General features: G+C 53.4%; 2 protein-coding genes across 5 annotated transcripts; one reads left to right on the top strand and one right to left on the bottom strand.

Moving 5' to 3' along the window:
- Positions 1-28867: 28867 nt before the first annotated feature.
- Positions 28868-34913, top strand: POLD4 (DNA polymerase delta 4, accessory subunit). 4 transcript variants are annotated; one of them, XM_054027341.1, is made up of 5 exons: positions 28869-28930; positions 29589-29688; positions 31796-31903; positions 33509-33620; positions 34621-34913. In XM_054027341.1, the coding sequence occupies exons 2-5, from the start codon at positions 29598-29600 to the stop codon at positions 34643-34645; spliced, it is 336 nt and encodes a 111-aa protein (XP_053883316.1). In that variant the 5' UTR covers positions 28869-28930; positions 29589-29597; the 3' UTR covers positions 34646-34913. The 4 variants fall into 4 exon arrangements, with proteins under 4 accessions (XP_053883317.1, XP_053883316.1, XP_053883320.1 ...); XM_054027345.1 differs by having other exon boundaries at positions 28873-28962; XM_054027344.1 differs by having other exon boundaries at positions 28891-29070.
- A 2488-nt stretch (positions 34914-37401) lies between these two features.
- On the bottom strand, positions 37402-68593 carry LOC128837206 (MLX-interacting protein-like). Its single transcript, XM_054028177.1, is given in 18 exon segments — positions 37402-37619; positions 38311-38440; positions 38762-38885; positions 39304-39431; positions 39838-39954; positions 40357-40433; positions 42144-42231; positions 42678-42721; positions 43255-43717; positions 44060-44097; positions 46072-46167; positions 46546-46708; positions 48061-48102; positions 48844-48957; positions 51161-51243; positions 51674-51780; positions 68099-68348; positions 68351-68593. Coding segments are annotated over 18 exon segments (2259 nt in total). The 5' UTR covers positions 68424-68593; the 3' UTR covers positions 37402-37497.
- Between the last annotated feature and the right edge of the window lie 1903 nt (positions 68594-70496).

Below are 70496 nucleotides of genomic sequence, written 5' to 3'. Positions count from 1 at the left end.
TTGCGTTGGGGGTGTGACGTTATTGACATAAACTGGGACCGTATAGATCATTGTTGCAACCAAGGTCCTGTGGTGGCACCCAAATCTGGTATAAAGGGGGTCAAATGGGGTGTCTAGGACAAGGTTATGGTTTACTGGTTATGATTATGCTGTCTATATGTATGTATCAGTTTTGTAGTTGAAGTTATGAATATTGGCTCTATACTGTCTGTATGGCAAACTTATGCTATGCTTCTGGATGACATCCCAGACAAGCTGAGATTAGCTCTGCCTAGCCTGCTTGATGGCCCATTAAGGACCATCAGCTATACAATGGACCCATTGAGAGAAGGCAGATACGCCTTGTAACTCAGCAAAGTATGCAGGGACTGGCCCATGTGACTCCAGACTCCATTTTGCTGTAATTTTCCACAGTAAGAACAAAGAGGTGATCTTACACCTGGGAAAGACTATATAAGGCTGATGCCTCATCTCCATCTTGTCTTCAATCCTGCTTCATACCTCTGGAGGAACTTTGCTACAAGCTGAAGCTTTGAACAAAGGACTGAGGACCCATCCCAGCGGGGGATGTATTCCAGAGACTTGATTTGAACCTGCAGTTTATTCCATCGCTGCTGCAAGCCTGAACCAAGAACTTTGCCATTACTGTATGTAATTGATTCCATTTAACCAATCCTAACTCTCATCTCTATCTTTTTCCTTTTACGAATAAACCTTTAGATTTTAGATTCTAAAGGATTGGCAGCAGCGTGATTTGTGGGTAATACCTGATTTGTATATTGACCTGGGTCTGGGGCTTGGTCCTTTGGGATCAGGAGAACCTTTTTTCTTTTACTGGGGTATTGGTTTTCATAACCATTTGTCCCCATAACGTGTGGCACTGGTGGTAATACTGGGAAACTGGAGTGTCTAAGGAGATTGCTTGTGAGACTTGCGGTTAGCCAGTGGGGTGAGACCGAAGTTCTCCTAGTCTGGCTGGTTTGGTTTGCCTTAGAGGTGGAAAAAACCCCAGCCTTGGGCTGTAACTGCCCTATTTGAGCAATTTGTCCTGAGTTGGCACTCTCAGTTGGGTTCCGCCAGAACCGCATTGTCACAGGGTCCCACCCACCCCCGTCAGGGTCAGGTAGGTGTCGGGCACCACCCGATCTGGGGCCACCACCTCGGGCCGGGCCAGCATCACCTCTGCGCCCGTGTCCCAGAATCCATTGACTTTCCTCCCATCCACCTCCAGGGGAACAAGGTACTCTCTCCGGAGGGACCGCCCCGCACCCACCGTATAAACCAAAAACCCTGAATCTGGAGCATCCAGCCTCTCAGAGGCACTGGCCTGGAGCTCTCCTCCCTCCTTAGCAGGTGGTACTCTGCCAGCCCCCCTTCCCTGGGAATGCTGCCTCTCGCCCGGCTGGGTCTCTACCCAGTCAACCCTCTGTGGGTTCGGTCTGCTCAGTCTGTCCCTGAGCCTGAGGCACTGGGCCCGTATGTGGCCTCTCTGGCCACAGTGATAGCAGCCCATGTCCCATGGGTCCCCTCGAGTGGGTCGGATGGACCTGACGTTGGATGTTCCCCTTTGGTGGGGGCTTTCCGTATTTTCCTGCTGGGAGGTCCCATGGTGACTCTCTCTTTGCGTTGTGGCGGGCCTGTTCCTTTGGGACTCCTCCCGGTTATCCCCTGCCCGACTGTTCACAAACTCATCGGCCAACTGGCCTGCGTGCTGCGGGTTCTCTGGTTTTTGGTCCATCAACCATCGCCTCAGGTCAGATGGGCACTGCTCATACACATGCTCCAGTACGACCAGGTCAAGCAGGTCCTCTATAGTTTGGGCCCCAGCTGTCCACTTGCGGGCATACCCCTGCGCCCAGTTGGCTAGTTGTAGATATGTGACCTCATGGGTTTAACGCTGACTCCGGAACCTTTGCCGGTACATCTCAGGGGTCAGCCCGAACTCGCAGAGCAGGGCCTTTCTGAACAGTTCGTAGTCCCCTGTCTCCGCCCCTTTCAGTCGGCTGTACACCTCCCTGGCTGTGGAGTCCAGTGAGGGGATGAGAAACTGGAGCCTCTCTGCTGGGTCAACCTGGAGCAGCTCGCAGGTATTCTCAAAGGCCATCAGGAAGGTATCCATGTCCTCCCGCTCCTTACGCTGGGCCAGAAAGCACTTATCAAAGCTCTTTGCAGTCTTGGGTCCCCCCTCGCTCACCGCAGCCGGGGCCCCACTGCTCCTCAGCCTGGTCAGTTCCAGCTCATGCTGACGTTGGTTCTCCTCATGCTGACGCTGTTTTTCCCATTCTTCCCGCTCATGCTGACGTTGGTTCTCCTTCTCTTCCCGCTCCTGCTTCAGTTCTTGCTGTCTTAACTCGAGCTCAAGCTCTTTCAGTCTCAGCTCCCTGTCACATTCCAGTCGCATCCGCTCCCAGGACAGGGAGCTCCGCCAGGACGATCCCCTGCTGGCCACCGGGGTCAGGGTGCCCTCGGTATTCGCTGGGCTTCCCCCAACCCCTCTCCTAGGTATAGGTAGGCAGGGTCTCGGGAAATCCTCGGCAGCAGTCTGACCCCTCCCAGCCATGTCAGGCCCCGGGGCCCACGCTGCATCCGCCGAGCGACTGCCCTCAGGCACAGGGCTCAGTTCATCCAAGCGATCCCTCTCCTCCAGCTGGGCAATGAGCTGTTCTTTGGTGGACCTCCCAATGTGCAGCCCCCTCTGCTTGCACAGCTCCACCAGGTCGCTCTTAAGGTGTTTAGCATACATCCTCCTGCTGGCCACTCGCCGGCCTGTGCTCTCTGCTTTCCACCGTTCCAGGGGGACCCCTAGTGTGCCAGCCCTTCTTCAAGTCACCACCTCTCTGCCACGGTCAAGCTGCAGACTCCTCCGCCCCGGGACCACTCACTGAGATCCCCCGGGGGACCCTGTTACTGCAAAAGTCCTTCTCACTGGTCACACACTCCCAGGGGTTAATCGCCCCCTGAAACCGTCTCTCTCTGACTCTTCAGCCCGCCTGATCCCCGTCGATCCCCCTTCGTTTTACTGCTCCCCAGTTACTTACCGCAGGAAGCGGCGTCCACAGGGTGCAGTACCTCCCACCGCTGCCACCAGTTGTCGCGGAGTGTGGGGGACTCAGGGCCCTGCACCCCCGGCTTCCTGCAATTCACCATGACTCTCAGCCAGCCAGTAAAGCAGAAGGTTTATTTAGACGACAGGAACACAGTCCAAGACAGGTCTTGCAGGCACAGACAACAGGACCCCCCTCAGTTAGGTCCATCTTGGGGTCCCAGGGCACCCCAACCCCCTTGGGAGGTCAGAGCCCTGTCTCCCTTCCAGCCACATCACCAGCCAGCTCCTGAGACTCCGCCTTCAGCGACCCCTCCCACAGCCTTTGTTCAGTTTCCCGGGCAAAGGTGTCACCTGGCCTCTAACCCCTTCCTGGGTTCTCATGTTACATGCTCAGGTATTCTCCCTCGGTCAGTCTCCCATCCCCCAATGCAGACTATCCTAGCCACACTCCCCTGTCAGCATTCAAAGCCCACAGTAAGAACAGTCCCAGTTCGTCACAAAGGGGCAACAAATCTTCACAACATTTTCCCCCACAATTTGCTAAGCTGTGTTTGTGAGTCAAGACCCTACGATAACAAACTAGTCTGGGTGCAGCCCCTGTGATCACTAGAGACCCTACAATAACTAACCAGTCGGAGTGCAGCCCCTGTCATCACTAAAGACCCTACAATAACAATCCCTGTTTGTGGCCCCAGCCATGCCAGGGCTGGCATGTACAGGGTGAAGGTGGTCCCAGTGCCACATACCTGGGCAGTCTCTGTGCTGGGATAATGGGCATCCCCAGAGAAGTTGGATGGACAGGGTGCCTTGGGGCAGAGGTCCCTGCCTCGTAGCAGCTGGTCCTGTCCCCACTGGGTCTCTCCCTTGCAGGCAGCTCCAGCTTCTTATCCCTGAGTGAATGAACTATTAACAGAGTCTGTGCCTGACCCGGAGCTGGGACAGCCGCATCCCTGTAGTCAGAAGACACGATCAAGCTCCTTCTGTGGGCAGGGAGGGGTGAGAGCATCAGGATAAGCGGTGTGGGACTAACACAGACAGGGCAATGCACACCAGGATATGCCAGTCCTGGCCTGTCTCAGCATGGGGCGCTGCAGGGAGTGGGACGAGGGCACTGGCTGTGTGGGGAGTTCCCAGTTACTCCAGTCCCAGCCTCTCCCTGACGGGGGCACTGTAGGAAACAGGGCAGGAGCCCTCCATTCCTGTTTCAGCTACTGAAGCATTCTCTCATCACACAGGCTGACATGAAGCTGCTTCCAAGCAGAGTTCCCTAGAACATCCGTCTGTGGTAAAAGTATTTGTGGACTCCCAACATCCTGCAGACAGGCCTGAGCCAGCAAAGAATAAACACCAGCTTGACTCTAGCACAGGCAGCTAGGGAACTCATGCCCTGAACACAGAAGAACATTCTATTCCCAACTCTGCTTCTAACCCACCATGTGACCGTGGGCATGTCCCTGGTCGCCTTGTGCCTCAGTTTCCCCACACACCCTTTATCTAGCTTGTATATCTCCAATGTGACTGTTTTAGGGTGGTGTGTCCCTCCTCCCTGGAGGAGGAGAACTGGGACCTTTGCACTGAGATGGATAAATCAAGGGTATACAAGGTGAGTGAGCTAGTATCTTTGATTGAACAACTTCTGTTGGGGAGACAAGCTTGCAAGCTCCACAGAGCTCTTCCGGTCTGGGAAAGGTCCCCAGAGCATCCCAGGTACATACAGGGTGGAGTGAGCACATTGCAAGAGACTGGTCACAGTGAAGTTGGCATTTAATTGGTCTGCAGGATACAGGAGGATTGGTAGGTTCCAGACTGTTGTAATGAGCCATAAATCCAGCATCTCTGTTCAGTCCATGAATCTCAGTGTCTAGCAGCGTTATGACTCTAAACTCCCAGGCCTGCCTTGGGAAGGCATCGTGCAGGTTTCCTTTGAGGATGAGGATTGAGAGGTCAGATATGGAGCGATCACTTTGTGAGAGGGTCTTGTATCACATTCCTGGGGGAGTTCATTTGAGAGAGTCATGATTGTCTGGTTTCAGCCACACAGTGGCCATTGGGGCATTCGGTGCACTGCAAGGTGCACCACATGCTGGGATAGGCATGTGTAGGACCCTTGGATCTTGTATGGTGTGTTGGGGGGGCAGGGGGCTTTGGATGGTACAATTTAGATAGGGGCAGGCTTGGCGCTACCAAGAGGGCAAAGGGAACATTTCCCGCACCCTCAAATTATCTTCAGGGCTCCTCACCTGCAAGGACAAATACAGGCCAAGTTCCCGCTGGTAAGCAGTGGAAGTGACAATGACAAAATACTGAGAGAGTAGCCTCATTGTACCTTTTAAAACTAAAAATCCAAGATTTCCCAGGGATCGAACTAGGCTCTGGGAGGTTTGTTGGTTGTTTATTAAATAGCAACATCCAGGGGCCCCAATATACCCCCTTCCCCCAATAATGGGACACTAGCACAGGCTTAATTATAAGCACCAGGCACTAATTTTTTAAATATGCACAATTATTACCTGTATACATAAGTATAAATTTATTTGCAAATGGATTTATAGAATAATGACTCTCATTATTTTTAAATATTTTTTTTGTTGTAGATTTTTTGGGGACTTGGGGCTTTTGAAGTGCAGGGCAAAGTAGCTTCCCACTCCGCTCCTAGTGTTACTACCTGCAGCCTTGCTTTTTTAAAATATATATTTAGTAGGGCTGTCGATTAATCACAGTTAACTCATGCGATTAACTCAAAAATTAATTGTGATTAAAAAATTAATCACGATTAATCGCAGTTTTAATCTCACTGTTAAACAACTGAAATGTATTAAATATTTTTGGATATTTTGCTATATTTTCAACTATATTGATTTCATTTACAACACAGATACAAAGTGTACAGTGCTCACTTTATATTACTATTTTTATTACAAATATTTGCATGGTAAAAATGACAAACAAAAGAAATAGTATTTTTCAATTCACCTCATACAAGTACAAGTCTCTTTATTGTGAAAGTGCAACTTACAAATGTAGATTTTTTTTTGTTACTCAAAAACAAAATAGTGTAAAACTTTAGAGCCTATAAGTCCACTCAGTCCTATTTCTTGTTCATCCAACCACTAAGATAAACAAGTTTGTTTACATTTACGGGAAATAATGCTGCCCACTTCTTATTTACAATGTCACTAGAAAGTGAGAACAGGGGTCTGCATGGCACTTTTGTAACCGGCATTGCAAGGTATTTACGTGCTAAACATTCTTATGCCCTTTCATGCTTCAGCCACCATTCCAGAGGACATGCTTCCATATTGATGTCGCTCGTTAAAAAAATAATGCGTTAATTAAATTTGTGACTGAACTCCTTGGGGGAGAATTGTATGCCTCCTGTTCCGTTTTACCCACATTCTGCCATATATTTCATGTTATAGCAGTCTCGGGTGATGACCCAGCACATGTTCTTCATTTTAAGAACATTTTCGCTGCAGATTTACTGGGAACCACTGCCAATGGGACCTTCAGGGGAGATACCTGGAGGCGCAGCAAGGGCAGCACATGTGGAGCTCTCGCCCCCCCCCCCCTCCCAGGGACCGCAACGCTTCCAGGAGTGGCGCGGGGCCAGAGACAAGGCAGGCGTGCAGGGAGCCTGCCCTGGCCCTGGTGCGCACTGCTGTCATCCCGGAGCTGCTTGAGGTAAGTGGGGCAGGGCCAGAGCCTGAACCCCTCCTGCACCCCGCCCCGCAACTCCCTGCCTTAAGCCCCCTGCCTGCACCTTGCACCCCAACTCCCTGCCCTGAGCCCCCTTGTACACCCCACACCCCTCCTGCACCCCAACCCCCTGCCCTGAGCTCCTTGCTGCACCCTTGTGCACCCCAACCCCCTGCCGCACCCAGCACCCCTCCTGCCCCCCAACTCCCTGCCCTAAGCCCCCTCGTACACTCCGCACCCCTCCTGCACCCCAACTCCCTACCCTGAGCCCCCTTCCGCAGTCCGCACCCCTCCTCCACCCCTGCCCTGAGCCCCCTTGTACACCCCACACCCCTCCTGCACCCCTACCCCCTTCCCTGAGCCCCTTCATACACTCCACACCCCTCCTCTGTTCCAATCCCTTGCCCTGAGCCCCTTCCTGCACCCCTCCCACACCCCGCACTCCCTCCCACACCCCAACCCCCTGCCCTGGCCCTGCATACAATTTCCCCAGCCAGATGTGGCCCTTGTCCCAAAAAGTTTGCCCACCCCACTCTAAAGTTTTACATTGTTTTACTTTTGAGTGCAGTTATTTTTTGTATATGATTCTATATTTGTAAGTTCAACTTTCATGATAAAGAGATTGCACTACAGTACTTGTATTAGGTGAATTGAAATATACTATTTCTTGTTTTTTACAGTGCAAATATTGTAATCAAAAATATAAAGTGAGCACTGTACACTTTGTATTCTGTGTTGTAATTGAAATCAATATATTTGAAAATGTAGAAAACATCCAAAAATATTTAAATAAATTATATCCTATTATCGTTTAACAGTGCGATTGATCACGCAATTAATCATGATTAATTTCTTAATCATGCGACTAATCCCAATTAATTTTTTTAATCGCTTGACAGCCCTAGTGTTTTTTATTAACAACATAGAATCCTCTTTTGGAAAGTCTGGAGCAGTGAGGGAGGTGGCGGCATTCATTTTGTCCCAGTGATGGTGAAACACACTGAGAAAACACTAGCAGCATTGTTTCCTGCTTCCTGGGTTTTTGTAATTGACATTTTTTGTTTGCATTGTTTATTTTACATTTTACAGTTATTCATGAATTGTTTCCCCATGCTGTAGATATAATGTGTTCCTGACTTATATTACCAGAGGAATAGGCCTGTGATCTGAATGCCAATGAAACAGCACATAGGCGTGCATTATTTTTAATATTTGGACTATTAATAATTTGAAATACAAAGCACAAAAACACTTTTCCCTTTCCTATATAGTGGGAGGTACTAATATACATTTAAACAACTGCACTTAGACTCATTTGAGTACAAGTAGACTTTTACCAAGCTGGGGGCTTTGGGGCTTTTAACTGTGCTTCAAGCACCCATTTGGTGTTTAGCAAATTTATTAATTTTGGATTGCTTGGGGTTTGATTATTTTACTAGGACCCCTTGGCTGGCTTAAGAGCCCTTTATGATGTGATTTGTTTGGGGTTTTTTGGAGGGGAGAGGCTGACTTTTGCCTTTTTTGAATACCTGTACTGCTTCTGGGGTGGGACATAAGGTGCACCTGACTCTACCAATAAATTTTATTTTAACACCCCTTCTTTAAATTTTACATAAACCCTGAACCTCCCCCACCCATTGATGTCCAAATGTGCCACTATTGGAGAAACGAGAGGTGCCTGGCCTCCCTAGAGGGAGACAATGGGTGGCACAGTCAGACTTGGGGTCTTTCCTTCATGCCCCATCAACTCTCACAGGAAGTTTGGGTATGCAACCCATTTCTTTATTTTGTTAGATCATGCCATCTAGTGTTTTTTTGCAATTACTAGAACTTCCAGGGGCTATTTGGGCCACTTCAGTTCTTCAGATGCCTTAAGAGCTGTGAGCCAAAATCTCCACCAGTTCTCAGGGTCTGCCAGGGGGCATCTTCCATAGAAACCTGTTAGTGAAGCCAATCAGCACTTTCAATTCTTTCAAAGCATTAATTTTTAGGATCTCTACTTGGACAGCATAAAGGGAGCCCTGCAAAATCCTTGGGGTCATACATTTTCTGGCCAAGGCCACCACATCTGCCAGAGTGAGACCGGGGGTATCAGCTATCCCAAGGCTGTACTCTGGTTTGGCAGACCTACCGATTTTCCCTGTGGCCCTAACCTGATCATGGAGAAGGGCCTGCTCTTTACCCATTCCTTTCATCCTTGGTTACACTCTTGGGGATCAATTTTCCTGACTGTGGTTTTCCTTACTACTGGGGTTATGGGCAGGGGCTTTCACAGCCCTTCTAGTGTCTGGAGGAAGGGGCCATATGGGTACTGCCCAAAAGGGCCCAGGGGGAAATCATTAATCGGCCCTTTCATAGTTATAACAAAGAAGATACAAATCAGGGTCCCCCTCTGCCCTATCTCCCCCCAGACTTTGAGCCCCTTTTATCACAGCCACTATTCTCTTTTGCCTCCCAACTTCGCTTTAAGGGCACAAATGTGTCTCTTACATTCCCCATGGTCTGCCTGAGTCTTATTTTGGGAGTCCTGTGTAGCGAGGCGGTCTGGCTTCCCGCCACCCCGGAGGGGGACGAGCCTCTCTGGACACCAAAGTGGGTGGAGCCAGCAAATCCTGCGCCAGCCCCTCAGAGGTCAAGGCGCAGGACAGGAAGTATAAAAGCCCGACCCCAGAGCTCACTTGGAACTCAGCCACCGGAGCGACCAGACGCTTGTGGCGTAGCTCCCAGTGGGGAGACCACGGCGATCAGCGGCCGACCCGAGGACTGGCCAGACCAGCCAATGCCTGATGGTAGCCCGAGCCCAGAGACGCTGCCAAGCCTACCACTCGCCCGTTACCCTGAGGAACTGCCAGGCCTACTGCTCGCCTGTTACCCCGAGGAACTGCCAGGCCTACCGCTCACCCGTTACCCCGAGGAGCTCATGGTGCATGACCCCTTGGAGGACGCTGTCTGGACCCAGGTACCTCTAGAGGGGGAGTTAGGAAGTAGCCCGGGCGCAGCCGACTCTAGTATGGCTGCAACACTGCCAGAGCCCATGTCAGTGTGTTGCGGCCAGGATCCCCAGACACAGCAGCGGGTCTTCTGCCGCTGCTAGGGTCCCGGGCTGGGACGCAGTGGAGTGGGTGGGCCTGTGTCCCCCCTGCCACCCACCTCGCGGGTGGCAGTCTCCCCCTCTCCCCGGCTGCTCAGAGCCAGAAGCCTGGGGTTTGCTGTTCAACTGTTTGCTCAGCCCCCGCCAGACGGCCGGAGCTGCTGACTGTTTGCCGCACAGCCAAGCTAATTCCCCGACACACCTGACCAAAGTAGCGAAGCGTTCTGGCTCCCTGCTGCCCCGGAGGGGGACGAGCCCCGGCCGAACAGCCTACAGGCTGTAACAGCTGCCACACTTTGTGCCAGCATTGCCCCTCGGCCATGTACATTGGCCAAACTGGACAGTTTCTACGCAAAAGAATAAATGGACACAAATCTAACATCAGGAATCATAACATTCAAAAACCAGTATGAGAACACTTCAGTCTCTCTGGACACTCAATAACAGACCTCAAAGTGGCAATTCTTCAACAAAAAAAACTTCAAAAGCTGACTCCAAAGTGAAGCTGCAGAACTGGAATTAATTTGCAAACTAGATACCATCAGATTAGGCCTGAATAAAGACTGGGAGTAGTTGGGTCATTACAAAACCTAAACTTAATTTCCCCAATACCAATTTCTTCCTACTGTTACTCACACCTTCTCGTTAACTGTCTGTAATGGGCCACTCTCTTACCACTTCAACAGTTATTTCTCCTGCCTTGATATCCTGCTGTTAATTGATTTATCTCGTTAGACTGACCTAACACTTGGTAAAGCAGCCCACATCCTTTCATGTATTTATATCTGCTCCTGTATCTTTTACTTCATACATCCGATGATGTACTTTTACTTCATATATCAGGGTTCTAGTCCACAAAAGCTTATGCCCAAATAAATTTGTTAGTCTCTAAGGTGCCACAAGGACTCCTCGGTTTTTTTTTCCACTTTCCCCTTTCAATTCATATACTTCCTGCTCCAGCCTTTCACTCACTTTTTTTAACTACTACACATTTGCTGTTGCATTGCCACTCACTGTGCTGCCTGAGTAGCCCTAAGGGTGTCTGACTCTGCCTTTAGGCTATCTGCTTTCTTTTCTAACTCTTTTACTTTTGCCTTTAACTGATATATATATTATTTACTATTATTGCTACCATTTGCTTATAGAGCTGCAGGAATGCCCCAGGGCCGGTGAAGGCTCCAGGCTTACAAAGACTATTACCATATTCCTATACAAAATTTGTCAAGCTATTACTCAAAACTATTTCTAACCTTTCCATTTTTTCAGATGTTCCCTTTTCTTCCGAAATATTTTTTTTAATGGATTGTAGTCTGCGAGTCAATTTACAGATACAACATGGGAATTACAGGTTGCGACCCTGTCCCACCATCCTCTAGTCCAGTGTTTCCCAAACTTGGGACGCCGCTTGTGTAGGAAAAACCCCTGGCGGGCCGGGTTGTTTACCTGCCACGTCCATAGGTCCGGCCGATCGCGGCTCCCACTGGCTGCGGTTCGCTGCTCCACGCCAATGGGAGCTGCTGGAAGTGGTGGCCAGTACGTTCCTCGACCCGCACCGCTTCCAGCAGCTCCCATTAGCCTGGAGCAGTGAACCGCGGCCAGTGGGAGCCGCGATCGGCCAGATCCGCGGACACGGCAGGTAAACAAACCGGCCCGGCCTGCCAGGGGCTTTCCCTATACAAGCAGCGTCCCAAGTTTGGGAAACAATGCTCTAGTCCCTATTGCAACAAACTTTGTACCAATCGTCCTCTTCCTCTCCACCACCCCTGGCTGGTTCACCAAATTTGTTACTGGGAGTGAATTGAATATGATACTCTGGTAACTAATTTTTGTCTTCCAAGCAGTTTCAGGAATTAAATCAATGGGGACACAGCTCTTCCCTCTGATAAACAATTGGTACAAACAAGAGTGCTTTCTCTTAAAGCTCCTTTTTGATTATGTCTCAAGCACACACACATATGCAATAGCAATAATCTAGAGCAGGGGTGGCCAACCTGAGCCTGAGGCCTGGTCTACACTATGAGTTTAGGTCGAGTTTAGCAGCATTAAATCGAATTAAGCCTGGACACGTTCACACGACGAAGCCCTTTCTTTCGACTCTTTGGAACGGGTACAAAGAAGGGCCACTAGGATGATCCGAGGAATGGAAAATCTGTCGTATGAAAGGAGACTTGAGGAGCTCGGTTTGTTTACCTTAACCAAAAGAAGGCTGAGGGGGGATATGATTGCTCTCTTTAAATATATCAGAGGGATAAATACCAGGGAAGGAGAGGAATTATTTCAGCTCAGTACTAATGTGGACACGAGAACGAATGGATATAAACTGGCCATGGGGAAGTTTAGGCTTGAAATTAGACGAAGGTTTCTAACTATCAGAGGGGTGAAATTTTGGAACAGCCTTCCGAGGGAAACAGTGGGGGCGAAAGACCTCTCTGGCTTTAAGATTAAGCTTGATAGGTTTATGGAGGGGATGGTTTGATGGGATAAAATGATTTTAGTCATTAGGTCAATAACGTGCCATCGCTGGTAATTAGCAACAATGGTCAATGATGGGATATTAAAAGTTACCACAGAGAACTTTTTCCAGAGGGTCTGGCTAGAGAATCTTGCCCGCATGCTCGGGGTTCAGCTGATTGCCATATTTGGGGTCGGAAAGGAATTTTCCTCCAGGGTAGATTGGCAGAGGCCCTGGAGGTTTTTCGCCTTCCTCCGCAGCATGGGGCAGGTGTCGCTTGCTGGAGGATTCTCAGCGATTTGAAGTCTTTAAATCATGATTTGGGGACTTCAACAGCTGAGTCAAGGGAGAGAATTTTTCCAGGAGTGGTTGGGTCAGCTTTTGTGGCCCGCATCATGCGGGAGGTCAGACTAGATAATCATAATGGTCCCTTCTGACCTTAGAGTCTATGAATCTATGAGACTTAAGGGGCCCTTTAAACCGGTTTCTTTACTCCACCTCTGACGAGGGGATTAGCGATAAAATCGGCCTTAGCGGGTCGGAATTGGGGTAGTGTGGATGGAATTCAACATTATTGGCCTCCGGGAGCTATCCCACAGTGCTTCATTGTGACCGCTCTGGACAGCACTCTCAACTCAGATGCACTGACCAGGTAGACAGGAAAAGCCCCACGAACGTTTGAATTTCATTTCCTGTTTGCCCAGCGTGGAGAGCACAGGTGACCACACAGAGCTCATCAGCACAGGTAACCGTGATGGAGTCCCAGGATCGCAAAAGAGCTCCAGCATGGACCGAACAGGAGGTAAGGGAACTGCTCACCATATGGGGAGATGAATCAGTGCTAGCTGAACTCCGTAGCAGTAAAAGAAATGGCAAAATATTAGAAAAGGTCTCCAAGGCCATGAAGGACAGAGGCCATAACAGGGACGCACAGCAGTGCCGCGTGAAAATTAAGGAGCTAAGGCAAGCCTACCACAAAGCCAGAGAGGCAAACGGAAGGTCTGGGACACAGCCGCAAACATGCCGCTTCTACGCAGAGCTGCATGCCATGCTAGGGGGTGCAGCCACGACTACCCCAACCGTGTGCTATGACTCCTTCACTGGAGAAACACACAGGGAAGAGGGTTCGGGGTACGAGGATGACGAGAATGAAGATAATGTGGATAGTTCACTGCAGCAAGGAAGCGGAGAAACCGGTTTCCCCAACAGCCAGGATATTTTTATCACCCTGGACCTGGAACCAGTAACCCCCGAACTCACCGAAGGCGTGCTCCCAGACCCTGACAACACACAAAGGACCTCTCGTGAGTGTACCTTTGTAAATATCACTCATGGTTTAAAAGCAAGCGTGTTTAATGATTAATGATTAATTTGCCCTGGCAATCGCGGCCAGTACAGCTACTGGAAAAGTCTGTTAACGTGTATGGGGATGGAGCGGAAATCCTCCAGGGACATCTCCGGAAAGCTCTCCTTCATGTACTCCCAAAGCCTTTGCAAAAGGTTTCTGGGGAGGGCTGCCTTATCCCGTCCGCCATGGTAGGACACTTTACCACACCAGGCCAGTAGCACATAGTCTGGAATCATTGCATAACAAAGAATGGCAGCGTATGGTCCCGGTGTTTGCTGGCATGCAGACAACATCCATTCCTTATCGCTCTTTGTTATCCTCAGGAGAGAGATATCATTCACGGTCACCTGGTTGAAATGGGGTGATTTTATTAAGGGGACATTCAGAGGTGCCCGTTCCTGCTCGGCTGAACAGAAATGTTCCCCGCTGTTAGCCACGCGGTGGGGGGGAGGGGTGAAGTGATCATCCCAGAAAATTGGGTGGGTGCAGGGAGGGGGGTTAGTTGGGTTTGTGCTGCATGTTAACCCGGGAACCGCAGCCCCTCTTTTTACATTGCAAACCCATTTTAAATGGCCAACCCAATGGGTGCTTGGTATGGGAAATGAGGGTGCTACTGTTTGAAACCATTCCCACATGTTAAGAAGGTGAAAAAAGCCAAAAGACTGTGGCTTACCATGGCTGCCTGCAAGCCGAAATCTGTTGCCTGGCACTGCGTGAGTGATCTCTCACACCAAACTGGCAGGCCCTCAATATAAGAGGAAAAATGCGACCTTGTAACGAAAGCACATGTGCTGTGTAATGTGAACAGCAAAATTTAACATGAAAGAGTGTACCCATTGTTCTCTAAAATGTGTCTTTTTTAACCACCTCTCCCTTATCCTCCACCAGCTGCAAATGTTTCTCCTTCACAGAGGCTAGTGAAGATTAGAAGGAGAAAACGGCGGACTCAGGATGACATGTTCACGGAGCTCCAGATGTCCTCCCATGCTGGAAGAGCACAGCAGAATGCGTGGAGGCAGTCAATGTCAGACTACAGAAAAGCACAGTATGAACGAGAGGAGAGGTGGCGGGCTGAATCGCAGGATGAACAGAGCAAGTGGCGAGCTGAAGATGATAGGTGGTGTCAGCTTGCAGACAGAAGGCAAGAGTCGATGCTCCGGCTGCTGGAGCATCAAACTGATATGCTCCAGTGTATGGTTGAGCTGCAGGAAAGGCAGGAGGAGCAGAGACCGCCACTACAGCCCCTGTGTAACCAACAGCCCTCCTCCCCAAGTTCCATAGCCTCCTCACCCAGACGCCCAAGAACACGTTGGGGGGGCATCCGGCCACCCAGTCACTCCACCCCAGATGATTGCCCGAGCATCAGAAGGCTGGTCTTCAATAAGAGTTAAAGTTTTAAACTGCAGTATGTCCTTTTCCTTCCCTCCTCCCCCACCCATCCCAGGCTACCTTGGCAATTATCCCCCTAGTTGTGTGATGAATTAATAAAGAATGCATGAATGTGAAGTAACAATGACTTCATTGCCTCTGCAAGCAGTGCTCGAAGGGGGAGGGGAGGGTGGGGTGGTTGGTTTACAGGGAAGTAGAGTGAACCGGGTCGGGGGGTGGGGCGGAGGGTTCATCAAGGAGAAACAAACAGAAGTTTCACACCGTAGCCTGGCCAGTAACAAAACTCGTTTTCAAAGCTTCTCTGATGCGCACCGCGCCCTGCTGTGCTCTTCTAACCGCCCTGGTGTCTAACTGCGCGTAAGCAGTGGCCAGGCGATGTGCCTCAACCTCCCACCCCGCCATAAATGTCTCCCCCTTACTTTCACAGATATTGTGGAGCGCACAGCAAGCAGCAATAACAATGGGGATATTCTTTTCGCTGAGGTCTGAGCGAGTCTGTAAGCTGCGCCAGCGCGCTTTTAAACGTCCATATGCACATTCCACCACCGTTCGGCACTTAGTCAGCCTGTAGTTGAACAGGTCCTACTACTGTTCAGGCTGCCTGTGTACGGCTTCATGAGCCATGGCATTAAGGGGTAAGCTGGGTCCCCAAGGATAACTATAGGCATTTCAACATCCCCAACGGTTATTTTCTGGTCCGGGAAGAAAGTCCCTTCCTCCAGCTTTCGAAACAGACCAGAGTGCCTGAAGACGCGAGCATCATGTACCTTTCCCGGCCATCCCACGTTTAGGCGTGGGAGTCCTGGGGGTCTGTTGGTGTGGTGGTGGATGGGGTTGGGGCAGTCGGGACAGGGAGTGAGGTGAGTTGGGTAGGGGGTGGGGTCCTGGGGGGCAGTTAGGGTGGGGGGTCTTGGGAGGGGGTGGTCAGGGGACAAGGGGGGGGGTTGATGGGTTGTGGGTTCTGAAGGGGGCAGTCGGGGCCCGGACTTGTGTTGGGGTCGGATGGGTGGGTGGTGGGGGGAAGACAGACATATGGGGCTTGTACTCACCGCACAGTTCCCTATTGGGTCTTCGACAGCACTTCGGCGGCGGGCCCTTCACTCGCTCCGGGTGAAGGACCTGCCGCCGAAAACCCGGAGCAAGTGAAGACCCCCCTGCCGCCGAAGTGCCACCGAGGACCTGGTAGGGAACCGGTTCTTAGTATTTTGGGAGCTCATAACTGGGTGAGACACTACCTGCAGAGGGTACTCCACAGCTGGACAGAGCTAATTCCCAGAGCGACTGGCAGGAAGTGCTGTTGTGGTGAGTCTGTGCTCCATTACACATGGTGGTGACTACAGGTACATGTGTTCCTCCCCTGATACAAGGGGAATAGAGAGTAAGTACTGGGCAAACTGTGCTGTGTTAGAGACTTGAGAGACCAAGGGTGGAGAAGATGGACTATTACTGGAGGGCTTGCGTGGCCCAGCTCGCCAAGCAGCAATGGGGACTGTTCCAGCTGCTGTAGCGGTGAGCACATGAACCTCATTGGAGGCCAGGCACCCAGGGCTGGAGGCTGGTGTTGGGGCCTAAAGACTGTTACACCTGTGGGCGAAAAGGACACTACAAATGGGAGTGCCCCTACCAGAATGGAGCACACAGGCCCCCCTGTCTCCAGACAAGGAAAGAACTGGGAGAGCACCCCCTGTGAGGGGAAACGGGGGCCCCAGGCTTGTTGGGCGTGTAGGAAACCAGGGCACATGAAGAGAGAGTGCCCTCAGGGGACTTGCAGGGCTTAGGCTAGCCCTGCGGGAAGGGCTATGCCAGGGACTTGTTGGGGTCCACTAGGCATAGCTACCAGGTAACTCGGGAGAGTGGAAGGCCACAAGTGCCGATGAAGCTCTTTTGCTCTGGGTCTGTGAACCACAGTGACTCCATCTTGGGAACTCTCACCTACTTCTATGCTAACTGCTTACATGCTCTGAAGTAGGTTGAAGCAGAAATGTAATGTCAGCTTTTTAGCAGATGGCTGCAGTTTTACTCACACTAGCAGAAATAATAGAGATAAGAAGCGGGGTAGTTAGTTTGCAGGCGTCTAACTCAAGGTCGCAAAGACTGAGAAAGTTTTCTCACAAGCTTATGTAGAGCTTATTGTAACAGTTGTCTGGAAGGGAGGGGTAAGGGGGAACAGCCAGACAAAGAGATGTATGCAAACAGTTTGAAGTATAAAAGGTAAAAGTTGTTTGTATTTGTTGCACTGGATTTGAGACATGCTGGTCTCCTAGTGCCATTTCAGAGCTCTGAAATAAACTTGGCTTGCTTTCTCCCCTCGGTGTCTTTATTGGTGCCAAGCACACCGGGCGACGGACCATTGTTGTCCCCTCGAGCCCTTTAGGGCGGGCAACAGTTTTGGCGTCCCTGGGTGGGCTCGAGGTTGAAATTTAGCCTTGCCCGGATCCCTCCTGGTGGCCGACGGATTACGACGACGACCGATGCCCAGAGCTCACCGGTGACTTCATCGGGGGCCTCGGCAGAGATGTGGTTTGCTCGACCCCAGAGGGCACAACGGTGCAACGCACACAGACAGTGGAGAAGCAGCTGCGGGCGACGGTGAGGAACCGGTCCCGTTGATAGGGCGACGGTGCAGAACCGGACCCTTGGATAAGGTAGGAACAGTCCAATGGGGACTTATCTGTTGTGACCTGGGGACGCCCAGAGTCTACCTGTTGTGACCTGGGGACGCCCAGAGTCTCCCTTGGTATGGGGCAGGGACAGAGTACAGCTGGCAGGGTACAGTGTACACCTTTAGAATGCATTCTGGTGAACTGGAAAGTGTTTGGATCTGATCAGTTGATTAAAAGTAAATTGAAAAGGTTCTGTACAGTTGATTGGCCTCAGTACCAGCTAGAGTGCCAAGAAAGGTGGCCACTGGAAGGATCACTTAATTACAACACGATCCTTCAATTGCTCTTGTTCTGTCAGAGAACAGGTAAATGGAATGAACATCTCTATGCGTATACATTTATGGTGTTAAGAAATAGGACTGATATTTTGCTCAAGTGCCATTTGACTCCGACAGGCTCGGTAGTGATGGCTGCTAAACCCCAGAACCCTCCCACTGTTGTAATGCCAGAATCGGTGTCCCCTTCGGCTCCTCCACCCCCACAGGCTTCAGAGAGTACCTCCCCCCCCCCCCCCCCCCCCCCCCCCCGTGGGATTGTATCCGTTGATTACTGAGAGTGTGGTAGCCCGTCCAGGAACACAGGAACGGCCAGCTCAGATAGTATCTGTCTACTCGCATGTACCTTTTAACTCTGTACATCTAGCTGCTTTTAAGGCAGAGGCAGGAGAATTCTCAATGAATCCAAGCAAGTTCATTTCTATCTTTGAAGGATGTCTAGCTAGCCATAAGCCTGACTGGGATGATTGTAATATACTTATGAGAACCCTGTTGTCTGAAGTGGAGCAGAATCAGGTCATAGCAAAAGCCAGGGAGGAGGCACAGAAAAGGCATGATGAGGATAGAGAAGGCAAGCCCTTGCCGGATGTCGCTGTCCCCCTAGGGGACCCCCGGTGGAATCCAAATGAGGAGGGGGATCTGAGGCTGCTTAACTCCTATAAGGAACTGCTTATGCATGGTCTCCGACACTCAGCTGTCAGGCATAACAATTGGGCTAAGCCTTATGAACTAATCCAGGACTCGAAAGAAAGTCCAGGGGTTTTCCTGCAGCGTATTCGGGATACCATCAGGCAAACTACTAGTGCAAACCCAGATGATCAGGCAACTGAGGCAATTATAAAGGGTATCTTCACCAGCCGTGCGGCCCCTGATATTAAAAGGAAATTGCAGAAAAAGGAGGATTTAATGGGAATGTCTATGGCTCAGATTTTGGAGACTGCAAACAGGGCTTATAGAGAGGGAGAGAAAGAAAAAAGGCAAGTGAAAATGATGGTAGCGGCGGTGCAGGCCGGCGGCAACGAAAGGCCACAGAAAGGTGGAAGGGGTCGGGGAATGAGAGGCCGTGGATGTGGATGCCCTGGCCCCCAGGTCAGGCGCCTGGGTCGTAACCAGTGTGCCATATGCCGAAAGGAGGGACACTGGAAAAATGAATGCCCTGAAAGGGAAGGTACCCCTATGATGGCAGCGGAGGATCGAGATTAGGGGTGTCAGGGGAGACGGACCATCCTACCCCCGGAACCCCGAGTAAATGCGCGGGTGGGAGATGCGGATATAGACTTTGGAGCAGCAAGGACCGCTGTAAACAAACCCCTACAGTTGCCAGTGGCAGGCTCCCTCACTGTGGTGGGTGCCACAGGGAAAGGAACCAAGTGCCCAGTATATGCCCCAGCGGAATGTGCCTTGGGAAACAGAACTGTATCACACAAGCTGGTTTACCTCCCTGATTGTCCAACACCACTACTAGGACGGGACCTGCTTTGTCGCTTAGGTGCCACCCTGCATTTCACTCAAGATGATATAACCCTCACTTTACCCCCTGAGAATGCTTGGATAATGACCCTTGCAGTTGAACCCTCAGCTATGCAAGCCCCAGAGTGGAGTGAGTGGGAAAAGCAGGTTTTTCCTCTAGTCTGGGCATCAGGGGTCCCAGGGAAAGCAAACCGTCAAACCCCTGTGCATATTCAGCTCCTCCCAGGAAAAAGCCCAGTGCGGATCAAACAGTATCCGATTAAAAGGGAAGCCAGAGAGGGACTACAAGAGACTATAGATCGGTTCCTGGAGTTCGGTGTACTACGGGAATGCCAGTCAGCTTGGAACACCCCCATTCTGCCCATACAGAAGCCCAATGGCACATATCGGCTGGTACAGGACCTCAGGGCAGTTAATGAGCGGGTTAAGACTCTGCACCCCCTGGTTCCAAATCCGTATACACTGTTGGCCTCTATAGGGGGGCAATATACCCATTTCTCAGTCCTAGATTTAAAAGATGCTTTCTTCACGATTCCAGTTGACACCCAGTCTCAGGAGATATTTTCCTTCGAATGGGAAGACAAAAGAAGGGTTAAAAAGCAGCTTTGTTGGACAGTATTGGCTCAAGGATTTAAAAATTCCCCTACTCTGTTTGGACAGGCTTTGGCCAGAGACTTGGAGGAGTGGGATAATTCAGACAGAGCCCTCCTGCTGCAATATGTAGATGACTTGTTGATTGCTGCTGTGGGTCTAATCCCTTGTCTCAGAGCTACTGTGAGTCTCCTAAACTTTATTGGACTGCGAGGATACAGGGTATCTCAAAGCAAAGCCCAAATTGCTCTTTCAGAGGTTCAATATCTGGGATTTCACATCAGGCAGGGAGAGAGACAGCTCTCAAACGAAAGAAAGGAGGCTATCTGCCAAGTTCCCATCCCCAGCAACCGTAAACGGCTTAGGGCATTCCTAGGCATGGCAGGTTTTTGCAGAATATGGATTCCAGAGTTTGGACTGTGGGCTAAACCTCTGTATGAATGTGTTAAGGGAGAGGATCATGACCCCTTTCACTGGTCCCCAGAAGCGGACAGGGCATTTAAAATCTTGAAAAGGAAGCTAATGGAAGCTCCAGCCCTGGGTTTGCCCGATATATCTAAGCCATTCCAACTGTATGTGCATGAACGAAAAGGGGTAGCTTTGGGAATGCTTACCCAGCTATTAGGTGCCTGGAAGCGTCCTGTGGCATACTTTTCTAAACAACTGGATCAAGTTTCAAAGGGATGGCCAGCCTGTTTGAGGGCAGTCGCAGCTACTGCTCTAGTGCTTGGGGAAGCTGAAAAGCTGACACTGGGAGGAACTGTGCAAGTGTATGTTCCCCATATGGTCCGAGCCTTGCTGGACACTAAGGGTGGTCTTTGGCTCACACAGGCTCGGGTTGCTCGGTACCAGGCGAAGCTGTTAGAGAATCCTGAAGTCACCCTGCAGATCTGTCCCTCCCTTAATCCAGCTACCCTGCTACCAGAGACAGAAAAGCAGGAACATGACTGTTTAGAAATCATAAATGTTCAGTACTCTAGCCGCCCAGATCTAAAAGATCAGCCACTCCCAAATGCTGACTTGGAATGGTATACAGATGGAAGTAGTACTGTTGTGGATGGGCGAAGGAGGGCTGGTTATGCTATTGTGTCTCTTCATGATACCGTGGAAGCTGAGAGTTTACCGGCAGGAACATCTGCCCAGCTTGCTGAACTAGTGGCCCTGACTCGTGCACTCGAGCTGGCAAAAGACAAACGGGTTAATATCTTTACTGACTCAAAGTATGCTTTTGGGGTATTGCATGCTCACGCTGGTTTGTGGAAACAAAGGGGAATGCTAACAGCCCAAGGCTCTCCGGTCAAGCATGGGTCTCAAATTCTCCGGCTTTTAGAAGCGGTACAACTCCCCTCAGCAGTAGCAGTGGTGCATTGCAAAGCCCATCAAAGGGAAGATCAAGATGTAACCAAGGGTAATGCCAGAGCAGACAGGGAAGCTAAGCGAGCTGCTACCCTGAAATCACCAACTGAGGAGAATGCCCAAATGCATGCCCTCATCCCATCAGTGGGTGAGCTTGCGGCCCCTCAGTACTCCCAAGAGGACAGAAACCTGGCTGATAGTCTCGGTCTCCAGGAAAAGGAGGGATGGCTTTGTTCCATAGAGGGAAAAATCCTCCTGCCCAAGGGCTTGATTCGACCAGTGTTGCAGAAACTGCATCAGACCACACACGCAGGCAGAGAGGCTCTTACCCAGCTTATGAATAAATATTTTCTAACCTCTGGACTTAAACCCCTAGCATCACAGGTACAAGCTGAATGTTTAATCTGCCAAAAGAACAACCCTCGACCAGGAGTAGCAGTGCCACCAGCCACCCTGGAACCTACCCCAGGCCCAGGATTGGTGTGGCAAATAGACTTTACTGAGTTTCCCAGGACCCAAGGGTACAGGTACCTTCTCGTCTTAGTGGATCGATTCAGCGGATGGCCTGAGGCCTTCCCATGTCGCAACAACACTGCCAAAACAGTGGCTCTTAAGTTTGTCAAGGAAATCATTCCTCGCTTCGGCCTTCCTCAGTGGATGGAATCTGATAATGGAACACACTTCACATCTCAAATTGTTCAAAAGATATCAAGTGCTCTGCAAATCCCCTGGAAGCTCCACACACCCTGGCGACCACAAGCCAGTGGAGTAGTGGAACGCACAAATCAGACACTCAAGCGACACCTCTCAAAGGTCTGTCAGGAGGCCTCTCTTAAGTGGCCTGATGCCTTGCCCCTTGTGTTACTTCGCATTCGTGCTCTCCCTAAGGGTATGATTGGGCTTAGTCCCTTCGAGATTGTTTGGAAGAGCATGGCCTATGAATGGTACCCCAGTTCTGGCAGGGGAGTGGGAGATGGGGTGTGGTTTCTTGTCTCAGTACATGTGCTCTCTGTCTGCTGTTCTTTCTTCTCTTCACAGGTATACCAAAGATTCACAGCCTCTTCTGCTGGATACTCCGGTCCACTCCCTGCAGCCTGGTGACTCCGTTCTCATGCGAACCTGGAAGGATGAGCCTCTTCAAGAGAAGTGGAAGGGACCCCACACCGTCCTGCTTGTCACCCATACAGCGGCAAAGGTCGAAGGACACAAGAACTGGATTCATCACTCTCGACTAAAAGCAGTGCCCACTCCTAAACAGTGGACTGTCCAGCCTGTGGAGAAGACTGCTAACGACGATTTGGGACTTAAGCTGTTACTCAAAAGACAGTAAGGGTTACTGGGAATGCGTTGTGATCTTTCTGAACAGTCACAGCATACTCCCTGCGAGAACCCTGAGCATTGGTTTTATTTTCTCACAGAAGGCCGACCTGGCCTATGTATTTGGTCTTGTTATTTTTTTGACTTGTTTAGTGTCAATAATTCTTCTTATCTTCTGGGCATTTGGGTTGTTGTAATTGTATGTGCCCTTATTGGAGAAGAGTATTGTACCTATGTCCCGGAGTTTTCACAGGACACTAACAAGCACATCTTGTCAGCTGAATGGGCCTTTAACCAGTGGAAGGCCCAGGAAAGAGAACACACTATTTTGGATTCCCTTTGGGGTTGGATACCTGGTTTAGGAGAACTAGGGGATATAGGGGGAAACATTGTTCGCATCTTGCTCACAGGTGTGGTGATATGTTTTGTTCTTGTTCTTTTGCTCATTTGCTGTAAAGTGCTCATACGTAAGATTTGTACCTCCCATACCCCAGAAGTTCCCTTATACCCTCTCATTGATAATCCTGATTGCATGGAGCTTAATCGCATTTTGTCTTTGGAGTATGAGAAAACTCTGACAAAGGTTTGTTGAGTGTTCTCAAAGGAGGGATTGTTGGGGTCCACTAGGCATAGCTACCAGGTAACTCGGGAGAGTGGAAGGCCACAAGTGCCGATGAAGCTCTTTTGCTCTGGGTCTGTGAACCACAGTGACTCCATCTTGGGAACTCTCACCTACTTCTATGCTAACTGCTTACATGCTCTGAAGTAGGTTGAAGCAGAAATGTAATGTCAGCTTTTTAGCAGATGGCTGCAGTTTTACTCACACTAGCAGAAATAATAGAGATAAGAAGCGGGGTAGTTAGTTTGCAGGCGTCTAACTCAAGGTCGCAAAGACTGAGAGAGTTTTCTCACAAGCTTATGTAGAGCTTATTGTAACAGTTGTCTGGAAGGGAGGGGTAAGGGGGAACAGCCAGACAAAGAGATGTATGCAAACAGTTTGAAGTATAAAAGGTAAAAGTTGTTTGTATTTGTTGCACTGGATTTGAGACATGCTGGTCTCCTAGTGCCATTTCAGAGCTCTGAAATAAACTTGGCTTGCTTTCTCCCCTCGGTGTCTTTATTGGTGCCAAGCACACCGGACTACAGACCATTGTTGTCCCCTTGAGCCCTTTAGGGCGGGCAACAGACTGACTCTGGGAGGGCCCAGGCAAAGGGAAGGCAAAGGAGATGCTTCCACTGCCACAGCAAGGGCCATTTAAAAAGGCACTGCCCCCTGAGACAGAGGGGGAGGTCAGAGCAGTGGGCCCAGTCTGAGCCTGCTCAGGGTGGAGGGACAGGGAAGGCTGAGGCCCAAAATGAGAGAGGGACTGGGGCTAAGAGGCCCCAGCTAAACCAGGGAACCCACATGGGAGGCAGGGGAGCTACAGTGGGGTCCCAAACACTGGAAGAGGCAAGCAAGCTGCTCTAGAGAATGGAGAGCCTGTAACAGGAGCGGGATATCCTGCATGCTCAGCTGCCAGGGAAGCTGGGAAGATAAACACACACACACATGATGTTAAGGGGGAGGGTGTGTAGTAGGGCAGTTGCCCCACTTTGGCAGAGGAGGGGTTAAAGCAGGCTGGATGGAGCCTGTGCAGAACCCAGCCAATCAGAGAAGGGCAGAAAGGCAGCCAATCAGGGCCAGACTGGGCCCTATATAAAGGCTGCAAAGCAGAGGAGACCGCTGTCTCTCATAGAATATCAGGGTTGGAAGGGACCTCAGGAGGTCATCTAGTCCAACCCCCTGCTCAAAGCAGGGCCAATCCCACACTAAATCCCCAAATGGCCCCCTCAAGGATTGAACTCACAACCCTGGGTTTAGCAGGCCAATGCTCAAACCACTGAGCTATCCCTCCCTCCCTCCCTGATAAGCAAGAGAGGAGGACTGCTTCCCAGGGGATAGCACCTTAGCTAGAGCACTGTTGGGCAGGCTCAGGGGAGCAGAGGAAAAGCTCCAGCCTGATACCTGCCAGTCGGAGACTCTTGAAAGAAAGGGCTGAGAAGGTGCAAAGGCCAAAGGGAAGTGGCCCAGAGAGAGGAGGAGGGCAGGACATGGCTGCTGCCAGAGGGTCCTAGGTCCCCCTCTTAGACTGCACCTGGCTGTGGAGGAGCGTGGCCCGACACAGACTGTGGCTGGCCCCTGAGGCAAAGGATAGACTTTGGGGCTGCACTTAGTCATGGGGGCAGGTGCAGACTGAGGACTGCTAATACCGCCGGAAGGGGAGAGAACTGAGTGGGGCACAGCTGGAGGACTGTGTCCAGAAGAGGATGCCACAAGCCAGGGAGCAATGTGGGTCCCCAACAGCAGAGCAGACAATGAGTGAGACACCACCTGCAGAGGGTGCTCCACAGCTGGACAGAGCTAATTCCCAGCACAACCAGCAGGAGGCGCCGCAGTGGTGAGTCTGTGCTCTGTTACAGACATTATGCAGGGTACTGATGGGACAGCTGTGTCCCCTGAATTCTCTAGCTTGGGGTGCCTTTTACACTGCTTTGTTGTAAGTTCAACCACTCCTGGACTGTTCTCGCACAGCCTCCGACATGTAAATCACTCAACTATACTACATAAGTGCTATAGCTAGTCATTTACAAATTACACAACAGGGCAACATCATCAAATTCCCAGTCCCAGACATGTGCATCTTGTACTGCCCAGCACCCTCCTGGACAATACAAGCTCATATAAAGTCCATTTATGAATAGAAAATGATGTGCACAAACCTTGTTATCCCAGATGCATTTCCTAAACACTTCAATCCAAACATACTGGTTTAGATAAAACAACAAAACATCTTAACTACAGAAAGATGGATTTTAAGTGACTAAAAGTGATGAGGCATAAAAGTCAGAATTTGTTACAATGAAATAAAAGGTAAAACAACACCTAACTTAACAAACTAAGTGAATACAAACCAAAGGTGTCTCTCACATCGGGTTCCAGTGATCTTACCGGACAAACCTTTTCCAGTCAGGATCTCCCCACCGCCCGAGTCCATTGCTGCTGCTTTTGCTCTTTGGGTTTGATGAGGTCGTGGGTAGAGAGAAAGGGAGAGATGATTTGGGGCATCTGCCCTTTCCCTTGCACAGTAATTATCTCTAGCTAATGTTCAGGAAGCAAAGTCTGTGTGGCCAGGAACCTGAAGCTGCTTCTTTGTCAAATGTAGGTTGTTTTGTTTTGCCCACATGCTCTCTCCTGCTGAAGAGTGGCACTGAATTAGGGGGTGATCCATTTGATCTAGTTGCTGAGGCATTGGCTAGCCTTTTGTCTCGGAACTTGTTTGTGACTGCCCTCCAGAACATGTTGGAATATGTCTTGGTAAGATCATACAGTGCAATCTTATATACAGTATTGCCAGGTTTCAGAGTAGTAGCCATGTTAGTATGTATCTGCAAAAAGAACAGGAGTACTTGTGGCACCTTAGAGACTAACAAATTTATTAGAGCAGTATTGCCACACATTTATCAGGACAGTAATGATCAGCAAATCATGAGTTTTCAAATGATACCTTATGCAGTGTGCTTTGTACAAAATGTATCATAGTCTTATAATAGGAGTAGAGAACATAAGTAGAGATCATCACACTCCCCTAAACAAACTTCACTCTGCCCCATGGGTGGCCAGGGCTCCCATCTCCCCAGCCCATGGCAGAAGCAGGGTCCTGTGGGGCAAGGCCAGGAACAGAGCTGAGGCAGGCTGGCAGGCAGGGCAGGGGTTCCCCGTGGACATGGTCCCATTCTCTAGTGCTGCCCACAGGCCCGGCTGCCAAAGGCAGGCACCATCTGGGTCTGTGCAGCACCTGGTGCAGTGAGGCCCCCTACCTGGACTGAACTCCAGGGTGATTCTCCAGCAAAACCAGAGCCCTGCTGTGTCTATTCCCCCTGCCCTGTCCCTGGGGAGGGATCAGCAACACAGCACCATGAACAGGGAAGCCAAACTGTCTCCATCCTCCCTCCCGCAGCATGCCCATCACTGTTGCACCTGGTTATATCAGGCACCTGTCCCCAGCCCAGTAAACTATGAGTCTCTCTTGCTATCCCCCTGGGCCCCAAGGACTTCTCTAGTCACCCTCCCCCATCACATATATCAGAGGGATAAATACCAGGGAGGGAGAGGAATTATTTCAGCTCAGTACTAATGTGGACACGAGAACGAATGGATACAAACTGGCGGTGGGGAAGTTTAGGCTTGAAATTAGACGAAGGTTTCTAACCATCAGAGGGGTGAAATTTTGGAACAGCCTTCTGAGGGAAACAGTGGGGGCGAAAGACCTCTCTGGCTTTAAGATTAAGCTTGATAAGTTTATGGAGGGAATGGTTTGATGGGATAACATGATTTTAGTCAATTAATCAACAGCGTGCCATCGCTGGTAAATAGTATCAATGGTCAATGAGGGTCTGGCTGGAGAATCTTGCCTGCATGCTCGGGGTTCTACTGATCGCCATATTTGGGGTCGGGAAGGAATTTTCCTCCAGGGTAGATTGGCAGAGGCCCTGGAGGTTTTTCACCTTCCTCCGCACCATGGGGCGGGGGTCGCTAGCTGGAGGATTCTCTGCGACTTGAAGTCCTTAAATCACAGGATTTGGGGACTTCAACAGCTGAGTCAAGGGAAAGGGGGTGGGTCAGCTTTTGTGGCCTGCAGCATGCGGGAGGTCAGACTAGATGATCATACTGGTCCCTTCTGACCTTAAAGTCTATGAGTCTATAGGCACCTGCTCAGTCCAACTGCCCCAGAATGAGACCCTGCCATGCTCCCCCCAGTACTCCCTGCATCTGAGACTGTAATGCGCTCCCATGCCCCCAACTGCCAGAGACCCAATTTTCCCTCCCCCATACCCTCTGCATCGGCGATCCCACTATACTTCCTCCCCCCATATTCAGCATCCCCTACACCCCAGAGTGAGACCCTGCCATGCTCTCCTCCTCCCCCTACCCAGGACCCCCATTTATCCCCCTCAATTTTAGAGGGGATCAAACTGAGGGAGGAGTCTGGTCCTGGCCTTGTCCCCTTGTGAGCATCTGCCAATAAGCTAGCCCTATGTGTCCGCCATATCCCCCTAAACTGTTCACAGGGAGAGAGGGAGGGGGTCCCTGCTGACCCATTCACCCTGGGGGTGCTCAGCCTGCCTAGGTAAAGGGCAGTGGGATGGGGAGGTGGGAGGATTATCCCAGCCCCAATTCACTGGCCTACATGAGTCCCTCTCCCCTCCTATCCCGAGGGGATTGCTTGGGTCCGATCCCTGCCTTGAGATAGGGCAGGATGGGCATGACCTCCCCCCCCATCCCTCCTGTGTGCACCCACCTCCTCCCCCCATGTTCCCATCCCAGCTGTGTGCCAACATGTCCCCCATTCTCTCCCCCATGTCCCCATCCCTGAAGTGTGCACCCCCATGTTCCCCATCCCTTCCTCCTGTGCTCCTATCCCTGTTGTGCCCCTCCACATCCCCCCCATTGGTGCTGTGTGCCCCTGTGAGCCCCCATCCTTTCCCCACATGTCCCCATCCCTGATGTGTGCACACCCCACGTCCACCATCCCTTCCACCCATGCTCCCATCCCTGCTGTGTGTGCCCTCCACATCCCCCTATGCCTTGCTCCCATCACTGCAGTGTGTGCACCCCCACGTCCCCCATCCCTGCTGTGTGCACCACCTATGTCCGCCCATCCCTTCCCCCCGTGCTACTATCCCTGCTGTGTGTACCTCCCACATACCGCCCCATTGCTGCTGTGTGAGCTCCCGTGTCCCCCATCCCTTCCCCCTTGTGCTCCCGTTCCTGCTGTGCGCACCCCCATATCCCGCATCCACTCCCTTCCCAAAGGTGCTCCCATCCCTGCTATGTTTGCCCCCGTGTTCCCATTTCTGCTGTATGCGTCTCCCATCCCTTTCCCCTGTGCTCCCATCGGTCCTGTGTGCCCCCATCCCTTCCCCTGTGTCACCATCCCTGCTGTGTGCGCCCCCTCAGGTCCCCCCACCCGTGTTGTGGTCTGGTGTTATTCCACCCCGGTCATCCCTACCCCGTGCTCCGCAGCTCCGCCATTTCCCCCACTCACTCTCTGCATCCTCCAAGCTGTGCTTGCCCTTTTAAGATGAAGCGAAAGCAGCGCTCCCATTGGCTGCCGGCCCCGAAGGCGGGGCCCCTTCATTGTGGCGGGGCGCGGGGCGGAGCCCCAGGACCCCCACAGGGCTCTCGGCCTCAGTTGGTGGGTCTTGGCGCCGATCGCAGCCGACCCCGGTATCGTCCCGTCCCTGTGACCGTCTCCCCCTCCCCAGAGCTGGGAGAGCAGGAAGGGGAACCCTCAGCCCCTCCCTGCGGACGGAGGGGGAAGGGCTGTGGTTTGAGGTTGGCAGCTAGGACTCCTGGGTTCTATCCTGGTGGATAGGAGCGGGGTCTAGGGGTTACAGGGCAGCCAGGACTCCCGGGCTCTATCCTGACCCTGGGAGGGGAGCAGGGTCTAGGGGTTAGAGCAGTGTATGAGCTGAGGGGTGAAAACATTATCTAGGGGTAAGTTTCAGAGTAACAGCCGTGTTAGTCTGTATCCACAAAAAGAAGAACAGGAGTACTTGTGGCATCTTAGAGACTAACAAATTTATTAGAGCATAAGCTTTCGTGGACTACAGCCCACTTCTTCGGATGCATATGCATCCGAAGAAGTGGGCTGTAGTCCACGAAAGCTTATGCTCTAATAAATTTGTTAGTCTCTAAGGTGCCACAAGTACTCCTGTTCTTCTTTTTATCTAGGGGTAATTAAGTGTAATGATTTTGCCACCTTGGGGTATCTCCCTCAGGCTCTTCTTGGGAGCTGTCCCAGGGGCTCAGACCTTTCCCCACTGACCAACTTTCCTGCTCCCCCCCTGCAGCTAGGAGCCATGGGCAGAAAGCGGCTTATCACCGACTCCTTCCAGGTGGTGAAGAGGCAGCGGCAGGACCCTGACACCAAGAAGGGGAGCTTACAGCCAGGTGAATGCCTTACCCATGGAGGGGCAGGGCCCCAGAAGATGGGCTCAAACCCAAGCCTGGCACAGCGGGGGCCCTGGATGGCACAGCCAGATCTTGGGATGCGGGTAGAGCAGGAATTGGGGGTGGCATGGGAGTGGGTGTGGAGCCATCTCAGAAGCTGGGAGATGCAGAGGGGGCAGAACTAGGGTTGCCAACTGTCTACTCACACAAAACCAAACACCCTTGCCACACCCTTCTTCCAAGGCTCTGCCCCAGCCCCCCGCTCACTCCATCTCCCCCTCTCCCCATTCTCCCTCCTTCACTTTCACCAGGCTAGCTCGGGGGTGAGGGTTCCGGCTGGAGGTGCGGGCTCCAGGGTGGGGCCAGAAATGGGTTGAGGGTGTGGGAGGGGGCTCCAGGCTGAGGCAGTGGGTTGGGGTGCAAGAGGGGGTTAGGGCACTGGGGTGGGGCCAGGGATGAAGGATTTGGGGTGCAGGAGAGGGCTCTGGGCTGGAGCCAAGAGGTTCAGAGTATGGGAGGAGGCTCCAGGCTGGGGCAGGAAGTTGGGGTGCAGGGGGGTGAGGGCTCTGACTGGGGGTGTAGGCTCTGATGTGGGGATGAGGGATTTGGGGTACAGGAAGGGGCTCTGGGCTGGAGGTTCAGAGTGCATGGGGGGCTCTAGACTGGGGCAGAGGGTAGGGCGTGGGGGGGGTGAGGGCTGGGGATGTGGGCTTTGGGATGGGGATGAGGGATTTGGGATGCAGGAGGATGCTCTGGGCTGGGACCGAGGGGTTCAGAGGGTGGGAAGGGGATCAGGGCTGGGGTAGGGGGTTGGGGTCTGGGGGGTGGGATCAGGGGTGCAGGCTCTGGGCAGTGCTTACCTCAAGCCAATGGGAGCTGCGGAGGTGGCTCTTGGCATGGGGGCAGTGTGCAGGGGGGCCCCCTGGCTGCCCCAGGCTATGCATAGAAGCCGGAGTGGGAACATGCCACTGCTTCCAGGAGCCACACGGCGCAGAGGATAGCGGAGAGCCTGCCAGCCCTGCTGCGCAGCACTGCCAACTGGACAGATACCGGCCAGGTCAGTGGTGCTGACTGGAGCCGCCAGGATCCCTTTTCGACTGGGAGTTCCAGTCGAAAACAGGACACCTGGTTTCCTAGGCAGAACCGCTTCAATAGCTGTAGGGTATGTGGGGCAGAGCTGTTTAGAGATGTGCAAGGGAATGGAGCTGTCAGGGGCTGGAGGAGTGCAGGAGCAGAGCTGTTACAGGGGTGGGGGATGAAGGGGCAGAATTGTCTCAGGGGTTGGGGACATGAGTACACTCTGTTCTGCTCCTGTGCTGCTCACTATCCGTCCCCTCCCCCTCCCCCTTCCTTTCCCTCCCCCAAGTGGTCAAGCCAGGTGTGCAGACTGGAGCCTGACTAAGGGTACGTCTTCACTTACCGGAGGGTCCGGCGGCAGGAAATCGATGTTCTGGGATCGATTTATCGCGTCTGGTTAAGACGCGATAAATCGATCCCGGATCGATCCCGGAAGTGCTCGCCGTCGACGCTGGTACTGCAGCTCGCTGAGAGGAGTACGCAGCATCGACGGGGGAGCCTTCCTGCCGCATCTGGACCCGCGGTAACTTCGGACTAAGGTACTTCGAATTCAGCTACGTTATTAACGTAGCTGAATTTGCGTACCTTAGTCCGAAGTGGGGGCTTAGTGGGGACCAGGCCTCAGCCTCGAGCTTTGGGCAGCTCGGTGGCTCAGACCGAGTGGGCTGCGCTCTCAGAGCTGGGGCTGGGTTCAGTCCTGGGGGCGACATTGGCCCTGCAACATACCCCACCCTCCGGGTTAGGGGAGAGCCAGGGGTCAGGGCCGTTGGGGCGGGGGAGATAGACAGATCTGGAGCCATGGACAGACCCATAATAACCATTGTCACTCGATCTGCCCCTGGCCATTGGGAGCTGGGCCAGTCGCTATTACTGGCCTGTGTTCTCAAGCCGTGCCCCCTCCAGGTCAGCCCTGGGGGGAACAACTGAGCCCGGGGGTTCCCGGTTTGCACTGGGTTGCGGGGGGGCTGCTGGGGGGCCTGGGCCTATTTCCACAGCAATGCTGATCAGTCTGTTCCCATCTGCTGCTCAGAGGTGGTGCCGGTCCCAGATGATGCCCCCCCAGGCGGCTCCCTGCACCCGGCCCCGTTGGAGATGCTCAAACAGTTCGACCTCAGCTGGGAGTATGGACCCTGCACTGGTGAGAGCCCTGCCCCCTCCATCCTGAAGTGAGAGCCCCACCCTTCCCCCCACCGGTGAGAGCCCCCCACTGATGAGAGCTCCCTGTGCCCCACAGGTGAGAACCATGCCCCCTTCTCCCCCCACATCAGTGACAGCCCCACCCCTTCTGTCCTGAACTGGTGAGAGCCCCACCCCTTCCATCCTGAACCGATTTGTGCTCCTACCCTTTCCCCTCCCCCCACTGGTGATAGCCCCGCTTCCTTCCCTCTCCCGCCCCCCCACTCGTGAGAGCTCCGCCCCCTATCCCTGCACTGAGAGAGCTCCAGGTGGCTCCTGCTGAGGGGTTGCCAGACCAGCTCATCTCTTGGCCCCTTTGGGGGCAGCATGGGGTGGGGGGGGAAGCCCCTGGATCATCCTAGTCACACTGCTCCCTTCCCCATTCCCAGGTGGCCAATGGGGCCATACACTGGGGGATGCGGTGATGGGAGCCTGGCCAGTGGGACATGAATGCCATGCCACCTGGTCCACTGCTGCTAAACAGCACTGAAGGCCTGAACTCTGGGGTAGGGCTGGATAGGAGCTGGTGTCCCTTAGAGGGAAAAGGCCCAGTGTTCTATTCTCTGCCCTCCTGAGCCAACCAGCCCCCCTGGCCTGATCAGAGCCAGCACCCCCCCTATAGGGGAAGGACCCACATCCCTTCTGTCACAGATCTGCAGAGTGGGCACTACATCCCAACTTTGAAACAGTCTCTTGGAGGACCCCTGTCAATGTGCCTGACCCTCAGGGGGTCCCACGTTTCCTCAAGGACCTGCCATATAGCCTTAGCATCTGAGACACTGGGCTCCTGCTTTGCATCATGAGCTCTGCCCAGCGAGTCCAACTGAGCCAGATGCCTGGTCAGAGACTGTCCCACTCTCCAGGGCTCCAGGCATCCCAGCCAGTGACACTAGGCAGCTTTTCCAACCAGAGCAGGGTTTGTTAGCCTGCAGGCACATGGCTTGGGGAGTTCTCAGGGCAGTGTAGAGAAGCAAAGGTCACAGAAGTCAGCGCCCAGTCAAGCTGGGGTGGATTCCCGTTTGGCTCTGGCTCCCCAAAGCCTGGCTCTTAGCCCAGCTGCCTGGCCCGTCGGTCTGATACCAGAGCTGTGCTGAGTTCCTGGGCTACACCTGCCAAGAAGCAGGTGTCAGGTGCTAAGTCCTTGGGGTGCCCGTTGTCTTTCCAGACCCTTCATGGACATGGGCCAGGCCTTTGATGGCAGCACCCAAACACCACGTTTCCTCGTTGGTTCACTTGTCTGGGGATCCCGGGGGGAAGGAGAGGAGTTACAGCTTCCCCCCCACCCATGATCCCCATTTTCTCAGGGCTGGCTCCCTGATCAAAACCTGGGGGGGGGGGGGGGGGGGGGCGCAGCACTCCCATCCATCCTGCCCAGGGCTGAGCCTGTTCTGCCATTTTTAAATGAAGCTCTTTAGGGAAGGATCTGTGCAGTACCTGGCACAATGGGGAACCCTGATCTTGGTCGTCATCTGTGCAGTGCTGGCACAATGGGGGTGCACCTAGGCCTTCAGTGGCCACACGCTCCTGCCACCCTCACTCCACATTAACCTTTCACTCTTGCTGGCAGGGATCACCCGGCTGCAGCGCTGGGAGCGGGCCAAGTCCCTGGGGCTGAGCCCCCCTCTCACGGTGCGGGAGACACTGCTGGAGCGTGAGGGAGACCCCAGCTTCATGCACTGGTTGGTTGGGGCCCAGCACCTTGTGTGTGTGTGTGTGTTGCTTTCCCAGCTGCTGCCTAGCAGCGTCATCACCCTGGGATAGTAAATCTCCCTGAAACGAGCCCTGCTGCATGTGCGTGGGGGGGAGAAGAGGAATGTGATCAGTCTCCTGGGTGTATCAGCTGAAACTCAGCCCCCACCCCCTTTGCTCCCAGCAGCCTGGCTTGGAAGGAGCTTTGTGCATAGATCTGAGGGACAAGGGGGTTCCACAAATGATCATTGCAGATTTAGGGCATCTCCACACCCCTTTGCAGGCTCAGGCTTCAGGATCTGCTCCCCCGCAACTCCCAGTGGAGAAATGAACCCTCTTCCCTTGCAGTTGTGAAGCAATGCTCCCCCTGCAGTGACACCTGCCAGAGTTTGCAGAGAGCCTAGACCCACAGCTCCCACATAGGAGAGCTGCCCCAGCATGTCAGTGGGGCATTAATCCTGAAACCTATTGAGGGTGATTCAAAGGTCAGTACAGTTGGTGCCTGCGCTGACTGTGAGGAGAGAGCGCCCCCTACTGAGCCTCTCACCCTGCAGCACAGCACTCCCTAGTGCTGCACTGGAGCGTTGGGGCCAGCAGCGACTACGGGGGGAGAGTGCCACCAGCTGCACCATGCAGCCCTTGGGGTTTCCAGTCCTGCCTTGGGGCTCAGAGCCTTTGGCTCTGAGGGCTGGGCAAAGAGAAGGAAGAAATGAAGGGATTTGAGGGGGGAACAAGAGATCTGAGCTCCCTCCCTTCTGCTGCAGGCTGGCCATCCCTGAAAGTCAATAGTCGTGGGACCCAGCCGTGTCATTTCCCTAAATGAACCGTAAAATTGTGTCTCCTGCAGACCTGCCACAGCGGTGCTGCAGGGAACCAGCTGCATTCCAGGCCTTCCAGCCCTGGCTGGGCCCCGTGGGGAGGGGGTGAGGGACAGGATACAGAGCCAGGGACCCTGGGAAGTAACCGTATTCTCTCTGCCTTCTTCTGCAGCCTCTGGCATGACTACCCACTCTGAGATGAGGCATGGCTGGCCCCGCCATACAGCAAGGAAGGGAGAATCATGCTGCCGCCCGGACCCAGCATTTACTCTGGTTCCTGATTGGAAAATAGCTCTGTGCTTGTATTAAGAAGGGGGGGGGGTGTTCCCCTGGCAATTGGGGTATGGAGTGCCCAGGGCCCACATTGGATGGGCAAGCTCAAGTCCTGGCAACCCTAGACCAAGCTGTGCTCTGTCCCATCAGCTGCTGAGGTCCATATCCCAGATTAAAGGGCCTGTTTGAGAACTTCTGAGGCTTGGTGAATTCTAGACCCTGGGGCAAGGCAGGTGCAGGAGGGTCAAGTGCCAAAGCATGAGTGGGCCGCGTCTCTTCTGAAAAGCCTAGGTGCCATGGGGAAACAGCTCTCCGACTTCAGTGCAGACACAGTCCTTCTAGAGATGGGTGGGACAAGCAGCCACCTTTGGGGCCCTCATGCCCTCTAGTTAGCTTTGCTCCAAAACACTGAAGCTTGCAGCTGGTCTGGACCCTTATGTCCAGCTAGCCTTCCGCTCTAGAACCCCCTAGTATCCAACTAGTGCTGCCGTGTTGGAACCATGGTGTCTCCTAATGTTCACTCACCTTGTGTTGTCCAGATAGCACAGGTAGTCTAGAACCATGGCATGGCATGCATTCTAGAAGCCAATTGCAGCCAGCTAGGGCATATGCAATTTAGACCCACAGAGCGATGGTGTGACCAAATATGGCATGTGGTCTAGAACCATTCAGCTATGCCATCTGCTCTGTAACACCATCTTGCTAATGCACATATTCTAAATTCATTTGGCACCTGGCTCACCTGCATGCAGAAGCAGATTTTTCTCTATGCAAGGCACCAGCTCCAGAACATCAGTGCACCTGTCTGGTCTAGAACATTTTCCTGTGTGGGTCAGCTCCAGCACACACCTGTTCAGCTCTAGTGCCTGTGAGTCTAGAATCACACTGTGGTGTCTTGTCTTGTGAGAGCCTTTGCGGGCCCTGAGCACAACAAGTCATGGCCTGGGGCGTCTGGCCCTGTAGGAGTGACAGCACACCCAGCAGCTACAGGTGTAATTGTGTGACTTCTCCACACACAGGGGCAAGTGAACCTCAGCCTCAGTGCATGAACGCCTGCCCCAATCACAGGTCAGCAGGAACCCCCAGGGAAGACGTGCTCATGGGCCCAGGCTACTCAGTCTGGAGCTGCCCAAACCTCAGTGCAAAAAGAGCACTGTCATCCAATGATGCAGAGTGGGCCTGCGGGGGGGCTTCTCCCTTGGCTCTGGCCCCAGGGTGGGGGACTGGCTGGCTCTGGGGAATGGGAGACAGTCTTTCTCTGCTAGGGGCCCAGATTGTGCATGGAGGGCCCCCTGTGTCAGCCCTGGTCAGGCCTGGGGGATGGCTGCTGGCTCTTGGCTTTGCTCAGTGCAGCTCCATGGGCTGAGCTGGGCTGAAGCTAGAGCAGGCTGGCCTGTTTGGGGTTAAACATTCATCATGTACCCTCTCTCCCAACCTCTGCCCTCTCCGCCATGGGGAAACAGAACCACCAAGCAGGGAGGGGGCTGCCTCCCCAGGCCTGCCAGTCCCCTAGGCACTGCCATCAAGCGAGCACCATGCGGTGAGCCTGTAGTGGGGTGGGTGAGGGAGGAAGGAGCTTCAGAGCTGGTGAGGGGGAAGGGGAGTAGATAGGACCCAGCCACCCCAGTGTGGGGTAGGGGGGCTCAGTCAGTGCAGGGGCAAGGAAACCCTGGAGGCCAACCGCAGCAGCGAGCTGTCTCCCTAGTGCCTAGGAGTCAAAGCTGGGTGGCTGCTGGCCACGGGCCCATGTGGGTGGCCAGCAGCTGCAGCACCTCAGTTGGGCGAAATCTCTGACCAGAGTGGTTATGTCATCAAAGGGCAGGGGCAACCCCAGACAGATATGCCAGGAAACCAGAGCAACCCAGTCACCAGCCACATCCTGCTCCCTGCAGCGCCCTCTGCTGGGACAGGTGTAGCCGGGAGCTCCCCCCACAGCCAGTGCTCCTGCCCCACTCCCTGCAGCGCCCCCTGCTGGGAGCCACATTCCCATGAGGCAGGGCAGCTCAAACAATCAAGCACTGAGATTAGTTCATTGTGTGCCTCCACCTGGGGCTAACAGTTCGCAAGGGGGCAGCGATGGGGCTTTACTCTGGCTGGTGACTCTGTAGCTGCTTGGGGGCCCAGGAGCAGGGTTGAGACACTGGGGGTGGGGAGAGCAGGTAGGATGCAATGGCTGGGCCCCCACCCCATAGGCATTGACAGTTCCTAGGGCAGAGACTGGCTGAGGCTAAGGGGAGAGCCCAGGTTAATCACTGACAGATCCCTGGCTGGCCCACTGCCTTAGCGGCATTTTAGTGTCTTCTGGTGGGCAAGCAGGGAGGGCAGGTATCTCTGGATGCTCCCTGCCCTCCATTTCCCCCTGCAAGAAGAGATCTGAGGCACTGGCCAGTCCCACATGCTGGGGGTTTAATACAGCTCCTGCTGTCACTGTCCAAACAGAGCCACGACCTGCCAGCGTCCCCCTGCCCCCATGGGGGGATGCTAAAGGGGACCCTCTACTCATCATCCAGCTCCCCTTCACTAGAGGTGTATAGGGGAATCCCCAGCTCTGAGAGATGCCCCCCCAATTCCACCTTCTCTGTGGATCAATCAGCCTCCCCCTGCTAGGGCTATTACAGAGGCCCCGCTGTAGCCCCTGCATGTCCGTCCAGATGCATCTGGGCCCATGGTGGGGTGGGGCGCCACCCAGGAGTCGAAGATGTCTGCGTCCCTCCCATCCTCTCTTCTCCGCAAGTGGGCAGCGTCGGGACGTCCTCGTGCAGCACAGTGGGGCCCCCTAGCTGTGGCCCTTGCTGTGCGGGGGGCGGCAGACAGCCTGCAGGGCCTGCTCGGGGAGGCGTGAGGGCTGGGTCAGGATGGCTGTGAGCTTGCTGAGCTGCAGGAGGGAGCTGGAGATAGCTGCGGGGGAGGGAGAAACTAGCACCAGCTCCAGATGGAAGCTGCCCGCCCACATCCTTACCCCAAGCCTATCAGCTGGAAGAGCCCTGAGCTGGGTTTGGCAGGATGGGTAGAGGAGGTGGCTCAGAAAGCCCTGCCCAGTGATCAGATTGTGGGGGAATGCCTGGGGGTGACACTGAATCCAGGGCAGGCACATTCCAAAGCAACCAGTGATTCTGGAGCCAACCTGATTTGGGGTTTGGAGCCCAACTGTAGGGGTCTGATTCAAAAAGACTTAGGCTAGGGGAGTGGTGCCTAATGGGTAGAGTGGGGAGGGACGCTGGGAGCCAGGACTCCTGGGTTTTAGTCCCAGCTCTGGAAGGGGAGTGGAGTCTAATGGTTAGACCGGGGGTGTCTAGGAGCCAGGACTCCTGGGTTCTATCCCCATCTCCACCACTGATTGGTTCTGACATGGGTTACTACATCCACTCTGTGTGCCCTGTGAATAAGGACACCCCTGTCAGGCAGGCAGGATGAATGAGTGCCCATCTCTGGGAGCTCAGGGGGCCCTACCTCAGGAAACGGGATTTTCCTGGAGGCCGAGGGGATCACAAGCGCCTTAAGAGGCTGGAATCCCTCTTCCCCGGAGTGGGGCCCTTCCCCCCAGCTGCTGGGAGTATGGGGATGTTTGGGCCTGGTGCGTGGGACGTACCGGGGCGCAGCATGGGCAGGGCGCAGTGCTGCTCCAGCCAGCCCAGCACCGACTGGCAGAACTCCTTGGCACTGCGGGTGCTCACCGCTCCCCTGTAGCTCTCAAACAGCGGCTTGATGAGCACGCTGAACTGTGGGCAGAGGGGGGTTAAGGAGAATCTGCCTCCTGCCTGCCCCCTGCCTCGGAGCTAAGGAGACCAGGAAGGGCCGACTTAGCCCCCACCACCACCTGCAGGGCCAGCTGCTCCGTCCTGCCCTCCCTAACCCAGGAGGGGCCACCCCAATGCTGCAGGGATTGCCATTGCCCCCAGAGCCCCTTGTCCTGCCCTGCCCCATCCCGAGAGACCCTTCCACTCTGCCCTTGGAAGAGCCATCCCCGACCCCTCTCAGCCAGGGCCCTGCGGTGTCCCTGCCCCCCAGGATGCCCTGAACACAATCATGCCAGCGGATACGAGCCAGAAGCGCCAGTTCTGCAGGGTGCGCTGGCGCACATAGTCGTCATACAGCTGGGCTGTGTGATCTAAGTGTGGAGGAATCACCGGGGCCCCACTGGGGGGCAGCTGGCGCTGGAACTCCCTGGGATGAGAGGGGGCAGAAGGTAAAACCAGTTCAGGGCTCAGCCCTGCCCCTTCCCTACACTCACCCAATGGCAGCGCTCAGCCACTCGAGCTCACCCCGCAGGCCCCACCCCATCCCTGCACTCACCCAATGGCAGCACTCAAGACACTTGATCTCACCCTGCAGGCTCCACCCCCTCTCTGCACTCACCCAATGGCACTGTTCAGCCCCTCGATCTCACCCTACAGACCCTGCCCCTTCCCTGCATTCACTCAATGGCAGAGTTCAGCACCTCAATCTCATCCACAGGCATCGCCTGCTCCCTGCACTTACCCAATGGCAGTACTCAGCTCTTCGATCACACCCCATAGGCCCCACCCCCTTCCTGCAGTCACCCAATGGCAACAATGAGGTCCCACCCTCATCTCGCACTCACCCAATGGCAGCACTCAGCTCCTCAATCTCGCCCCGCAGGCGCCGGGCCGTCTCCTGTACCTGCCGGCACTCCTGCTGCAGCCGCCCCACGTACACCACACTTCTCTGCAGCAGCGTGGCCTTGCTGAGCTGGGGAAGACGGGCCGAGCATAAGACACAGCAGCCGGCCGGGCAAAGAGGGAGAAGGGGTGGGGCAGACGAGGGACTGGGATGGGCAGAGAGGGGGGACATACGAAGAGCAGGGATGGGCACAGAGGGTACGGGGAGGAAGGGACGAGGACCCGGGACGAGCAGAGGAGGAGACGGAGAGGGAGGGATGAGGACCAGGGATAGGCAGAGAGAGAGATGGGCGGGGGAGACAAAGGTGAGGGACCGACAGAGAGACAGGGATGGAAGAGGGACTGAGCCAGCACAGCGAAGTGGGACCAGGTGTTCCAGCACCCACTGCTGGGGAGAACGGGGCCAGGCAGTGGAGGGAAGGGGGAACTGGAGGGCTGGACAGCAGGCATGGCCAGGGGCGCCACGTGGCATGTACCTTGACGCTGGGCTGGGCCAAGCCCGGCAGCACGAGGCTGGCGAGGGTGTCGAAGGCGCAGCTGATGTTCATGCGCCGGGCGTGGTCAGCAGAGGTAAAGCCGGCTCTTTGGCTGCCCTGTAGGATCCAATCAAAACCAGGCTGTGAGCCCCGCCCCAGGGATCAGGACTGACTCCTCTCCAACAGCGCAGAGCCAGGAGCTAACACAAGGGCTAGTCATGCCCATCCAGCTCACGCACGGCACCCGCTGCAGCACAGCACCCCCCGGCTGGGGCACTGGGCTCAGCACTGAGAATGAGGGGAGAGTGCCCCCCTACCAAGCTCCCCCGCCCCCACTTCAGGCAGCACAGCACCCCCTAGTGTCGCACTGGCGTCAACACTGACAGTGAGGGACAGCACCCTCCACTGAGCCCTCAACCGCTCCCTGCAGCACCTGGGCTTTCCCTGGGAAGTCTCCCTGCTGCCCCACTCAGCAGGGAGCGGCCCGGGTGTGGGCGGGTTGGCAGGGGTCCATGTTACCTTGGTGCTGGGGCGGCTGCAGGGCTGGTGGGAAGCATGGGGTCCCCTGCGCTCAGCTCTATCTTCAGACTTGGCATCTGGGGGAATCCAAAGGAAACAGGGAAACATCTGGGTCGCTCATGTGGGCAAGATCCCAATGCTGCTCCCCAGGGCCCAGTAAGGCATGGTGAGTGAGCCATCCCACCCCAGCACTTCTGGGCGCACAGGCTGGTAAGGGAACCTGTCAGACCCTGCCCAGGTGGGTTCAGCTCCCAGCCCACTTCTAGGAGCAGAGGTCTGTTCATGTGAAGGATAGAGGGCTCCAGGCCCCACACTCCCAGGATCCATCCCCAGCACCAGATCAGTGATGCCGTGAACCCTCCCCAGCTCCACCCTCGCCATGGGGAGGAACCTAAAACTGTAGCCTCCCAATGTCCTCCCCAGAATGGCACATTTCAGATCAGCCCCAGGCAGCGCCAGCCTGGGGCTAAACCAGCCTCTGACCCACAGACCTGGCTGTCCTGGGTGTGATCACCGCTTGGTGCCATCCCCGAATCTGGGCAGCCAGGCCCCCAACCAGCAGGCAATGCAGGGTGAGCCACACCCTAGTCACCCCATTCCCCTGAGCCAACCCCCTCCACACACATACAGGTGCCCCAGCTAGCCCCCACCCTGCCACCCCCCCCAGATCCTCCAGCCAGCCCCCCACTTTGCTATCCCCCCAGATCCCCCAGCCAACCCCATCTTGCCATCATCCGAGATCCCCCAGCCAACCCCCATCTTGCCTTCCCCTCAGATCCCCCCAGCTAGCCCCCCACCTTGCTATCCCCCCAGATCCCACAGCCAGCCCTAACCTTGCCATCACTTCAGATCTTCCAGCCAGCCTCCACCCAGGGAGAGGATGTTGGACGAGGGGGTGCTCTGCGACTGTGGGGCCTATTTCCGTACCTCCCTGTTCTCACATCTCCGGCCAGAGTTCCACTGGGCAGCGTCCGCTGGCTCCCTTGACACCTTTGAGGAGCAGTGGGCGCTGTCCGGGGTTCTCTGCTCGGTGTCCCCATCCGGAACCCTGATTTTGAACCTTTGACTGTCACTCCACTCCCTGTTCTTTCATTAGTTGTCCCCAGAGATTAGTTGGTTCCTGGATCCAGTGGTCCCTCCCGCTAGGCTGGGGGAGGGGCCTTTAGAAGTTGTTTCCAATAAGGCCTCCACCTTTCCATCCCCTCAGCTCCCCCAGCCAGCCCCCACCTTGCCATTCTCCCAGGTCCCCCCAGCCAGCCCCCCAGCTTGCCATCCCCTCAGGTCCCACCAGCCAGCCTGCCAACCTTGCCATCCCCACAGATCCCGCAGTCAGCCCCCACCTTCCTGTCCCCTCAGATTCTCCAGCCAGCCCCCAAATTGCCATCATCCCAGGTCCCCCCAGCCATCCCCACACCCTGCCATCACCCCTGATCTCCCAGCCAGCCCCCTACCCTGCCATCCTTCCAGGTCCCCCCAGCCAGCCCCTGACCTTGTCATCCCCCCAGTCCCACCAAGCTGTCCCCCTTTACACTTCCCCAGTCCCCCCAGCCAGCCCCCCACCTTGCCATCCGCTCAACACGCCCCTCTCTCCAGCCACCTATGAACCCACCAAGTTCCCACTCCCCAAACGCTTCTTATGAGCCAACCACCTTCCTGCCCCCCCCAGCCTGATGCTCTCCCCAGCCCCATCACCCATCTCCCCTGTCCCGTCACCCCCAAGAGCCAAGCGTCACCCACAGCGAGAGCCCATGTGATGAGAGGCCTGACAGCAGCACCCCCCATCTTACCAGTGCTGGAGGAGGCAGTGACAGAGCGAGGGTCGATGGGCTTCTCCAACAGCAGGATACCTGCAGGGAGCTCTAGGGGGGTGCAGACCTAGAGGGAGAGACGAGGGAGTCAGCAGGGGAGGACAGAAATCCGCCCCAGTCACAAGCAGGGCACCCTAAACCCAGCAGCGTTAGCCGAGTGATTCCCGGGTGGATTTAAATTGTATAGCTCATCAGCAGGGGGTGCTGTGACATCAGGGAGGGGGAGAGCTAATAGATGCCCAGCCCCGCCCTCTCCAGCAGGGGGTGCTATGACACCAGGGAGGGGAAGGAGCCTGCACTGCCCAGCCCCGCCCTCAACCAGCAGGGGGTACCAGGGAGGGGGAGGAGCCTGCACTGCCCAGCTCCACCCTCCCGAGCAGGGGGCACTGTGACACCAGGGAGGGAGAGGAGCCTGAACTGCCCAGCACCACCCTCTGCAGCAGGGGGCACTGTGACACCAGGGAGGAGCCTGCACTGCCCAGCCCCGCCCTCTCCAGCAAGGGGTGCTCTCACCTGAGAAGAGTCCCTGGCTGGAATGAGAGGCTGTGTTGATTGGCCTGGGGGGGAAAGAAAGCAGGTAGAGAAGGAGTGAGGCTTTCCCACAGAGGTCACAGCTCCTAGGTAGTCACCTAGAGCAGTGCCTCTCCAGCCCTGGGTCTTGGGATGGCCCACATCTGAGGAGGTGGGGGGAGAGGCTCCCCTGCACCATGGACACCCCCAATCGCTCCTCCCACCACCAACTCCATTGTTGTTCCCCCCCACCCCCAACAGCCCTCCCCTGCACCAGCAATACACTTTATGGTCAGCCCCCTGCCAACTCCCCCCAGTACCTAGTCCCCCACCCCGACAGCAACCCTCTATGCCCAGCCCCCCACGAGCAACTCCCCCCCCCCCACTGACCCCTCTGCCAGCAACACCCCCAGGCATGCCCAGTTCCCCTGCCCCACGCACCCATCACCACCTGCCTGCCCCTAAAAGCAATGCCTGTGCCCACTCTCCCCACCCCACACCCACTCCCCCTCGTCCCACCACAACAGCCTCTCCCCCCAGTGCCAGGCAGGCAGGCTGCGCTGCCCCCACAAGCACATACCTGCTACAACCAGGTGGGTAAGGAAGGCACTGGGGGCTGCCGGGGGGTGGTTGGAGGTGGGCGCTGGGGCAATGTGCTGTAGCTGCCGGGACCTTGCCCTGTTGGGCAGGGGGCCAGACACAGGCATGGCAAAGGTTCCCCCGGGGGAAGGAGGGTGCAGGGTGGGTGAAGGGGGTTTTTCAGCAGCCATGTGGGTGATGACGGAGAAGACAATGGTGGGTTGAGGGTGCTGCATGGGAGGGCCGGGCGGGGGTGGGCTGACCCGCAGTGGGGAGGTGGGGAAGAGCGGCAGGAAGGTCTGGTGTCCATTCAGGGGTGTGAGGGGCTCCAGGTCCAGGGGGAAGGAAAGGGGGGTGAGGGAGCCCCTGTGGAGAGGCAGCTCCTTAGTGGTGGTGGTCACATCCGGGTCACAAGCGCTGGACAGAGAGCCCTGTGGGGCAGCAGCTGGTAGCAGCATGGAGGCCTGGGGGAGAGGGGGAGAGAAAATCAGCCTTGCCCTCCCCAGCAGGGAGAGGGGCCTGTACCACCTAGCCTTGCCCTCCCAGCAGGGGGCAGGACCAGCTCTGCCCAGCCTTGCCCTCCCAGCGGGAGGGGGGGGGGGGGGGCTGTGACACCAGGGAGGGGCCTGCACCACCCAGCCCTGCCTTCCCCAGGGGGTGGGTAGGGGCTGTGACACCAGGGAGGAGGTCATAGACCTTGCAGTGAAGGCGAAGCATGGGCTGCAATGTGGTGCCAGCTGATCTCTGCAGACAGAGGGCAGGGGCATTGCTGAGCAGTCAGAGGGCAGCTGCTACTTGCTACTCACCTGGGTCACAGGCTGGGGGCGACAGGCAGAAAAGAAATCTGTGAAGGGAAAGAGAGAAAGGCTGAAAGGAGGTGGAGAGATGAGGACAGGGGGAAGAGAAAGAAAGAAAATGCAAAGGACCTGGATAAATCAGAACAGAATAATCATAATAGGAATGATCACGATTACATCACAACACTTGGTACAAATGGCAGCTTCAGAGCTCAGACCTGGGGGACCCCAGAGCTGGGATTGCAGAGGGGCTGTGGGTCAGGATTGAGGGGCATCGGCAGAGCTGGAGGCTGGGGAGGATCCCAGGTCTCAGATCGCAAAGGGGGACTGCGGGTCAGGATTGAGGGGCACTGGCAGAACTAGGGGACGACGACTCAGGGCTAGGCTAGCAGCGGGCTGTGTGTCAGGATTATGGGGCACTGGCAGAACTATGGGGGGGAGCTCAGGTCTGGGCTAGCAGGGGACTGTGGGTCGGGATTGAGGGGCGCTGGCAGAGCTGTGTGGCTGAAGGGTATGCAGGATTCCCTGGTGCGCAGTGGCTGGGGCCATAGCAGCAGTGACTAGGGTGAAAGCTGTGGGTTGGTTTGGTGTGTGCATGGTAGTTCTGGGCATATGGGCAAACCCCTTGATGAAATGGTGGCCCACTGTTCCAATGACCTCATCTTGAAAATGGGGAGGTGGCCTGAAGACACTACATATCCCAGATGCACTGCTCCAATTTGACCTGAGACACTTCACTGGGTCCATGCTGGGACCCGTAGTCTTAGCCAGCTGCCCCTTGGCATCAGTGATGTTGGTAGTTGGGGCCTGGCCATCCAGCTAGCCTGGGCAGCATCTGGGCCAGCCCCACGCGCAGCAGCAGGACGAACAAACGTGGGGGCCCACTCTGTATCTTTCTTGGCAGCGGCTACATGAGCAACAGACAGGAGGAGTTTCAGGGAGTCAGAGGAGCTAGAGGTGACAGAGGAGGCACAGCTGAGCAGCTGGAGGCTGGGGCTGGCGGCCCCCAGGGGAGAGCTGGCCAGGCTGTCTGTTGGGTCCAAGCGAGGAGCGGGGAAGATAGACAGAGAGAGACTGAGATAAGGGTCCTTGGCGTACAGCCTCAGTTTCCTGCCAAGGCCCTGCAGCAGGAAGTTCTGTTTGTATGTCCCATGCTGCAGGGGCAGCTCTCTGTCCACAGTCACTTCACCACTTCCCTTTGATGGGCCCGTCAGACAATGCCAGGCCTGCAGGGCCAAACCCCATTCCACACACCCTGAGCTTGCCAATCCTCTGCCCTGGGGCTGGATTGGAGCCGGCGTCTCCTAGAGGGGAAAGGGCCCGTGTGTCCCATTCCCCATCCTTCTGAGCTAGCCCGTGCCCTGCCCTGGGGCTGGCTCAGACTCGGCACCCCCTAGAGGGGAGAGGCCCCATGCTAGGATAGCTGCCCTGGGGCACAGAGAGCAGGGGGCATCTTTTTCAGGGCAGTGAATAGTGTTTAAGCTTCCTCCGTAGGGGCCAGTCTGTAGAGAGCACAGTGCCCTGCCCCGCCATGGGCGGGGTTCAGGTGAGATACTGGGCAGCTCTCCCCACCGCGGTATCTCTGCCTGGCCTGTAGCGGGTGACTCAGCAAGCATCTGGCAGAGGCCTGGGTCTGTGAGGAAAAGCAGTCTCTGCAGCCGGCTGAGCTAGCAGTGGGTCGGCCACAGGCCATGCCATGAGCAGCACTCAGCTACACAATCTGCCCATGGGGATTTCCAATTCCCCCCAGCAACAGATTAACAGTGTGCCCCAGCATGGTGTGGAGAGGAGACCACTGGTCTGACCCAGGGCAGCAGGGGAGGGGACACCCCTGGCCTGACCCAGGGTGGTCAGGAGGGGACACCCCTGGCCTGATCCAGGGCGGTCGGGAGGGGACACCTGGCTGATTCCCTCTATTGCCAGGCAGCATGGTGTTTGGAAACCTCCCCACCGCCCCTGTGCGCCAGGATCGCCCACCTCACCCCAGATGGGATCCGTGCACCATGGCCACTGAAAGTTACCGTGAATGGGGTCCAGGGTGTCCATGAAATCCTCTCCGAAGTTAGGGTGCAGCTGGGTCAGGGTGGGCTGAATCATGTCCGCGTTGAATTGGTGAGCTGGACGACATGGTGATGGGAGTCAGACACAGCACCAGCCGCTCCCATCCCGCCCAAAGCAGAGCCCTGCCCCAAGCAGAGCCCTGCCCCACCCACCTCACTCCCCTCAGGTACCAGACTGCCAGGCAGGGAACGAGGATTCTAGGGGGGCCCATTCACACCCCTAGATAGAGAAGGGCAGAGATCCGTAGACAGGAATGCTTGGGGGATACAAGGGGGTCAGAGCTCAGGACCGCCCCCTTTTAGCACTTGGGGGGCAGGGGATGCAAACGAGAGAAGGGGAGAGATGGGGAAAAGGGGCTGAGACCTGAAGAGGGGAATGCCTATGGGGCATGGATAGGGGAATCCCCTGTGTTAGGGACTCTGACCAGTGCTCACCAAGACTGCGGGGGTTGGGCCCCCCATACGGGTTGCGGCTGTAGAAGATGGTGTCGGCCAGGTCAGAGATGAGGCTGTCCAGGGTGTCCAGGTCGAGCTCCATGGGGCAGCTGCCCTTGGCCTCACTGCTCAGTCCCTCGCCCTGGATGGCATGAGCCGCTTCCTGCCCAGGTGGGGAGGGGGACAGAGAGAGATAACTGGTGACCCAGATCCTGTGACAGACGGGACAATAATTGGCAGCACTCTGAACAAACCCTCCTGAGTTAAGGTGAAGTGTCTTGGGAGGTCGCTGTATATTAAAGCTGTGTCCGGATTACTGTGGAAGGATGTAACTCCTTTAAGGGGGAGACAGGACTAATGCAAACCCTGGGAAGTGGCACGTGCTTCAAAGTACTCTCTAAAGCAATGGGCTAGACTAGACTGATCTTTTAGTTAAGTGGGTTTCCTAGGAAATACTTGGGAAGGGGGGGATGCAAGTTAGTGGAGTTACCGTTTTGAAGCAGCGCCTTGGGGAGAAACCCATTGCCTGGCTGAGACCTATTCACACCCTCTTCAAAGCGGCTAAAGGAGGGACTCCCTAACTCCTGGGGGAGCTAGTTCTGAGTGACAGCTGCTATGAACTGGTGACCATAGAAATATCCCCGGGTGAGATTGGGAGGACTGATCACTGGCCTGAGCCCTTGCTGGAGTTGAGGTGATCTCTGGTAAGCTTATTACCAGTGTGTAGCTTGTGTTATTGTTTCCGTGTTTTCTCTGTAATGCTTTTACCTTAAGAATAAAAGTGCCTGCTCAGAAAAACCACGTGATCACTTGTAACTGCTAGCAATGTCATTGTTATTAGTCTCTGATGAGAATGCCCAGCACAGATGCTGGCCTGTTTAGACAATCTGCTTTGCTGTGGGATTTCACAGCACAGTCAGGGGACTGCGCAGCCTGAAAATGCCCCAGGCAGGGCGAGAAAGATGTGGGTCTCCACTCAAGAGAGGTGGTGTTTGAGAAGAGTGCAGCTGAGAGTGGGTGCCCTTGCAGGACCACAGAGGGGGAACAGAGGTGCAGATGCATCTTACGCAGGGGCTCTGGAGTGCCATTTAAAGTGGAAGGGGACAGCAGCATAGATTTGGCCCCCCTGCTACCTGCCCCTCCTCTTCCCTTCTCACATGCTCCCCCCCACCCCCCTGCTCCACCAGCCTGACCTCCCTGGCCTATGAACCTGTCCATCCACCACCTCCAAATCTGATTTTGATGCACCAGGTTGCAGTGCCACTCGTGGCTAGGCCACGGCCCAGGTGGTCCCCCACCTAGCTCCGCAGCCAATGCCATGTACCAAGACAGGGTCAGGAACTCTGGCTGTTGGGGGAGCTCCCAGCTACCTCAGTCCCAGCTTCTCCCAGCAGGGGGCACTGTAGGGAGTGGGGCAGGAGTGCTGGGAATGGGGGGAACTCTGGGCTACTCCAGTTCCAGCCTCTACCAGCAGGAGGTGCTGCAAGCTGTAGGGACAGAGCAAGGAATCTGTACCTGGGTGGATAAAGGCTCAGGTTTATCTTTCTTCTTCTGGACCTAAACATTAAACAAACAGGAGCTTTAAAACCAACACATGGTCCTTGCCCACCAGTCCAGGGCATCATGTCTTCTGGCGGCTGTTGCCCATTCACTCCTCATCCCCAGCAGGCTGGGATTTCACTGAGCCAGACTTTGCTTTCTCAATCACTGAGATAAATTTGGGTGATTTGAGAGGGAAGTGGGGGAATCGTGGGGGAGGCATGTCCCACCAACTTAGCATTATAGCAGCTGGGGAGATCTACAGAGGGCTGTGGGCAGGCAGGGGTGGCTGCTGGCAGAGATGACAGCCAGCTGTCCAGTGATGGAGGGAGGGGGGAAGGGACTGATGGATGGATGGAGTACGGATTCCAAGGAAGCCCAGGGTTGGGCATTGAGTCACCACTAGACTGCAGGGCAGTAATGGCAGTTTCTCTCTACCTGAAGCCTGCTCCTTCCTTGGCATAGAGATCTCAAAGTTTTACACCTCGGGGGTGAGGGGAGGGGTGCTTAGTTTTACTCCTGATGGGCACATCACAGAACCCAGCCCCCACTGCTGCCAACTTGCCCCTAGATGGCAGTGGCAGCAGAGAGGCTGAATACAAAGCCAGTCTGGGGGCCACAGCATCTACTGCTGCCTGGGCTGTACCTGCTCTGGCATACAGGACAGTGGCCTCTGGGCCTGCTAGCAGAGCGGGGCACTGTTCAGAGCAGGGGGAGGGCTCCAGAGATGCAGGGGTGGTAGCGGTGGTGGGGTCTTACCCGTGTACAGAAGTACATCCGCCACTTGTGATACTCCCGAATGACCACTCCGATCTGGCGCTTCCAGTACTTCCCTTCCATGATCACGGCCTGCAAGGCAAGGGCAGGGTGGGGCTAGAGCCAATTGGAAAATGGGGGTGAGGGGGAGTTTCCAAGAAAATTCAGATTTTTCAGCAGAAATTAAAAAAACAAAAAATCTCAGCTAAAAAATGAAATATTTCAATTAATAAATGCTACAGCTGTGCTTCATGAGAGCCTCGTTTGATTACCTCATGATCCCATTCCCCCCTATGAGCTGGCCTTCCTGGTTGGACTACATTTCCCATGAGCACCAAAATCTCCCCTCTTGGCAAAGGGAGGCTCTGCACTATGGGCATCCCTGACCATGATGCATCATGGGAGATGTAGTCCCACTGGGGAGCACAGCCCAGAGAGGAGACTTGGGATATCAGGAAACCAAATCACAACTCCCATGATGCATTAGGGTTACCATATTTGCACAATCAAAAAAGAGGACACGGGGGGGAGCAACCCCACTCTAGCCCCACCCCTGCCCTGCCCCACCCCCATCCGCTCCCTCCCACATCCCACCCCCTGACTGCCCCCCTCAGAACCCCCAACCCCCCCCCCCGCTCCTTGTCCCCTGACTGCCCCCTCCTGGGACCCCTGCCACTAACTGCCCCCCTAGGACCCTACCTGTCCCCTGACCAGGGCCGGCTCCAGGGTTTTGGCCGCCCCAAGCAGCCAAAAAAAAAAAAGCCGCGATCGCGATCTGCAGCAGCAATTCGGCAGGAGGTCCTTTTCTCCCAGCGGAAGTGAGGGACCGTCCGCCGAATTGCCGCCGAATACCTGGACGTGTCGCCCCTCTCCGGAGCGGCCGCCCCAAGCACCTGCTTGCCAGGCTGATGCCTGGAGCCGGCCCTGCCCCTGACTGCCCCAACCCTCACCCACACCCCCACCCCCAGACAGACCCCTGGGACTCCCATGCCCTATCCAACTGCTCCCCGCCCACTGACAGGACCCCCAGAACTCCTGACCCATCCAACCCCCTCTGCTCCCTGCCTGCCTCGACCCCTCTCCACACCCCTGCCCCCCTGGCAGCCCCCCCCCCCGAAGTCCCGACCCATCCAACCGCCCCCTTCCACTCCCCCGACCAGGGCCAGCTTTAACAAGAGCCCAGGGATTGGGCTGCGCTCCGGCCGGAGTCGTGGGGCTTGGGGCCGGGCTGGAGGTGCTCGGCCGGGGCCGTCGCCCTGGGGCCCGAGCCGGGCTGGAGCCACTGCGGTCGGGGCCGGCGCGCTTGGACGAAACTGGGGCCAGTGCTCCAGGGCCTGAGCCAGGCCGGGCCAGAGCCACTGGGGCAGGCCAGGGCCAAAGCCGCTCGGCCGGGGCCAAACTGGGCCACGCCTCCCCGGAGCCCTCCTCCTCGCGTCCCCCCCGCCCCAGCTTACCTGCTGCTGCCCACCTGCCCCTGCTTCTTTTCAGACTTCCCGCGAAGATCTGATTCGCGGAAAGCAGGGGAGGGGGAGGAGCAGGGGGGCGAAGCGTTCAGGGGAGGGGAGGAGGGGGAAGACAGCTGCGGGGCCGGAGGCGTGCTAAGGCTGCAGGGGATGGGGGGAGCCGAGAAGGGGCTTTGGCTGCCGAGCAGTGCTGCTTTTCGATCTATAAATAGCCGACCGGGAGGAAATCCCAGACATTTTTAGATTTTTAGAAATCCCCCCCAGACGGCTATTTATAGATCGAAAAGCCGGACATGTCCGGGAAAATCCGGACATATGGTAGCCCTATACATCATGGAAGATGTAATCCAGCTGGAGAGTCCAGTCAGTGGTGGAGACTGAGGGACAATTAGAATCATAGAATATCAGGGTTGGAAGGGACCTCAGGAGGTCATCTTGTCCAGCCCCTGCTCAAAGCAGGACCAATTCCTACAAGGCACCGCGGCAGCACTGCCAAATCACATTTCAATTTTGTGGCATTCCGTTTTCCAATGAAAAATCAGAATTTCACTGCAAAGCAGACAGTGTTTGTGGAAAATTCTGTTTGGTGGAAAACCCATCTTTTGCCAAAGGCAGTTTGGATGGAAAAATATCAGAAAGCCCTTATGAGGACCCCATATGGGGGAGAGGAGCGGAGAGATGACCCCAGGACTAGTGGGTCAGAGTCCTCTTGGGAGGGGAGGGGAAGGGTAAGTGAGGGGCAACCCTCAGGGGAGAGGAGGCAAGGAGGAGCTATGAAGTAATCTGTGTCACTGGTGCAATAAAATCTCTTGCAGGAGAGGAGTCCCTTGCAGTGCCCCTCACCCCCATGTGCTCACCTCCGGTTTGCGGTGGTCATCCCCGACACTGCACTCCAACGGCGTCACAAAATTGCACACAGGGTTCTTTCTCCTTTCCACATCTGCAGGGGATAAGAAACAACAGCTGCCTTTGCTATAGCCTCCTCTGCCACTGACTAGGAAGCACTCCCATGAGGATTATGCAATGGGACATAGGGCCTTTCCCCGCTCGGCTCTGGCCCCAGGGCAGGGACACTGTCTGTCTCGGGGCGGGGGGGTGGGGGTGGGGGAATGGGACATGGGGCCTTCCCCTCTAGGGTGGGGCAGTGACTGAAAGCTCCTTGAGTGGTGCTGTCTAGTGAAGCAAGTTCTTGCTGCCCTGAAAGTGACGTTGCCTCGCCCACTCAGCACAGAGCCCTAGTGACTAAGCAGCCCCTCTGGTATGATGGCTACTCTGCTTGGTCAGCTCACCCTGCCACTGCCTGCGCTGTGCCCACTCTGGGGAGACTCCAGAGCCCCATGTGCCCCTGGGCAGCCCCAGCCACCACTCACACTGCAGGTACCACGCTCTCCAAATGGCATTATTGAGCCGGATTTTGTCACGCGGCAGCAGCTTCAGGCCTTTGAACGTTTTCCATTTGGGGGACACAATTTTCCCACTATGAAAAACATAAGGAACAAAATCCTTTAATGATGCAGGTCCAGAGAGAGGGGGACGTGGGCAGGGAAGAACAGAGCCTAATGGGAGGAGCCAGCCAATGACAGAAGAGAACAGAGATGGAGAAGGGACAGGAATCCTGTACAGAGCAAGTCAGTATCCCGCCCCACCAGGCACCCACGCTCACCCCATACACCACCCCATGGATCCTGTACAGAGCAGGTCAGTCACCTTCCCCACCAGACACCCCCACTCACCGCATACGCCACCCCATGGATCCAATACAGAGGAGGTCAGTATCCTGCCTCACCAGGCACTCCCGTTCACCCCATACACCACCCCATGGATCCCGTACAGAGCAGGTCAGTATCCTGCCCCACCAGACACCCCCACTCACCCCATGGATCCTGTAAAGAGCAGGTCAGTATCCCCCACCAGATACCCCCACTCACCACATACACCACCCCATGGATCCTGTACAGAGCAGGTCAGTATCCCCCACCAGACAGCCCCGCTCATCCCATACACCACCCCATGGATCCCGCACAGAGCCCGATTTCCCCCCCATCCACACACAGGAAAACCTCTGACCTGGGTTTGGAGATGCTTCAAGCTCAGGCTAGCTGGTCCAACTATGGGAATAGGTTAGAACCCAGGCTCTGGTTTAACTTGGGCTGGAACCCATCCACTTTGCAGTGAGGATGCAGGCTAAATCATTTGAGTGCCGATAGTCCTCCAATGCCTTCCCACAATTCCCCACAAAGACAGACAAATTCTGCTGCAATTGACACAACGGACTTGGAAAGAATTTGAGTGTCACAGCACAAAGAACCAGGGGTTACTCAATCTGACATACACAGGCAAGTGCAGAAACAGTGAAGACATGGTTGGGCTTTGCAGTGAGGACGTTGACACCTAGGCCAACCTGGGTGCCTATCACCAAGTGCTAACTGTGCAGTGAAGTCATGCCCTAGGACAGTGGGTCTCAAACTTTTTTACTAGTGATCCCTTTCACATTGCAAGCCTCTGAGTGCGACCCCCCTAATAAATTAAACACCCTTTTTAAAATATTTAACACCATTATAAATGCTGGAGGCAGGCGGGGTTTGGGGTGGAGGTTGACAGCTCGCAACCCGCCAGGTAATGACCTCGCAACCCCCTGAGGGGTCCTGACCCCCAGTTTGAGAACCCCTGATCTAGGAGATGCAGGGTATTAAGAAATGAAAAGACTCTCAGGGCTTCTCCACATGGGGACGTTTCTTTGGTGGATCTAGTTTTTTTGGCACAGACTGCCTTGCATCCAAACACACAAGTTCTTTTTTCAATGTTATCTGGTGTCTTATCCTGTGCTGGAAGTTATCATCATCCACATCATCAGGGTAAGCCACAAAGGCAAATTGCATGCCACCTGGCTCAGTCTCTAGCTAGGTCCATAAGACAGTCTGGCTGGATGTTCAGTCTGTGTCCATCATCAGAGGTCTTCCTGCGCCACCAAACCTTTTGGTGTCCATGTGATTGCTGGCCATGTAGTGACATACCTTGGTAAACACACTTAATAATTTGTTGGTCTTCCATCCTAGTAATATATCTGTATCAAGAAAGCCAATGAGTCTGAACCTGTGCTGATGGCGACGGTACAGCAATAATCTCCTTATTGTTAATCTTGCCCTGCCACTTGATATGGAGCAGCTGATGAAGACGAAAAGAATCAAAATCGTCCTTCAGTGCTCACATTTCACTGCCACACATTTCCTGGACTGACCCTGGAGAGCCCTGCTTTGGAAGTGACATAACTCTATTCCGGAATGAGCTGTAAGGTTTGTGTGAATGCATCCCAATTTTGGATTATCTACACTGATCAGATAGCCTTCCCATAATGCATTACTTCACATGATCTAATGGTCCCTTCTGGCTTTAAACGCTATGATTTGTATGCCCTCCACTGCTCCAGGAACATCTTGACCATATGTCACACACGCACACTCTGGGTTAAATACCAGCATACACTCAAATATGCACCTTTGTGATCACAGCTCATGGCAAGTTCACATCCCCCAATCCCTATAGCAAGCCATGCTCTATACTTCTGTACATCCCGTACAGAGCAGGTTAGTATCCCCCACCAGACACGCCCGCTCACCCCATACACCACCCCATAGATCCGTGTGGTGCCATCCAGAGATCCGGGACTTTTATGGGATGGAGAGCATGTCCAGTTCCATCTACCCAAGAATCACCATAACGCAGATTTAGGAGTGGCTATGAAATGAAGCAAATGAAGGAGAAGGGGCACTCTTGGGATGAGACCCAGCACCACAAGCTCCGGCAGAATTGTAAAGCCAAGACCTCCCAGGACATGCGCTTACAGTGAGGGGCTGGACTGGATTTTTGGCAGGGTGCCCACTGCGGAACCCCTGTATGCTGGATTGTTTGCCCATGCCATCAAGAGGCACCCAGTCAATCACGGACCCCCAGAAGATTCCCCCAGACAGCCAAGATCTCTTTGGCACAACAAACAGTGAACCAAAAACTCAGGGAGAGCCAGTGCTGGGGATGCTGAGATCCAGCCATTAAGGGTTGTGTGCTGTGTTACAATAATCTGTCTAGGTTCCGGCTCTATAGGGGGATGTAAACAACTCTGATCCAGGTACTGGCTGGGTACTGTCATGTTGGGCAGACAATGCTCTGCGGGAGGACAGATATGTCCATCCCTGGCCAGTGTCCTTAGTTCTCTGCCTGCTTGGCTTTTATTCCTGACATGCTCAAAATGGCATGAGCACCACAAAGTTGAAGCTAACAAGGGTTTATGTCCTGAAATATTGAATCCCACATCCATGGCCCAAACATGCCAGTCCCCACTCTCTTTCCGGTGCTGCTTGATGCTCCCTCCTTGGTGGACTGGGGCAACCCCATCTCCTCCCCAGTGTGATGTGGTTCAAGGTGGCTGCACTGTACGATAAAGGCAAACACATTGCATGGCAGGCATTTTTACTGAAGCAGCAGAACACAAGAAAGCAATAGAAACTGTATTTTGGATCCCAGTTTGATCAATGCCCTGGTTTTGAATTGTTTTTCTTTGTTCTCCAAGCACCTGGCACTGCACGGCCCTCGCAGAAAGAGCGGTTATCAGTGCTGAACACCTGGCAAACCTCCAAGGAAGACACATTTGCTAGATCCCAGCAGAGAGCAAGAAGAGTGGAGGGAAGGATTCGCAGTGCAGAAGAACAAGAAAGAGAGAGGAGCACAGGGAGCAGTCGGAGAGGGTGTCAGATAATAAAAACCACTTGGGAATCGTGCTAACAAAACTTGTGCTAACGAACAGTCAAAGTCCCTCGTTTTGGGCATTGGGTAGGAGGGTCAAATTCCATCAGATCCCTTGGAAGTGGAATCCATCATTACCTAGCCTATACCCCAGTCTAAAAGACAAGTCCAGTCTTAATATAGATGTGGGATAATAAATAGTGATATTATAGTGGCAAACTCATTGTCCAGGCAAGAGGCTTCTGAACCAACAGTGGCTGACCCTACTGCATCAATGTAAGAGGGGAGATGTGATCTATGAACCTCTTCATGCCAACGGGCATGGGGCACAAAGGGAGTACACAGGTGTTACAAAAATCTCCTGCATCTGATATGTACGTTCCGATTCACCAAAGAATGTCATGTGAGGTCTCAAGTAAAGGCTGGTGTCACAGTGGTTAACAATATCGTGGCAAAACGCATGTACAGATTGTTGACCTACAACCCTGTCCTGAATGTTTGCTATATTGCTTAAAAGTTATATTATAATGATGTTAAGCGGCATAATGGGTCAGTCATCAGAAGCCTAATTATGGTCACCTGGAACACCACACCTGGACCAAAGGCAGGTTTACGTTTATTATGGTAATGGAAATGGTCACATATGGCCATGGATCCGTGTGGGTTATATAACGTAAGGGTATAAAGATCTAAAGATTTACCCTAAGCCAGCGGTAGTCAATTATTTTTTGTCAAGGTCCAAATTTGTTGGTCAAGGCATAGTCAGGATCCAGACTCCAGAAAAAATAACAACAATAATGACAAGTTTCAGAGTAACAGCCGTGTTAGTCTGTATCCGCAAAAAGAAGAACAGGAGTACTTGTGGCACCTTAGAGACTAACAAATTTATTAGAGCATAAGCTTTCGTGGACTACAGCCCACTTCTTCGGATGCATATATGCATATATATATGCATCCGAAGAAGTGGGCTGTAGTCCACGAAAGCTTATGCTCTAATAAATTTGTTAGTCTCTAAGGTGCCACAAGTACTCCTGTTCTTCTAATAACAATAATGATAATAATAAGTAAAGAAAAATATTTTGGGGTCCATTCATAAATGTCTGGCAGTCCAGATTTGGCCCACGGTCTGCCTATTGACTACCCCGTCCCTAAGCCCTTGGGTACATTGGCTTCCCAAAATGGTGTCAACTAGAACAGGACCTGTTCTCTGATGTGCTCCATGATTCCTTCAATCTTTGTTTTCCTCCATTTTAGGAAAATATGAGTTTGTTTATAATCCTAAAAGCTAACTCTCTGTTTGGAGCTTCATGTTGTTTGGTTATATTAGTGAATGGACTTATTTGGATGTTAAATAAAGCATTTATCTGTATCTGTTGTGTGTCTCATGAATCCCATACTCAAAAACAATCGGCTGTGTAGCTGCCTGAAGGGAAGAACCTGTGATAATAATAAATATTATTGGAATAACTATGTCGCTCAGGAGTGTGAAAAATCCACATCCCTGAGTAACGAAGTTAAATCGATCTAATCCCTGGTGTAGACAGTGCTAGGTCAATCAGAGAATTCCTAGCTACTGCCTCTTGAAAAGGCAGAGTACCTACATCAACAGGGAGAACCTCTCCCTGTTGGTGTAGGTAGCATCTTCATTGACACGCAACAGCTTTGCCACTGCAGTGTTTTAAGCATACAGAAGCCCTCAAGAGTGTGAATTTTTCACATCCCTGAGCAACAAATTTTAGGCACCAACCAGCCTAAAAATCCTTAGTGGAGAGGTTTTATATATACACTGGAATCTGGAGTTTTCTTTACAATTTACAAATAATGAGCCTATTAACAGACCTATGTCCCATCTTTTTAAACTGCCTTTAGAGACGTTTTTGTTCTGTTGGGGTTTTTTATATATTGGGCATTTCATTTAGGCAAAACTTTAAAACCAAGCTAATACTATTTTTTAAAGGTTGGGATAGTGTAGCTTTTAAACACTGTAATTTCTATTGTACTAGATCTCTTCCTCTTTGATTAAGACAAAACCAAAATGTTTTTGAGAGGTGGGATGGAGACAGGAGTGAAACTGATAGAGGCTACAGTTTTAAAGGCACTATGCATATTCCTAAGGGAAAGCGCAAGCACAGAATTAATGTCCCCCACAGATTATTTTTCCCCACAGAATCATTGATTCTGATGGGGAGGCGAAGGAAAGCTGCAATTACACCCTTCACCCACCAGGGGCTGATATGGCACCAGAAGAGAGGTCAGCTGACTCATGCTGGAGCAACCCGCCACAGAGAGGGACAAGGCAGAGGCTGCCTTCCTCACAGCACCCTGCCCGCAGGGCCAGGTGAGGAGGCATGGGATATGGGGGGACAGACTGAGCGGGGCACACAGGGCTGCTGGGGATCACACAGATTGGGATGCAGGTGGGCTAGTGGAGGAATAGATTGGGATGGGGGCATAGAAGCTAGTGGGGTGACAACATTGAGCCAGGAGCTGAATGGGAGTGGAGGTGCAGGGCCACATGGGGACAGGGGAAGATGTGCCTGACTGAATGGGGGAGACTAGGGGGGTCAGCCAGGGTCTGCCTGGGGAGGCTCCCTAACAATCCTTTCCCCTCAAAAAAACCCTGTTCCATACTTCTCCCACCCACAGCCAACAACCATCCAGGTTCACTCCCAGGCTCCTTCCCAGCAATTACTTCCCTCTCCCTCAGCTCCTCCGTTACCCCTGCCTCCCCCAAGCCTTTGCACTGCTTCTGAGGGGTGCAGGAAATACATTTCTGTATTGTAGTTTAAATGACTTATTACTCAGAGTTCTGTATTAATATGCCTAGTAAGGAATCTATTTGTCAAAAAACATTTCTTGAATCTTACTTACTGACAGGTATTTTGAAATAAATTACCAAAATAATTGAAATAGATTACCAAAATAACTGAAACTAGATTGTGTTATTTTAACAAATAATATATGCTGAATTTTAAAATATTGTGCATAAGAACATACAAGTGATTGTGCACAGAATTTTTAATTTTTTGGCAAAGAATTTTTAACTTTTTGGTACAGAATTTCCCCAGGTGTATATACAATGCAGAGTTTTGTATAAGGGCAGGAAAAATAATTCTTTGGAGCTGCTTCAATGTGATAAATAAATTGGGGCAAAAAGTATTTGTTTTGCAGAAAGTTCTATAAAAATTGCTACAAAAGTGAAGTCACTGATGCATTTTGATTATATCACAGGACTTTTTTATCAATCAAAGAAAAAGTTTGCGCTTAAAGTTTTGCACCTCTGTGGCTGCACAGTGTAGCTATTGGCTTCCCTCCCACCATTGTTCTTTCTATGCTTCACGTTTAGGCACTGCAGTTCTTTTAGAGCCCCGATGTGTGGCTTGGGGTATTAACAAAAGTTTTTGCTGCTTTTGAGGTAATTCTATAAAATATAACTAAGGCTGTAAAGACAAGAATATTGATTATGTTACAATGTTTTTCCATCTCTGTCAGAAAGAGCCAATCTTGCAGTTTTGCCCTTGTATGGATACTAATTTCTCCTGATGCTTTTCTAAGTGTTATTTACTTACTCTTTCTGACCACCTGTGAAAAGTAATTAGAAAAAAAATTAAAAAGGGGTAACATAATGTTGAGGTTGGGAAGAGTTTCTGTATGACACGTGTTTACCCTTGCTAAAGCACAACAACAATGAACAGATACAAACAGCGCCGTATTATTGCCTAGGCCGACAAGGCTTAGGCCTAGGGCGGAAGCTCCCCTCCGCGCCCTGCCCCCCTGCTCCAGCTCACCTCCGCCTCCTCTGCGAGCGCGCCGCCGCGTCCTGTTTCTCTCCCCTCCCAGCGCTTACTCCCAGGGGCAGGGAGTGAGAGGGGAGGAGGGGGAACGCCGCGCGCTGGGGGAAGAGGCGGGGCCAGGGGCGGGGATTTGGGGAAGGGATCCAATAGGGGAAGGAAGGGGGCGGAGTTGGGGCGGGGACTTTGGGGGGGTGGAATGGGGGCGGGAAAAGGGCGGAGTCGGGACGGAGCCAGGGCGGCAATTATTTCCAGGCCTAGGGGCGGCAAAATTATTAATCCACCACTGGATACAAAACTGTTTCACTAAAGATTTCAAACATTTGTTAAAATGTCCCTCAAAATCCAGACCAACTCTCTTATCCTAATGCTCTGTTTTGTCATGTTACCATTAGCACGGGTTACTCTGTGAGTCGGTTTTGTGACTTTTAATTTTTTTTATTTTGCTAAATGTGTCATATGAGTTAATAATGCAAAATATTTACTGCTAAGGCATTTCACGTATTTTAAGAACATTTTGTTTGTTTTCACTACCTCTCAAATACAAAAATACAGTTTTCCCTAATACCCAATTCCTGCTTTTATTTTACTTATTAAATGCAAGTTTAATCCAATTATTTAATCGACATTCCATACCATACATTCTGAAAGTGTTACAACAAAAAGGGCATAGTTTGTGGAAAAAACAGTAAATGTGTTATCAACTCTTTTTTACATAAAATAGCTCTTCATTTTGTCAGCACCATAAGATTTCCTGTAAGTTAGCTCTGTGTGTGTGTGTTGTCTAAAACGATGCTGAAAAACAAGTATGAACGTGTGTGATTTATCTATAAAACAAACATAATTGGAATTATGCTTAAGGTAGTTTATCTATAAAACAGTATCCAATTTGGTTTGAATCTATGATTCTATGCTTAATTGTTTTGAGAAAGAGGAGGGAAGGTGGATGTAAATGCTCTGTGCTGGGGGGGCAAGGGGGCAGGAAGAATTAACATTCTTATCTTTGATAAAGAGTGTAATTGACTCTTTTTACGTAAAATAGTTTAAACTAGTTGTGCATTTTGTCAACACGGGGTGTATTAACCAATTTTACACCGTTCAACTTCTTTTAAGTTAGGCTGTGTGTATTTTGTATAAAATAATGCTGAAGAAACAAATATGAAAATGTGTGTGGAAAGGTGACTTGTCTATAAAATAATATAAAACTGGTTTGAGTATGCTTACAGAAGTTTATCTATAAAATAGTATACAAGTTGGCTCCAGTGTATGTTTAATTGTTTTTGGGAAGCAGGGTGGCGGGGGTGGGGGGGGTTAGTGGTGCTGTGTATTTGTGTGTTATTTGCCCTTTTTTATTTATAAGTCCTTCAAAAAGTTTACAAAATTTAAGAGGCTCTAATGCAACGTAAGCCAAAAGGCTTGGTCTTCCATTTTTTAAAGACAAATGCTAAAGGCATTACTGAGAAAGAGAAAAATTGATTCCTGGTACAGGGTTAAAACCAAATAATGCTAATTGCTAAATGTATGGCTAATTGCTAAAGAAATCTACACGCATGCTCTTTTTGACTGGTATTTTACCTCTAATTTACATTTTAATATGTTACAACCAGTAAAGTACTGTGTTCACCATGACAGGAAAATATGGGTCAATTAAATATTAATGGATAAATCCATAAAGTGCTGTGCTCAGCATGATTCTGGAAAATGGGATACATTTTAATATTCTATGCAATATGATTCCTTAAGACACCCCGTCATTAAAGAATATCTTTTGACTGGCTCAGCCAACGAAGTTTTGTGCCATCTGGCCAGTAACAATCTGTGAGGTAAGATGCTTTTCTCTGTCTTCCTTCCTTTCTTTCTGTTTTAAAGCTTTTATGGTTATCTTCTGTCTGTCATTTGTAGTATGTAACAAGCTCTCTGGTTATAGTTTCTTTCTCTATCGCTAATATTTTGTGACTTCTGTACAATTGTTTAATGAACTTTATTTAGAATTGTACTAACTGCAAACAATTATTTTTTCTAAAAATGTATACTTAAATAAATAAATTAAATAAATTAATGGAGATATCCCATCTCCTAGAACTGGAAGGGACCTTGAAAGGTCATCGAGTCCAGCCCCCTGCCTTCACTAGCAGGACCAAGTACTGATTTTGCCCCAGATCCCTAAGTGGCCCCCTCAAGGATTGAACTCACAACCCTGGGTTTAGCAGGCCAATGCTCAAACCACTGAGCTATCCCTCCCCCCTTATGTGTATTAATACATCTCCTTTATTCCTCTTTGTACAATTATTTAATGACTTTATTCAGAAATGTACTAACAACATAAAAAGAATATTTTCCTCTAAAAATGCATGTTTATATATATATATATATATATATATATATATATATATATATATATATACACACACACACATTTCTTTATTCTGTTCTTACTAAGGTCCAGGGGCGCAGTGCCGGGCCGGGGCTGCGGGGTCGGGCCGCCGGGGGGGTGCGCTGGGCCGCGGGGTCGGGCTGCCGGGGGGGTGCGCTGGGCCGCGGGGCCGGGAGCCGGGGGGTCGGGCCGTGAGCTGGGCCGCCGGGGGATGTGCGCGGGGCCGGGGGGGGTGCGCTGGGCCGCGGGGCCGGGGGGCCGGGCCGCCGGGGGGGTGCGCGGGGCCGGGGGGGTGCGCTGGGCCGCGGGGCCGGGCCGCCGGGGGGGTGCGCGGGGCCGGGGGGGTGCGCGGGGCCGGGCCGCCGGGGGGGTGCGCGGGGCCGCAGGGCCGGGGGGGTGCGCGGGGCCGCCGGGGCCGGGAGCCGGGGGGGTGCGTGGGGCCGCCGGGGCCGGGCCGCCGGGGGGGTGCGCTGGGCCGCCGGGGGGGTGCGTGGGGCCGGGGAGGTGCGCTGGGCCGCCGGGGGCCGGCCGGCAGTGCTGGGTGGGCCGGGGGTGGTCGGCCGGGGGCCAGGGCCGGCACCCCAGGGCCCGAGCCGACCCAGGCTGGAGCCGCCGGGGGGGCCAGCCTGGGCCGCACCTCCTCCCCCCACACCCCCCCTTACCTGCTCAGGCTTCCCGCGAATTAAATGTTCGCGGGAAGCAGGGGAGGGGGCGGAGACTTTGGGGAGGGGGCGGAGTTAGGGCGGGGGGAGGGGGCGGGGCTGGGGGCGGGGCCAGAGCCCCGTGGAGTGTCCTCCTTTTGGAGGCACAAAATATGGTAACCCTACTTTAGCACTCAGATGCCCAACTCCCAATGGGGTCTAAACCCAGATAAATCCGTTTTACCCTGCATAAAGCTTATGCAGGGCAAACTCATAAATTGTTCGCCCTCTATAACACTGATAGAGAGATATGCACAGTTGTTTGCTCCCCCAGGTATTAATACATACTCTGAGTGAATTACTAAATAGAAAGGTTTCAGAGTAGAAGAAGTGGGCTGTAGTCCACGAAAGCTTATGCTCTAATAAATCTGTTAGTCTCTAAGGTGCCACAAGTACTCCTGTTTTTTTTACTAAATAGAAAGTGATTTTATTAAATACAGACAGTAGGATTTAAGTGGTTCAAAGTAGTAACAGACAGAACAAAGTGAGTCACCAAGCAAAATAAAATAAAATGCGCAAATCTATGCCTAATCAAACTGAATACAGATAATCTCACCCTCAGAGATGCTTCAGTAAGTTTTTTTCTCAGACTGGACACCTTCCAGGCCTGGGCACAATTCTTTCCCCTGGTACAGCTCTTGTTGCAGCTCAGGTGGTAGCTAGGGGATTCTTCATGATGGCTCCTCACCTTCTCTGTTCTCTTCCCCCCTTTATATATCTTTTGCATAAGGCGGGAACTCTTTGTCTTTCTGGGTTTCCACCCCCCCTCACTGGAAAAGCACCAGGTTAAAGATGGATTCCAGTTCAGGTGACATGATCACATGTCACTGCAAGACTTCATTACTCACTTACCAGCACACACATATACAGGAAGACTCACAGGTAAATACAGCCATCTGCAGACAATGGGAGTCATCAAGATTCCAAACCATCATTAATGGTCCACACTTTACACAATTACAATAGGCCCTCAGAGTTACATTTTATATTTCTAGTTTTAGATACAAGAGTGGTACATTTATACAAATCAGATGATCATACTCAGTAGATTATAAGCTTTGTAATGATACCTTACAAGAGACCTTTTGCATGAAGCATATCCCAGTTACGTTACATTCACTTATTACCGTATTTTCTCTAAAACTATCTGTTACATTATATTGACTTATTATCAAGTTTTTATAAAACCATATAGACTGCACAACGTCACAAGGGGGATGTGTGGAAACCTGTCAACATTTATATGATGTGAAAAGATATAGAGATAAAAATGACTTTAAAGGTAGAGAAAATACAGTGGCAGACACACTGTCCAGGCAAGAGGATTCTGAACCGATGCCTATGGCTGACCCTACTGGAAATGAAAGAGGGGAAGTATGACCCAAAGACTTCTTCATACTAACTGTCAGGGGGCATAAGGGCATCCCCTGGGTTCACCAAAGGAACGTCATATAAGGTCTCTAATGAAACCCTGTGTCACAGTGGTCTTGCCAATCATTTGTGAGACGTATGTACAGAGAATATGTGAAGACATGTATTAAAAATTATGTTGTCTATGTCCAAGACTTAAGACAGGTCACCAAAAGCTAACCCACATACTCATGGCAGGCAGAAGGGAAGAGATGCTTATCTGAATCTGGTTAGTCATGTGCAAATTGAGGATTGTATCACTGGCAATGAATGTCCATTTAAAGTCTGAACAAAATGCTAATCCATAGTTTATGGAGACTTGAGCAGGAAATTAACAGGAAAAGGTGAACAGCAGGGGTGGAACACTATTTTCAGATGACCATCGAAGGTCCGAATGGATGTACTTGGGGGGTACAGAGAGACACCCTGGCATTCCTTCAATCTGTGAGGACAAGCCACCAGTGAGTTTGATTTTTATGAAAAAGGGTCTCAGCCAAACTAGTTGAAAACACCGGGGTAAGTGATCATGTAGAAGATAGGGAAACACCTTGTTAGATAAGTTCAGTCTCTAAAAAATGTGTTATGATTTTGTTTTATATGTCGGTTTGCTTCAGTATTCTCTCTCACTTGTATCTCAGTTCTTTGATAATAAGCTCATTCTTGTTTTCACCATATCTAAGTGCTGAGTGTTACACAGAGTGGAGATCCTGAGTTGAATCTGACAAGCCGATATCAGTTTAATATCTGATATTTCCTTTTGGAACAGCAAATCTAACCTGTGCAGAGAGAGTGAGGCCTGCCGAGGCCTAGAAGGTAGTGCTGGTGGATTCAGGGAGCTGCTCTACAGCAGGCACGGACAAGCTTGCCTCACCCACCTTCCTTTCCCAAGCTGGAAATTCCCTGTAAATGGAATTTTAAGCTCCCAATCTGCTAGGGGAGTGGATTCTGGCTAAATGAGGCTCCCCTCCCCTCCCCCAAACTGCAGTGGATTCACTAAGCAATTGGCAAAAAGATGCCTGGGAAAATCAGAGGCTGATCAAAGTCATCTGATTGTTCTTAAAGCACTTGTATGGCTTTAGATTTGATCTCTCTTGTCCAGGAGGTGGTGGGAGACAGGACAGCACAGTGGGTTGTAACATGAGCCCAGTAGAGAAAAGCTGAGAGGTACCAAGCTTCTGAACTCCATTGTGAAGCTTTCCAAGTTGTCATATCTGTAAATAGGCATGCTGGCACCATGCCCCCAGTGAGGTTTGTGGGGAGGAGGAGCCATAGATGCTTGCAGATATGTGGCTGGGACCCCAAGAAATCTTAGAAAATCTTCAGGCAATGGCATCATGCACGCTGATTGCTCCATTGGTCTCCTGCTGGCCTCGGGAAGCTAGTGAATTAGGCCCAGAGGACACTTCCCTGAATTTCATGCAGGAGTCCTGGGTGAGTAAAGAGTCTCTCTCCCAACCCCTCCACCTCCTCTTTAACCACAGACCAGATCCACTGTGCCCTGTGTAAGAGTTCCCAGGGCATGGAGCCTGTCTTCTCCAGGCCAGCTCCACACTCTCACGGCTCCAGGAATGCAGACTTTAGGTTGTCTGTATGTGGTAGTGTCAGGCATGGTATGTGACTGGCAGTGGGTTAGGCTGTGTAGGGCGTAAGGGTGGTATTTGACTGACAGTGGGTTAGGCTGTGTATGCAGTAGGGGTGGTATGTGACTGGCAGTGGGTTAGGATGTGGAGGAGGTGGGGGTGGTATGTGACTGGCAGTGGGTTAGGCTGAGTAGGGCATAGAGGTGGTATTTGACTGACAGTGGGTTAGGCTGTGGAGGGGTGTGGGGGTGGAATGTGACTGGCAGTGGGTTAGGCTGTGGGGGGGGGGTGGTATGTGACTTGCAGTCGGTTAGGCTGTGGAGGGGGTGGGGGCTGGTATGTGACTGGCAGTGGGTTAGGCTGTGGAGGGGGTGGGATGTGACTGGCAGTGGGTTAGGATGTGGATTAGTGTGTGGGTGGTATGTGACTGGCAGTGGGTTAGGCTGTGGAGGGGGGGTGGTATGTGACTAGCAGTGGGTTAGGCTGTGTAGGGGGTGGAGGGTGGTATGTGACTGGCAGTGGGTTAGGCTGGAGAGGGGGTGAGGGAAGTATGTGACTGGCAGTGAGTCTGTGCAGGGTGGCTAAAGAGTAGTGGGGGGAGGGATAACTCAGTGGTTTGAGCATTGGCCTGCTAAACCCAGGGTTCTGAGTTCAATCATTGAGGGGGCTATTTAGGGATCTGGGGCAAAAATCTGTCTGGGGATTGGTCCTGCTTTGAGCAGGGGACTGGACTAGATGATCTCCTGAGGTCCCTTCCAACCCTGATATTCTATTATTCTAATTGATCAGAGAGATATTTCAGCCCTCCCATCCAGAGGATTTTAGGGTATATCTATCTGATCAAATACTTTAGATGTTTTGGGGGTGGGAGGGAGAAACAGGGGGTGCTAACTGGCCAGTTAGCTGTAATTCACAGTCAATTAACACCCCCAAAGTTATTCCCTGCCTCTCAGTGCCCAAATCATGCCTATGCTCCCAGTGCAAATCCGGCTAAACAGTCCTCTAAATTTGCACTGACACCGTACACAAAATAAAATACTTCGGGCTCTGGAGAATGGAGGAGGGATTCAGGGCTCTTAATTAACTGTAAATTACAAATAATTTCAAAATTAACACCCCTGGCTTCTCCCTGAGTACCTTAGGCTTATTTATAAAATGATGGAAATTTCCTGACCAAAATCTCTGTTACGGTTGAGGGTTTCCAATGATAACTTAACAAACACTCTATAAGGAATATTGTAGTATAAAAAAACCACAAGCCACGCATAGCAATTGCGCAAAATTCACAGTTAATCTTAAACTTAAAGCGAAAGCTTTGAAAGGGTGGAAATGTACAGTCAGGCTCAGCATGGGGTGCCTTGAGGAAATCTCGCAGACACAACTGTGTACATCTGCACCAAAGATTTCCTTCCTTCTCAGGAGGGCCTACAAATGCTGTCTGACTTGTCCAAGCGTTGTGCAACCTCCTATGCAGCCCCGCGAAAGAGATGCTCTTTCCCACGCCCTGATCTGACAATGGCAGAGCAAAAGCTGCCCTTCTTCAGTACAATGCCATGTGCTGCCACATACACAAGTCAGTGCAGATACTAATGCAAAGCTGATGTATTGGGTGTTTACAAACCTCAGAGGCCTGGAGCAGGAAATTACAGCACTAGCATGATGAAGAGAGCAAAGGTTAGAGCAGTGAGGAAGTGTCACACTTACAAATGGCTTCCTCTGTATAGATTCATAGATTCCAAGGCCAGAAGGGACCATTGTGGTCATTCTAGTCTGACCTCCTGTTTAATACCCCAAAATCATTCCTAGAGCAGAACTTTTAGAAAAACATCCAATCTTGATGTACAAATTCCCAGTGATGGAGAATCCACCACAAGCCTTGGTAAATTGCTCCAGTGGTTAATTACTCTCACAGTCAAAAATTCACACCTTATTTCCAGTCTGAATTTGTCTAGGTTCAACATATAGCCATTGGAGCATGTTCTACCTTTCTTTGCTAGATTGAAGAACCCATTATTAAATATTTGTTCCCCATGTAGGTTATTACAGACTGTAATCAACTCACCCCTTAGCCTTCTCTTGGTTAAGCTAAATTAGGGTTACCATATTTTGAGGCTCCAAAAGGAGGACACTCCACGGGGCCCCAGCCCCACCCACGCCCAACTCCACCCCTTCTCCAAAGTCCCCGCCCCAACTCCGCCCCCTCCCCTGCTTCCCGTGAAAATTTGATTCGCGGGAAGCCTGAAGCAGGTAAAGGGGGTGTGGGGGGAGGAGGCGCGGTCCAGTCTGGCCCCCCCGGCATCTCCAGCCTGGGTCGGCTCGGGTCCTGGAGTGCCCCCGGCCGAGCACCCCCGGCCCGCCCAGCACTGCCGGTCCCCTATCCGGCCCCTGGGCCGGCCAAGCACCCCCGGCCCGCCCAGCACTGCCGGTCCCCTATCCGGCCCCCGGGCCGGCCAAGCACCCCCGGCCCGCCCAGCACTGCCGGTCCCCGGCCCGGCCCCCGGCTCGGCACCGCCGGCCCCCGGCTCGGCACCGCCGACCGCCAGCCCGGCCCCCGGCCCAGCACCGCCGGCCCCGCGTGTCCCGGTTTTCCCGGACATGTCCGGCTTTTTGGGATTTCTCCCCGGACGGGGATTTGGAGCCCAAAAAGCCGGACATGTCCGAGAAAATCTGGACGTATGGTAACCCTAAGCTAAATAGACTGCATTCCTTGAGTCTCTCACTATACGGGCATGTTTTCTAATATTTTAATAATTCTTGTGGCTCTTCTCTGAACACTCTCCAATTTATCAATATACTTCTTGAATTGTGGACCTCAGACCTGGATACAGGATTCCAGCAGCGGTCACACCCGTGTCAAATACAGATGTAAAATAACCTTGCTACTCCTACTGGAGATTCACACTCCCAGCTCCCCCTCCCCACTGTGATCCACACTATGAGGCACTACAGTGAGAACTCACCCTCTCAGCTCCTGCCCATGGTGGGATCTGTGCCCTGGGGCACTAATATCATGATTCACACCCCCAGGCCTCCCCTGGAGGATCCATACCCAAGGCACCGCATTCACACCCTCAGCCATGCCCAACAGGATCTGTGCCCCGGGGCACCCGCGCCAGGATTCACACTCCCAGCCCCACCCCACCCCCAATAGGATCCATGCCCCGGGGCACTAGCACCAGGATTCATTTTCCCACCCTCTCACCTGTAGGCGAGTGTCATACACTCAAAGAGCTTGGTGAGGGAGGCGTCGATGCTGAGGGCGCCACTGCTACAAGGGCCAAAGCGGTAGGTCCGGCACGTGCAGGCATTGACTGTGTCAAAGTCGTAGGCATCCCAGGGCACTGCGGCTCGCTCACCCGCCCCAGCCCCCTCCCCCTCCCCCTCCCACCAGCCGCCAGCCCCCAGCTCCACAGCCCCTGTCTGCTCCGCCATGCTCCCAACCGCAGCCCTACGGGGTCCAGCTCAGGCTCGGCATGCGGCTCCGACACCATGAAGTGGCCGCTGTGGATGATCTGGGGTCGCGACATCCCAGGCAACCAGGGCGTGACCCTAGCAACTGCCTGGCAGTACCACAATCACCAAGACAACACACCCCTGTTGCCAAGGCAACCAGAATGTTGGTGGGGGCTTAATCCCTACCAAAAAATTGGTCACTGACAGGAAGTGGAGCGCAGGCTGTAACTGTGCCAGGCCTCTGCTCCAGGCTCCCATAGCAACAAGGAAGAAACATCGTGCGCATGAGCAGCACCTCCCCCTCTGCGCAGGGCACGATGGGAATTGTAGTTCCCTCGCACTCTCCCACACTGATCACTCGCCCGGACAGACACAAGATGGCGCCCAAGCCCAGACGCCGTCGTATAGAACTACATTTCCCGAGCTGCCTCGCGGCCCGTGGGAGGTGCTGGCAGGCGGTGCGCATGGGCTGCTGGGGGCTGTAGTTTTGTGGCCGCAGGCGGCAGAAGGGGTTCTGTGTGCCTGAGCCCTGCAGGGTGTGGGACGCAGTGGAGCTGGGGAGAGGGGCCAGTATGCCCACAGCCTAGGGTTACCATATTTAAAAAATAAAAAAGGAGGACACTCCACGGGTCCTGGCCCAGCCCCTTTCCCACCCCCGGCCCCGCCCCAACTCCGCCCCTACTCCACCCATTCCCCCAAAGTCCCCGCCCTAACTCCCCCTCCTCCCTCCCAGCCACGCGAGGGCTGCCCAAGCGCTACCGGCTTCACGGTTTGCCGGGCAGCCGCCAGACCCTGCGCCCCCGGCCGGCGCTTCCCCAGCGCAGCTGAAGCCCGGGAGGGGAAGAGCCCAGCCGGGGGTGCAGGGTCTGGAGGCTGCCCGGCAAACCCGTGAAGCCGGTAGCGCTCGGGCTTTGGGCAGACCCTATGCCTCCGGACCCTGCGCCCCCAGCCGGGCACTTTCCCTCCCGGGCTCCAGCTGCTCTGCTCCTCCCCTGACTCTTTGGCTCTGTCTAAGAGCCAAGCTGCCCAAGCCAGCGCTACCGGCTTCGGGCAGCCCCCGTGCCTCCGGACCCCAGCCGCCGGAGCAGAGCAGCTGGAGCCCGGGAAGGGAAGTGCCCGGCCGGCGACTTGGGGTCCGGAGGCACGGGGGCTGCCCGAAGCCGGTAGCGCTGGCTCGGGCAGCTTGGCTCTTAAACAGAGCCGAAGTCTGAGTCAGGGGAGGAGCAGAGGAGCCGCGGGAGAGGAAGTGCCCGTCCGGTATTTTTCCCGGACATGTTCGGCTTTTTGGCAATTCCCCCCGGACAGGGGTTTGATTGCCGAAAAACCGGACGTATGGTAACCCTACATGACTGGTGTCCGGGGCCGGGGGCGCAGCTCCAGCCCCAGGGGGACGCAAATCCGGACAGTGCCGGCTCCCCGCAACGCGCTGGCATCCACAACCCCCCCCTGGGGCGCCCCCAAGCCCTGCGATGGCTGCCGAGCGGTGCCCAGAGACACCCCCCACCCAAAGGACAGGGGCCCGCGCCCCCCCCCCTCCCCCGACGGCTTGCTGCCTCACGGGGCAGGTTGGTCGCGTCGCAGGAGCCGCTGGGAGTTGTAGTTCTCAGCCGCTCCCCTCTCCCGGCTCTCCCTGGAGCGTGAGGCTCGGCCGGACTACAGCCCCCAGCATGCCCTGAGCAGGAGCCGAGTGTTGCACCGAGATGATGTCACAGTGGGCGACCAACACACACAGATTCGGAGATCCTAGTCTCCCTGTTTCCCCGGACATGTCCGGCTTTTTGGCAATTCCCCCCGGACGGGGATTTGGGGACCAAAAAGCCGGACATGTCCGGGGAAATCCGGACATATGGTAACCCTACCACAGCCCCTTTCCACGCCGCACAGCCCCGTGAAAGGGGCCCTGGAGTAGGGTCCACTCAACACCAAGCCCCAACCCAGAACCCTTGAGTCAGGCCCTTTTGTGCAGGGAGTTGAGAGGGACAGAGTTCATGGAGTGTTAGCTCTGGAACCTAATGACGGCGACAATGTTAATTATTTCACTGCTGAGCACTGGAATACTGGGTGGAGGTTGGAGTTGTGGGTGGAGCTTGAATAGACCCTCCACACACACACTTCCCCTCGCTCCAATCTGACCCCTAGCTTCCAAA

This window comes from Malaclemys terrapin, chromosome 4, assembly GCF_027887155.1.
Source record: "Malaclemys terrapin pileata isolate rMalTer1 chromosome 4, rMalTer1.hap1, whole genome shotgun sequence".
Taxonomy (NCBI): Eukaryota; Metazoa; Chordata; order Testudines; family Emydidae; genus Malaclemys; species Malaclemys terrapin.
Note: the sequence above shows the minus strand (reverse complement) of the source record. Positions and strands in the feature narration are given on the sequence as shown.

Bases quoted from the DNA above. Each gene is read 5' to 3' on its own strand.
- POLD4 (XM_054027342.1), top strand. From the start codon at position 29,598: ATGGGCAGAAAGCGGCTTATCACCGACTCCTTCCAGGTGGTGAAGAGG. The intron at 29,689-31,795 runs GTGAATGCCTTA...TCTGCTGCTCAG, and splicing joins GAAGGGGAGCTTACAGCCAG to AGGTGGTGCCGGTCCCAGAT. The intron at 31,904-34,620 runs GTGAGAGCCCTG...CTTCTTCTGCAG, and splicing joins GGAGTATGGACCCTGCACTG to CCTCTGGCATGACTACCCAC.